This window comes from Lactuca sativa, chromosome 1, assembly GCF_002870075.4.
Source record: "Lactuca sativa cultivar Salinas chromosome 1, Lsat_Salinas_v11, whole genome shotgun sequence".
In the NCBI taxonomy this organism is placed as follows: domain Eukaryota; kingdom Viridiplantae; phylum Streptophyta; class Magnoliopsida; order Asterales; family Asteraceae; genus Lactuca; species Lactuca sativa.
In genome coordinates this window covers 46,182,390-46,254,478 of record NC_056623.2, presented here as the reverse complement: position 1 = coordinate 46,254,478, position 72,089 = coordinate 46,182,390, and the positions used below count along the sequence as shown (strand labels likewise).

Here is a 72,089-nt window from a genome sequence, read left to right as displayed (position 1 = left end):
AAAAATTTAGTTAGACACTTATAAATCTTTGTTAGAAGGAAAAGGGGAAGAATGGAAGTTATGTGATGGTGTGGTCGTAGAGGCGATAGAGTTATTGATAATTTCACCAATGGTAAACTGTACTTGAGATCAACACCTAGTCCATTTGAGGAGAGTTGATTGCATTGATCTGAGTGTGTTTTTAGATATAATCCTTGATTCAAACAGATTTTGTTCTTCAATGCACATACAGTTCTCTAAGGACGAATTGAATGATTTCAATTTTCGTTTCTGAAACATGACAATATATTGTGTGTGTGTGTGGGGGGGGGGGGGGGGGGGGGGGAAGGGGGGGAGGGGAGGACACGCAAGAGGCCTAATCTGCAAATTTTCTATTAGATATAGACTATTTTCGTAATTTTTTTGAACACAAAAATTGTTTATGCAAAAAACTACATAAGAACTTTTTCTATAAATTATGGAGACACTTTTTGTAATTAAATTTTTACACAGAAGACAAAAATGACAACATACAAAAAAGTTAGACGTATGGATTGTTTCTGTAAAAAACCTTTAAATGGACGTTTTCTATAATTACGAAATTGTAAGGACTAAATTTGCTAATATTCAAAATCCTTGTGCCAAAAAGCTGAAATGCAAAAATACTTAGTGACTCAATTTGGCAATATTCAAAAGCTTTGTCCTAAAGTCTGAAAGACGAATGTGCTTAGGGATTAAATCTTGCTAATATCTAAAACCTTGAGCCCATGCGTCATATGGGTTAGAAATAATTTAGTGTTTTCTGAAGAAAAAAAAATGGCCAAAAATCGACAGTTTACAAAAACATGTAAGAGCGATGACAAACTTTAAGAGTGTACAATAAGGTTCACTACTCATTGGCCAAGGAAGGACCAAATTTGTGATAACGCGAAAAAGTATTGAAATAGAATGAAAAGGCAGGGACCTAATTGACAACTGGATATACTTCTGGGTGTAGATTGCACAATTGGATATACTTCTGGGTGGAGATTGCATGGATAAAAGTTGAAGGGACCAAAAGTATGAGGCATAAAATGGTGTCAAAAACCTAAAGTTCTAAAGTTTCCTGTTGTTACATGCGATGCACTTTAATATATGTATATAATTAGAAAAAAAACAAATAATAAAAATCCCAAATATAACCTTTTTTTAGCAACACTCAAATTTAATTTGTCAAAATCGTCACATGCTAAAAAGTAAAAAGATCCGACCTTTTGAGCTTTGGACATTACACAACATACAAAAGTTGAGTTAATTTTGTTTGAATTAGATTGGTTATCGATGCCAGATGATGGCATTGTAGTGTCTTATCACAATTATTGCCAATCTAAAATCTAAATTCTAATATTTCTCAGTCTCTCACAAAAGGCGAAATGCTCCCCACTACCCACTTGATTCAGTCATAGCAACAGCAGCAGCAGCATGTCTGCCTCTGACCTCCTCTAATTAATTGCAACTTTTGTTCTCATACAAATACAATGCATTACACAAAGGTCTGAACCCAATAAGAACCCATAAATAAACAAAACCGGTTCAACTACACACTTTTCACCCAAAATAATATCTAGTTTCGTCCTCCAACTAGGTTTTCAAATTTTACATTTTTCACCCACTAAAGTAATAAAATACAACTCCAATCCACCCATCCATTTTGTTTTACAACAATCGTGAATTTTGGATCAAAGGATCAAAATACATCTTTTCAAGACCTTTCCAACTACAGTTTTATCCCAAATCCCAAACATGTTGCCCTAAAACCAACTTCCTGAACTACACATTTTTGAGTTTTGATGATAACATCAATAGCTACTTTCCTAATTCCTACACAACATAGTCACCTTGTTTACCAAATTGGTCCCCATCCACTCCATTTTCATTTTCATCTCATTGACTGAGGGAACGAAATTGTTCCCTCAGTCAAGTCAACTCACCTAGGCCCATATTTTGTGGCCCAGGTGAATAGTTATCAGTATTATTTGCACCTTCACGCCCCTGATTTCCATCCCATACCATGTCCACAAAATCATCACAAGTCTCTCCATTTGTTATAGCAAGTATAGGCTCAGGCTCACTGCAACCCTCGACCATTGTAGGCCCGGTTTCCCTCAGGGAACGCTTCGCCAGCTCACCAGCAATTAAGGTTGAACTCGAACATATTCTTGTAACATCGTATCTGCTAATGTCAAAATTTGTTACAGCACTTGTCCCCCTGAATTTAATGGCTGCTATATCATAAGCTTCGGCTGCTTCCTCTTGTGTACCTTATAAGTTTATATAAAATATAAAAATTCGGTTAATAATATTTTTTTTGTTATAATTATAAAGTGAAACAATAAAAAAGTAAGTGATATTTAGTAATGTGTATGTATATACATGTGGAAGTGTATGTATATGACTGTGTGTAGTACAATGAATGAACTTACTGAAAGTACCAAGGTACAAGTCCTTATTGCCTGCAACCCTTCCAATTCTAGCTTGCCACCTTCCATGTTGATGGTGTCTGCAAATATTTTAACCAATTTATTATCACCACAACACATTTTGACAGCATTCATTTTGGTTTTTAATATTTTTTCAATATTTGACCATCTGCTTTGACTTGTAATAAATGAAAATGTTCAAAGTAGAAACATGGAATGGACCCCACAAATAAAGTATGAATAATAAACCGTAAAAACTATTATACCATTTTTATCCCATTTGCCATGTTTTCCGAATTTCATATTTCATAAATCATAATAATTATTTTACTAAATATGATTATAAATATTTAAAAGTATTAGTAAATAATTTGACCAAAGTAACAAAAAATTGAGCATGTTTCACCTAAAAGGATTGAAATTGGTCACGTGATGTGACTAGTCACATGTTTGTGGCACAAAAAGTAACTGCAAAAAATCATATAATGCTTCTTTTGTCATCAAGAAAAAGTTTCAATCCAATATTTCCCATGCTTTGCCCTACAAAGCCAAAACGGTCCATTCTGAAGCAACCGTGCTTTAATGACTTGTACATTGTGCATCTTTGTTGCTCCGGATTTGCCCGTTTGTTTTAAGTCGAAAAATTGACCCAATAATCGGTTTCCTTTAAAGTGACTTTTACCTTGTGACTCCTCTATACATAGATGCTCCTCTTGAAAACCCACTGCTTTTCCTGTATCCATTTTTACATTAACATGTCAATAATTCTCAATGCATACAATTTCCACGCCAACGAAAATCAGTTCTAAAAGTAGTATTTTGATGTCGGGTTTTTTTTGTTCTTGGTTGCGTTTGTAACACATGACATGACTGTGAACAAAATAAGCTTTCCAGGTTATTTTTGTTTCATTGACTTTAGTCAAAGACACAAAGCTCTGAGTCCAATTACTTTATAAGAAAATGCAACGTGAATATGTTTGAATTTTGATATGCTGAATCACCTTCGTAAGTTGGCCACAAATTCTTGTCTGCTCATGTCCTTCATCATCTCCAGATCTTCCTCATAGGTTGCTAGCTAATAAATTACCCTCACATAACCGATTATTTTGTGAGTAATTCGAATTTATACCAAAAAAGACGTTAATATATGATTTTTTTTTTTTAAAAGAAAAACTCACAGGGAAATTGATGTGGGTGGTAGTACCCCAATACTTGAGAGCAGCCAAATCATAAGCTCTTGCTGCTTTCTCTTCTTTATCATATCCCCCTGAAGATCACGTAATTAGCAACAAAACAATCTTTTGTCGCAAATAAACCATCATACACCCAAATATATAACAATTTGGAAGAATGAAGTAGCAGCCGGAAGTAATGTCTCCGGTGACATGTTGGGGACGAAAGTCGACTTACCAAGATAAACTGATGTCGATGAAGGTGACGATCGCCGGAGAAAGCATTCCCAGAATATCACATGAAACGGAAGGAATGATCAGACGTGGTTCGTTATATATGTATGGTGGATGGAGGAATGAACGTAGGTTTACCTTGGCGACCTTTTCTGGTCTGACCTTCTTTCCGACAACTATTATCCCATAAATGAGCTTCGTATCTTCCCGTCCACCGGTGCCTCGTCACGCCACGATACCGGGAAGTTCGTTGGCCGAAGCTGTCGATTGATTTCCGAGGGGCTGCATCTCCTTTAGTTGATGATTTCGTCTGTAACACCCCTCGCTTCCGGTTATCAGTCGCTGATGAGTTCGGTGGCATGGGGATGATGGCGTTTGGTGGTGTTACCGCTAGTGACAAACACTCCTGATAATCGTTGTTCACAGGTTGATCATCACAATCGGGTGATAATGGTGGTGGTTGTGGCGGCGGCGGCGGTGGAATTGAAGGTTGACGTAACCACGATTTGAACTCCGATATCGGAGTAATTGCACCGTCGTATGGAACAACGGTCGTTGGGATCAAGTCATTTTGCTGTGGGTTTTGGTTTGTGGTGTAAAAAGGGTAACCGTAGTAGAACAAACATGGCGGTGACGATGGCGGATGCGGTGCAGGTGGCGGTGGGTTTGAGAAATAGCAATCACCGGTGTCTCTAGACTCAACAATATCACCATCCGTATGATGGTATTCGTGATAGGTAGAGTTTGGAGATATATTAACGTTAATACCGCCACCGCCAACGCCTTCGTCTTCTTTTGCAGGAATGGGATAACAACCACCGCCCAAAAAATCTTCTAACTTAGGACCACCGTCGCCGCCGCCGCCATCTTCGCCATTTTCAAATCTCCATCCTACTAACGAAACTAAATTGTAAAACAGTACTCAATAGCTAAAATCAAACCAGGGCTAGGAAAATAAACAACAGATACCTTGAGTAGGAGAAGAATGGAAAGGATCGATAGTCATAACCGCCATGGAAGAAGAATCACACTGTTCCGAGTAACACCGATCACCACCGTAGTCGCCGCCGCCGCCATCTTCCTGATGCTGGAATTTAAGATGAGGGGAAAGGGAAAAGCCCAACCAATCGCTCATGGTAGATGGAAACAAGTGAAAATTTTGGTTGCAGAATCTAATTTGTGAATCATTTGGAGGGTATTTTCTTTTCTATTTCTTTTTCTCCTCGATTCTCGTTCCATCCTCTTTCAATTCTTTCGTCTGTCTGACACACACCGTCAATTATTTTTATTTTTTTCGAACAGATTTCAAATTAAATCTTTTTTTCATTTTTTTTTCTTCATGATAGAACTTGCTTCTACGTTGATTTAGGGGTATAGACTTGAAACGGTAAGGTACCGTATCTTTTATGGAGTACTTGATTATTTGGTCATTTAATTATATTATAATGGGAATAATAATTAAAAAAAATTATTATGTTCAAAAAATATTAATAGATACATGGGGGCATTGCCCGAAGAAATGGAAACTGATGATATGCATTTGCTACGGAACGTTGTGGTAACGAACGAATATTGAAGAAGCTGTGTATTTCACCAAGGTTGTGGATAACATTCAATCCATGGTCTACCTATAGATAAAACACAGGAGTGCTAACGTTGCAATCAAATGGGCTAATTGGAACATATTTCCGTTTGGTAATCGGCGATCAAGACATAGAGTAGTAAACAATGCCGTATTTATGTTTCTTTTGGTGTTTGTATGTAATCTTGGACATTCTATTTCCTTCTCATTTCCCTTCTTGTATGCATTACTTTTTAGCCTTCTAGCATCTTGCTCATTGGGTTTTTAATATATTTATCGGTTTAAAAAAAAAAAAAAACATAAAAATGGTATGTTTATGATTTTTTTAAGATTTTAGTTTAAACTATGATTTTTTTTATTAGTGTTTCTTTTCATTTAGTTTGGTTGTGAAATTGGTCATGTTAAACTTAAAAGGAATTAATCTCTCATTTTAATTTGTTTTTTTTTTATTTTCTTAAAAAAATTCTTTTAATTAAATATGAATGCTAAAAAAAGATAAAAAGGGATCTCTCTCTCTCTCTCACACACACACATAAAACAAACCTGCATTTATTTTGAAGAACATCCACCACAAAAAATTTCACTTTAAAGCCCCGGTTAATGAAGCCTCACAATCACCAATCACCGCCTTCCTCTTTGTACTATCGCCGAAAAAACAACCACGAGAAGCACCACGATGGATCATCGGAAAACCCATCTCGATATTTTTCTTCATCTAGGTTTCCCTCGTTGATATGGTGTGATACCATGTTTTTTGGTATTCGTCTTTCTTGTAAATAACTAATAACAAATAATAATATTAATAATAGTGGTAGTAGTAGTAGCAGCAGCAGTAGCAATAATAATAATAATAAGAGTAAATTACACGAATGGTCCCTATGGTTTGGGGTAATTTGCGTGTTTAGTCCCTAACTTATTTTTTTAACTCGGAAAGTCTCTACTGTTTGTTTTTGTTACGGGCTTGGTCCCCACTGTTTGTTTTTGTTATGCACTTGGTCCCTGTCTTACCTAAAATGACTATTATTTAAATAGGAAAAAATTATGGGATAAATAAGATAAGGTGATGAGGATGGGGTTGATGGTGTATTTATTTAAATAAATTAAAAAATCAAGGGCAAAATAGTCTTTTTAGGTAAGAGATGGACCAATAGCGTAACAAAAACAAACAGTAGGTATCTTCCGAGTTAACAAAATAAGTTAGGGACCAAACACGTATATTATCCTAAACCATATGGACCATTTAATAATAATAATAATAATAATAATAATAATAATAATAATAATAATAATAATAAAGTGATTTAATCACTTAAGTTGCATAAGTATATGAATTTGGGGTTGAATTTGGTAACTTAATAACCTTTGATGCAAAGATATTTGTTTTAGTACTATTTAAGTCATTATGGCGAACGTGGGGGCCATTATGCATGTATGGATCTAACAGGGGTTTCCCCTCATATGAGTTTTCTTTGTGGGGCAAGCTGTTTTAAAAGTTGCATCATGCAAAGTGGCAAAAAATGAGAAAGCATGCATGGACAATCAACACACATTTATACCTTTTGCATTTGATACTTTCGGTTTCCTTGTGCCAAATGTTGCAGAGTTCCTCAATAGAGTCCAACGGGTCATGCATAATAATGTTATGACCCCAAGATCCATAAATATTGTTTTTAAAGGAATTATCTTTGTCATCCAAAAATGGATTGTGTTACAACTTGTTGTTCGTTTACTCGCTACATCTATATAAAACTTTTATCTTTATGAATGTTTGTAATATTAATAAGAATACTTCTTGATCAGACATTATGCAACTTTCAAAATTGTAGACTCTTGTGATCGGGACTTCTCTATGAGCAACCCATAATCCCAATTTCATGTGACTTTTATTAGATTTTATACTCCTTAAGCCGTAACGTGACCTAATGGAGAGTGTGTGTGTGTGTGTGTGTAATGTGTGGAGGTCGAGAGAAAGAAAAAAGGGGAACAAATGAGATTTTCTTTGTGAGGCTGTGAAGACCGAAGAATGAGAGCAAGAAGGGAGGATTAAGGTGGAAGTGGGATCGATCCATTGAAGTGTGGTTGGAGGCGTTGTCTTGCAAGGTAATGAGTCTCATCTTCTTTTCTTTCTTTATCTCTTGTTCGACCTTGATTCCACTGAATAAAACCCGTTATGGCCATGATCAATGGTTGCCATGGTTATCTACTAGTGGCCACCATGCTAGGGTGGAAATTAGTAGTGGAATTTCAGAATTTGAAGGCCGGAGTTTGTAGAGAAACCAAACCCTAGTTTATTATTTATACTACTAAGGCATTGAACTTTAGATTTCTCATTAAACAACCTACTTTGAATCATGGCTTGAAGTTGGATTTGTTCTTTTAATTCGATGACTTCTTACTAATGTTAGGTACTCATGTTGCATATTATAAGTCTTATTGGGTAGGTCTTAATGGGTTAAGAAACTAATTAACCCTAAATAACCAAAGCTGGAATTATTGGGAAATTGACCAATCTGTCAATGTTGTAAAAATCATAAAAAAATCATGGGTCATCATTTTCAATCGGGACCAGTGCCCAAAGTTGCATATTTGAGTCTTCTCTATTTCTATAGTTTTTCTCGAAAGATGGAAATGATACATTTTTCAAAATATATGGTTTAAGGAGGGCAAAACAGGTCCCTAGCAGACCGTAATTTTGAAGTAAAAATATGAAATTTAACCCATATGTCCATTTGCATATTTAGGGTATCAAAGTAGCCATATCTTATATCTAATCTCTAAATATTATTAAAAGAGAAACCTTATGACATCATCTAAAACAATCTGGACCGTTGATTGTGTTTTCTTTATAGGTTTTACACCCTTAGATCAATTTGCTTACGTCACCTTGATCAAACAAGAAGTCAATTCATTATATTAGGAAATTAAATGTAGGAATTGAATGAAAATGATACTTGAATTCTTTCCAAACTTACAACTACACAATTGGTTCCTTATTAATGTAAACCTTAAATTTAGGCTCTATTTCCATTCAAAATTGCTTTCCAAATACATTATATGTTGAAATCTCAGAAACTATTGATTTCAAATTTCAAAAGTTTCGGATATTTTTATGAACCAATACACTTTCACGCATTATATCTTCTATTTTAAGTTTAAATGAGATTTCAATTGATTACCTACTAATTTTCATCATATTGACTTGTATATATATCTCAAACCTTTTTAATAATCGATTTACACAAACATTATGTCATAATTCTCACGTAGAAAACAAATGCAAAAAAAACTTCAACCTTCCCATCAGTCTGATTAGTCGAATAAATGTATGTATTTCTTCCTTAAATCATTTTAATCTGTAAGTTTGATATTTTTTTCGAAATTATATGTTTTTACTCATTCGTATGGTTCTTTGTTGAATACTTATAATTTGGATGTATAATGTTGTTTTTGAATTTTTTTTTTGATGTTGTGTTCGGTTCTTGGTTCCATCTTTTTAATCGATAACTATGATCCTATTTTCGAAAACAATAATCTCAATGTTAAAATTGGATGTTATATATAATGAAATTATGATGTTACATGTGTGTATACCTTTGTAAAAAATCAATAAACAAGACAAGAGATGACATGACATAATATAATAGACGGGTTGTACAAAAGACATGAACGCCATCATTAGAAAGTTTTTTTATGTCTCCGGTAGTAACAGAATAAGCATAAGAAATATACCTTCTCAACAATTGATGTGAGCTTTAAAGTTAAATATAAGCATGTTGTGAAAGATGAAAATAGGCTCCCGTATTCTTTTTTCAAAAAGAATCGGTACCATACATGGACAGGTAAGAATGCACGGTATAATAGAAGTGTGCACTCAACTAGAGTCAGCATTTGACCCTGAAATAACAAAAACACCCCTCAGAACCTTCTGAAAAAAAAATCAGGTATACTCAACGACCAAAAATGTAATCTACTCTAAATAAAAAGAAAAAAAAAAGAAAAACATAAATTTTGTTGTTATGCTATATGTTTTTTAGTTTTGGTTCAAAGGCAAAATGGTGATTTAAAAAAAAACTAATAGTTAGGCTATTAACTTAGGCAATCATAAAAGTTTTATGAAACAGTGAAACAAGGTCCAAAAACTACAACCTGATTCTTTTAGGGACCAAAACCAAAAACATCAACTAAACACATGGACCAAATATGTAAATCACTAAAAATAAATGAAAAAAAAATTTGTTTATACTGACCCCCCACCCCCCACCCCCCCCCCCCCCCCATTTTGACGTCATGGTGGTAGATCGAGCTTCATCACTTTTGCCCCTAATTTGCTCTTTGCTTTATAGTAAGGAATGTTTTTTATTACATTGGATCATTTATTGCACGTTCAGGATCCATTGATATAAACCCTGTTGTATTTCAAATTCAATAACAAAATTATAATTAATTAACTTTTCATTGAAGTTAATAAATTATAAATTTATCTCACTTCCTGCTCATCCAAGTTTTCTCATTGCTATAGCATCACGAAGTTGATCATATCGCATATTTTTCTAAATAAGAAACACTAATATCAACAAAAGAAGCTATTTTATTTCGTAATAAAGTTGAATTACAAAATAAGTAAATAAATAAATAAGAAATAGAAGAACCTTGTATTACCACCATATTTTATGTTTGACCTCATCACCATATTTAAATCCTCCCATAATTTGAGGCATTGTGATTAACCAAAATGCAACAATGCTTGGATCTTTCATGCTATCAATAATATGCTGAAACACAAAAGTAGATGTTTTGAAGTGAGATAATTGTTACAAGAGGAAAAGGGGTAGAATCATAATTGACATTTACCTCATAAGGGTTTTTTGTTTTTTTCATTATGTTGTAAGTTTTGCATGGAGGCTCGATAATTTGCAAAGTAAATAAAACTAAAGGGGTGTTTCTTTTTTCCTTCATTAAACTCTATACTGAATGACTATATGGATAAAGTGTTCTATACATAAAGATTGTAGATAAAGATGGAAAATAAAACACAATGGATTACGAGAAATCACAAAAAATAAGAACCAAACCTAGAAACCAACATCGAAGAAAAACCCTACTTTCTTTACTTGAAAAAAAAATTAACATACCTGCACATACTCAAAACCATAGAAAGAATTTCACAAAAAAAAAATATTATTTCATAAAAAAAAAGGAGCTTGAAAAAAAAAAGATGGTGGTAAACCGAAGAAGGCATATCAAAATCAACAAAAAAACGAAGATATAAACATAAATGATGGACTTGATAAATGATTTTTGTCATATTATCCCTAAAATAAAAAAGAAGCCATCAATGAATCTTAATATTGTCGATGATAGTAACAATAACTCAGATTAAAATAGTTTGAAAGCTTTTATAAAGTTTAGTATTTCTATTGGATTTTGGAAAATTAGAATAGATGTAAAAGAGTATGGTGTTTTGATTTTTATAATCAAAGTAACACTTCTCTTTGTTGCATGCTTATACAAAATGATTAAGCATGGGAGCTAGGTGCATGGAAGGCAAAAAGGTGAAGATCTGATGGGTAAAGAATGCAGGTTAAAGGCTTTCATGGACTCTTCCTTTCCTCACTTCTTTTGAGTGAAACATGCTCCTTTTCTCTCATTTTTCTCACTTTAAAGTGTTAGAGTTTACTTGAATATGCTCTCTTGAAGTTCATACTCTGATTATGAACTTTAAGGTTAAGAGTTTAAGAGTTTTATAAGACGAGCATCTTAAATCATGTTGGGTTATTGTTGGTGTCTCAAAATTTTAACCTTCACCATCAACTTCCAAGCCTCCCGTATAGGATTCAAAGTCTACAAAGGTTGTTAAACTCTTCTTCTTCTTTGGTGCTTGTTTTCTTTCCAAGCTTTCCAAGAAGATCTATGGTAGTTATAAACTAGTTTTATATTTATTCTAATTTTAAAGTCTCCCATTGTGAAAATCTCAAGTTTTTGAAACTAATTTTGAATAAAAACACAACAATTGGTATCAAGAGCACCTTGCAAGTTTGGTTGGATTTTATGATTTTTTTGGAAATCTTAGTTTTGGGAAAATATGGATAACTTGTTTTTGTAAGAAAATGAGTTCATACATATTTTCTATGACAACTTTATAATTGCTATTTTATGTGACAAAAGTTTCATGCATCTTTTGTCATTTAAAGTTGTCTTAGAAAAACAAAGGTTGTTTAATGTGTATGTTGATATGTATGATGTGTATAAATTAGTCAATGATCATTGTGTTGTTGTGTTTGTTGTTTTTGTTATAAAAATAGTTGTAATAATTTATTTATTCATATGGTATGTAATAAATTAGTTTTCTTGGTTTATTTTTGTAAGTAATAGATTAGTTTTCAGAAAAAAAAAAATTATACAAAAATATAACAAGAAATGAAGTTGGAGCCATTTTTTTAAGAAAAAAAGGCAAATTTCAAAGTTAATAGCATGTTATGAAGTTAGTGACAATTTCTGAATAGTGTCATGAAAGTTTTTTTCTTAAATATTGTTGGACTTTTAGCGACAGTTGATCAAATATTACCTTTAAAGAAGTATTTTCCAGTCTTTTGCAGACAATTGACATTTTCTCAAGTTTGAGCTTCTACGACAACATTACAAGAATATTTGTGGGCCCTTTAAATGTCTCTTTAGGAATGGACTTGGTATCTTTTGTGTTGGCTCACAAAATTGTCATTAGTTGGTTATGTTTATGCACATATATTTTTATGCATGTTTGTATTGTTTATTTTATGCAATTTATGTGTTATTGATAAATTTGTTTTTCACATGATAAAATAACTTTGAACAAAATAAACTACACATGGAGTTTGGTTTTTAAAAATTATAATTTGAACATAAGTTGTAACAAGTTATTGTCTTAAAATAAAAACCAATTTTATAAAAAACGTTAATAACTGCAAATTTTGAAATACTCAATTATAAGTTTTAAAATTGTGATTTTTGTAACTTATGCAAACTTAAAATATATACTTAATAAAAGGAAGTTTTATTAAAGATATAATAGGTTCAAATGCGCTCAAGCTCAAAGTTAATACCGGTTATTAAAACTGAATCGTGTTAAATTATATAAAAACTAGGTTTTTATATAGAACCTTTAAAAGTGATTTTCTTTTGAAAATTGATACCATGACTTATTATATGTCTGTAATAAACATGATATCATATGTTTTTAAAACTAGAATTATAAAACATATAAAAGACCCTTTACAAACCTCAAATATATGCAATCCATTTTGAAGAGAACTCATATATCTTTTGTATGAACTAGTGGGATAAAGGATACCTAGTCGCTTAGTGTTATCTTTTGATGGTCGTGGTGTATTTGCGATTTCTATAACCAAGTTATAGGTCAATTACACAAGTTTATCAAATTGGATGATTTGATCGGAAATCTTTTGTGATAAAGGATACCTAAGCAAAAGAGCTTCGAGACATATATGGGATCAAACATGTCTAATTAAATTTGTTATTAGAGATCCCATGAATCTAGGAATTATATAGTAAGATATAACTGATAGTCGATATCTAACAAGGTTGCATTCAAATGGATGAGATAAAAGATACCTAACCATTAAGAGTAAATTACACGAATGGTCCTTATGGTTTGGGGTAATTTGCATGTTTGGTCTCTAACTTATTTTTTTAACTCGGAAGGTCCCTACTGTTTGTTTTTGTTGCACGATTGGTCCCTGTCTTACCTTAAAAGACTATTTTTCGCTTGATTTTTTAATTTATTTAAATAAACACACCCTTAACCCTACTTCCACCTCACATTACCTTACATCACCTACCCTACTTTATTTAAATAAATTAAAAAAATCAATGGCAAAATAGACTTTTTAGGTAAGACAAAGACCAAGCGCGCAATAAAAACAAACTGTAGGGACCTTCCGAGTTAAAAAAATAAGTTATGGATCAAACGTGCAAATAACCCCAAACCATAGGGACCATTCGTGTAATTTACTCAACAATTTATTTGTTTGCAACTTGGATCCTAAACTTTGATAATTAATGTTTTTGGAAACTAAAAGGGTATTAATAATTATTGAAGAGATTAAAATTTGAAAATATTAAATGAATTTTGTTAAGATTTTGTAGACAAATAATACATTCACATTACCATGATTTGTCATTTTTCTTTAATGCCTTAATGAAACAATAACATTCAATAAATACAACTTCAAAGAATGAGTTCATGTTTTGAGAGTGTAACATTCCGTTAAAAATACATAAATAAAATAAAATAAGTAAATAAATAAACAATAATAAATAAATAAATAAGCCCCAAAACCCCGAGATATACTTTATATTTTATTTTATTTTATCCCTAAGGCATATTAATTGGCAAGGTGTACACCTTGGGGTGTTAGAAGTTATATTTTATAGTTTAGGGGATCATAATTGTAACATGCGGACTTGAAATGAAAAGAATATTGTAGAGCAGGGGTTGTAGTGTAAATATTGGACCTCATCTGAACTAATTTGTGGAGTCAGGGGTCAAACTTGTAATAATGAATCAGAGTTTCATTTGGAACACGGGACTTGAACCCGACTCCTTTCCCCCTCTTATTCCCTCATTTAAAACCTAACCTTCTCAAACCTTAAACCTAATCACTATTGCAGCCACCACCTTATACCTCCCAACCTCCATTGTTAAGGTCGGAAACCACCAAGCCGCTGCAACCTCTGCCGACGCCACATCAGTCGGAGACCAGAGAAGAGAGTCGTATCTGTGGCTGCTGTTTCTATCTGCACCATCGTCGCCTGTTCATTCATATGAGTCCTCATCCGACTCGTGGTAGTTATCACTGTTGGGTTGCGTCGCCACCAAGCTTCGTCGTTGTTGGCCACTGTCGGGATGAAATAAAAACGTTGGTGTCCTTCGTTGTTACTGCTCTCGGTGAAGGATCGCCTATCCTCTCCTCCCCGATTCTGTTACGATGTGTCCGATCCGTTGAAGGCAACCGACGTTCGCTGCCATCCCCCATGCGACTCCTCTATCTTATCGGCTGCTCCGGTCATCGTTTACCACCCCAAAAGGTTTTCATGTCAGTGTTTCACGTGAGTACGTGTGTGCTGCTCCTGCTTCAAGTTCATGTGGCGTGTGTGTGTGCTTTTTGGGGTGGACCGAAAATGTTTAGAACCACCATGGCAGCCAACCATGGTGGTTGTCGCCGTGTGTTGCCCTTCTGCCACCACCAGCCACCGTGTGAGGTGGATGTGTGTGATGTAGTGTGTGTATTGGATTGTTGGAATTATTATTCAAACCGTCGTCGTCTGCGGGTGGCTGCCGCCGACCACCACTGCCCACGGTGGTAGTGGGTGGTTCCCAATTTATTAATTATATATTTATTTAATATTTAATTAGATAATCATTCAACTTTTGGAGTTGGAAACCCTAATTAGGGTTTAGAGAACCTTAATATCAAGAAACCCTAATTTTGGAGTTTGTCGGGACCCGCATTAAAACTATTAATTAAACCTAAAATAATACTTAATAATTCTCCACAATTAACTCGATTCAATATTGGACTTAATGGATCAAGTCCTTAATGGGTTTAGTGAGGAACACTAACCCTAGTTATCATTTTATGTAAAAAAATGTAACACCCTGACTCCCAGGTATCAATTTTAAAGTTTTATATTCATTATTATATACCTACTCGACGAGTTGGCTACCCCAACTCGTCGTGTAGAGATGGATATGGTTGCGTGGTTTATGGAACCTACTCGACAAGTAGAGGTTGTGCATGAAAACCCTAATTTTTAGGGTTTGCACCCTATTTAAAGGACCTTAAGTCCTTTCCCCCAGCCACCCTTTCCACTTTTAACGTCTAGAAGCAAACCCTAATCAATCTAACCCTATTTTGAGTGTGTGTGAGGCTAAAAGTGTGTGTTTGGTGCATTTCTTGAAGAGGCTTGAAGATTTAGAGGCTTGGAACGAGAAGAAGCTTGTAGATCTAGTATCTACATCGTGTTGGCATCCAGTTGAAGGGGAAGTCTTTACCATGGCTTTCCATTTCTTATATCTCTTCATATGTTAGTATATGGGAATTTTTGGTGCAAAAAGGGGGTCATGCTCGGGTTTGAGCTTGTCATGAGAACGTGGTCTTAGATTTGGACTCCCCTAGGACCTCATGAACATAAAGTTCTCGACTTTATCTAGCCCTAGCCCTTTTCCATATCATAAACCTCTTCCCAAGGCTAGTTTAGAGTGTTTTAGCTTCTTGAGGCCTTGCATGCACATAAAGTTAGCAACTTTACGTGATAACTACACCCTAGGAGTTTAGATCTACAGTTTGGAGCCTTGGTTTCGCTTAGAAATGTCTAGATGAGAAAAGGACCGAAGGAAGTTGACGAGTTGCATGGGCAAGTCGACGAGTTGGATGAGGGTTTCCCGCTTTCTGGGTTCTTCATGAACTCGACGAGTTAGCGAGATGACTCGACGAGTTGGTTAGGGTTTTCCCGATATTCTGGATGTTGCATGGACTTGAAGAGTTACTTGGTAACTCGACAAGTTGATTAGGGTTTTCACGACTTTTTGAGTTCTGAAGGAACTCGACGAGTCTGTAAGCTGCACTCGACGAGTTGGGTCAACATGGACTATTGACTTTGACTTTGACTAAGAGTTGACCAGTTTGACTTCTAAGGGTATTTGGTAATTTGTAATTTATGGGATTGGATCAATGGTGGTTGGAGGTGTTTGATTTCGGAGCCGTGTTTCGGGAGTTTGATCTTTTCAATTCAGTTCGTCGTTGAGAGGTGAGTTGTCCTCACTATACTAACAGGGTCGAAGACACCAATGCTGGCCCTTCTTTTTGGATTGTTATCCTGGTTATTACATGATGATATGCTTAGTAACCTATTAGGTCGGTATCCTGGTATATAGGATGATGCTATGTTAGTGACCGGTTAGGTCGGTATCCTGGTATATAGGATGATGCTATGATTAGTGATATGTTAGATTGGTTTGACTGTTTGTATATGCTAGCATTTGTTATCTATGTGTTGATTGTATGATTGGGGGTGGGTTGAGGCGGACATGCTTTGTGCCATAGGCCAACATACCCAGGGCAGCCCGGATAGACTGCAGGCCATGGGGGCATATCAGTCAGGCTAAAGGCCCGGTGAACGGTCCAGACAAGCTGAAGGCTCAGCGAGGCGGACCAGACATGCTGAAGGTTCTGAGAGTGGGCCAGACAGACTGAAGGCCCAGTGAGGGCGGTCCAGTCATACTGTAGACTCTATATGCATGTTGTTTGTTATGATATGGTTATGGTTTATATGGCGTTTGTTGTAACGGCCCGGAATCTCAGGTATTGTTAAATTATGTTTTTGGGGTGAGTTAAGAGGGGACTCAGCGAGTTGGAGCCTAGACTCGCCGAGTAGGACCGCAGACTTGGTCGCAGGTTCGCGACTGGACTCGACGAGTCCGGATATGGACTCGGCGAGTCTACGCTGTTTAGCGAAAACCCTAACCGTTCAGGTTTGGGTCGTATATAACGCATTATATGCCGTCATTGTTCGTCTTTTAGTCGATTGAGAAGAACCCTAAGCGGCTGTGAGCATCTAGAGCAAGATTGAAGGCCATTGGTGACTTGAAGAAGTTGTGGTGCAAGGAGGAGAAGAGTTTGGCTAAAGGAACTGCAAGGGATTCGAGTTCTGAGGTTTGGGGACACAGAGGGTGCGTTATTCAGGTAACATTCAGATCATTTTTGTTATTTTGATGTGTGCATGGATCTAGGGTTTATGGAACCCATTTGGTGATTAGATGGATTATTACCTTGTTACCCAAATGACTATAACCTTGTATTAGGACCTTTAGAGGTCCAGAAGGTCCCATGTTTGTGTATTTCGGGACAAAACTTATCTCAGGAGGCAGTTTGATCGACTGCATGGCATGGACTCGCCGAGTCCGATGAACAGACTCGGCGAGTAGCTTGGAGATTGACTGGAACTCATCGAGCTGTTCTTCAGACTCGGCGAGTGGAGTCGGGGTGGCCCCGCGATTCTTCCACGAGGATCTCGTCGTGCCAAGAGGGATACTCGACGAGTAGAAAGGGAACATCAGGGGAAGTTGGGGAGGACGTCTAGACTCGCCGAGTCGCCATGGCACTCGCCGAGTCCGGTCGAGTTGACCGTTGACCGTTGACCAGAGTTGACCTAAGTCTGACTTCTTAGGGATAGTCACATTTAGAAGATATAAGTGTTAATGAGGGATATGTGATGTTATAGGGAGGTTGTAGCTCGTCGGATTGTGCACGAGTGATTTCAGGATTTGCTAGCTTTCAGCATTCACGAGGTGAGTCTTCTCACTATACTGTACCCAGAAGGGTTTGACTGTGTGACCGGAAGGTCGGATATGATATGTGATACGTATGCTATATGTGGTAAGTTATTTGTTATATGTGTGCTATGTATGTCATGGGCCGGAAGGCGATTATATTATGGGTCGGAAGGCGATTATATTATGGGCCGGAAGGCGATATGTTGTGTGATGGACCGGAAGGTCGGCGTGGGTAGGACCGGAAGGTTTACCCAGCAGGGACGGAAGTCCCCTGAGACACATGGACCGGAAGGTCAGGGCCTGGAAAGGCGTATGTGCGTAAGTTGTATATTGGGGAACTCACTAAGCATTTATGCTTACAGTTGTTATGCATGTGTTTCAGGTACTAGCGAGGACCGTGGGAAGGCGCCGGCGTGATCGATACACACTGAAGAATGTTTTTATGATCTTGGGATTTAGACTATTTGTATTGACATAATACTTAAACTATTTATGCCTTGTTTTGGATGGAAATACTTTATTTTTTTTAAAATGAAAAATTTGTTTGAAAATTTGCGTTGTTACAATTGGTATCAGAGCCTAGGTTTGAGGGATTCGGGTGCACCTTCGGGGGTAACTGAACTCAAACCGAGGATTTGAGGAAACTTTTTAAATAAAGGCATAAACTTTTGTAAATGGTTTTGTGGTAAGCAAGAAAGAAGCAGTGTGTACGATCAGTCAGCGCCCGAACGGTAAAGATCCCCAAAATACCTTACAATATTATATGATATAAATTGTTATGCATGCTAGAAGACTAGGTATTCATGATAGGACTAGAGTGGCCTAATTTGTGATGCCTTAGTCTAGGGAAGGTTGCCGATATGAGATGCTTGCTAGTGTGCGGATAGATAGTGCATATCAGAAGTAGAGTACTCACTATCCGGGGTTTGGGGAGGAAGACTTGGGATGAATGCTGATGCGGTGTGGTCGGTAGTATTGGGCCCGTACTACCGAAGACACCGGGTCAGTGGGAGGCTCAAGTAAGAATCCCTGGACATCGGAGACTGAGTAGGGTTGCGTTATCAAGTGCGATTATACTCGGTGGAGTCTCTGATAGTTTTATGTTGTATTTCAGAGACATCATGGTTAGACCGCGCCACGGAGCGAGTTCGAGCGGTGTGAGTGACGAGGAGATTCGTCAGATGATTCACGAGGAGGTAGCGGCGGCGATCCGGGCTGAGATCCCGGAGATGTTTGGGTCTATTAAGACCACCATGATGGAGACATTCGATGAGCGGTACGCCGCATTGACTGAGGCTGCAACCGCTGCAGCTACCGCAGCTGTGGCCGCTGCTAGGCCACAGGGGGGGGACTCGTTGCTGTTCCGAGAGTTCAGCAACACGAAGCCACCGGAGTTCGATGGGACGCAGGATCCGATTGCTGCGATGAGGTGGATCGCGGATATAGAGGGGTGCTTCTACACTTGTTCATGCCCGGAGCACCTGAGGGTACAGTTCGCATTGAACCAGCTCCGTCTGGGAGCGAAGGACTGGTGGAAGTTCGTGACGGCGAACTTCACTTTGGCAGAGACTACAGCAGTGACATGGGAGGGGTTTACTGCCATGTTCAGGGATGAGTACGTTCCCCCGGTGGAGAGGGAACGATTGGTACAGGATTTCTTAACCTTCAAGCAGGGTACTGATTCTGTTGCGGTGATCATGCGGAAGTTTCATGAGAGGGCGATGTTCTGCCCCGAGCTGGTATCCACTGATCATGCTCGGATGAGCCGGTACTTGGGTGTGTTGAGGAGGGATATCCGGGAGTTTGTGTCAAACTCCACCTACCATACTTTTTCTGAGCTTCAGGCGAATGCCAGGAAGCGCGAGATCGAGTTGGAGACACAGGCCAGGGAGGAGGCCGAGTCTCAGCGGGTGGACCGGCGACCGGCTCAGTTCCAGCCGGCAGCCAAGCGGATAAAGTCCTCCGATGCGAGAAAAGGAGGTTCGAAGGGCAGCACTTGCGGAAAGTGTGGCAAGGGTCATGAGGGGGCGTGTCGATCTGGTGCTTGCTACAAGTGTGGCAAGGAGGGGCACATTGCTAGGGAGTGTCCCAAGGGATTTACGGTTTGCTTTCATTGCAACCAGACAGGCCATAGGAAGGCCGAGTGCCCTCAGCTTCTTCAGGGATCTGCACCTGCTGCCGGAGCTACTGCGACTCGACCGGTGAAGGCCGAGGCCCCGAGGGCTCGGGGAAGAGCCTTTCAGCTGACTGCGGAGGAGGTCCGTGCTGCGCCCGATGTCGTGGCAGGTATGTTGTAATTCACGTATTTATTTTAATGTCGAGATGTTATGCTTATGTTATTATATGCGTATGTACTTTCCTTGTGAACTCTGTGCCTGCCTTAGTGTTATTTGACTCGGGTGCGAGTAGGTCCTTTGTGTCCTTAGCCTTTAGTCAGCATATCAGCGTTAGTCGTGAGTCGTTGAGTCGACCTTTGAGAGTTTCTATAGCTGACGAGAAAGTGATTTGTGCCACGGAGGTTCTTCGGGGATGTGTACTAGAGATTTTCGGGGTTGAATTCCCGATTGACCTGATTCCTATTGCGATGGGTGATGTCTGTGTCATCGTGGGCATGGACTGGTTGAGCCGATTCGGCGCTGTCATCGACTGTGAGTGTCAGTTGGTGACTATACGAGACCATAGTGGGGGAGTTCTTTCGGTGTACGGCGAGGGTACCCGTTCGGGATCAGCTTTTTGTTCGGCCGCTAGGGCGAGGCAGTGTCTACAGCAGGGCTGTAAGGGTTTTGTGGCGTATGTGATGGATACGCGGGAGGTTTCCGAGAGACTGAAATCAGTTGAGGAGGTCCCTGTGGTGCGCGAGTTTCCAGATGTTTTCCCCGAGGAGCTGTCGGGAGTACCTCCTGTGAGGCAAGTAGAGTTTGGTATCGATCTGGTTCCGGGGGCCGCGCCTATTGCTAAGGTGCCTTATCGTCTTGCACCTCCAGAGATGCAAGAGTTGTCCTCGCAGCTCCAGGAGTTGCTGGGGAAGGGATTCATTCGGCCGAGCAGCTCGCCGTGGGGAGCACCTATTCTGTTCGTCAAGAAGAAGGATGGTTCACACCGGATGTGCATTGATTACCGGGAGTTGAACAAGTTGACGGTCAAGAACCATTACCCGTTACCGAGGATCGATGATTTATTCGATCAGTTGCAGGGAGCGTCTTGGTTTTCCAAGATCGATCTGAGGTCAGGGTACCATCAGGTGAGAGTGCGGGACGAGGATGTCCAGAAGATAGCGTTTAGAACGCGATATGGGCATTATGAGTTTGTGGTGATGCCTTTTGGGCTCACCAATGCCCCGGCTGTGTTCATGGATCTCATGAACAGGGTATGCAGACCGATGTTGGATCGGTCAGTGATTGTATTTATCGACGACATTCTGGTGTATTCGAGATCTAGAGAGCAGCATGAGGAGCATTTGAGGGAGGTCCTTGAGGTATTGAGGTCGGAGAAGCTTTATGCAAAGTTCTCCAAATGTGACTTCTGGTTGCGGGAGGTCCAATTTCTAGGACATGTTGTTAATCAGAAAGGGATATTGGTCGATCCGGCCAAGGTTGAGGCGGTGATGAGTTGGGAGGTGCCGAAGTCACCCTCTGAGATCAGGAGCTTCCTTGGGTTGGCAGGGTATTATCGGAGGTTCATTAAGGATTTCTCCAAGATCGCAGTGCCGCTCACCAGATTGACCCGGAAGGGTGTTGCATTCTCATGGGGGCCCGAGCAGCAGACCTCCTTTGAGACACTTCGCCAGAGGTTGTGCGAAGCCCCGGTATTAGCTCTCCCAGAAGGGATGGAAGATTTTGTGGTATATTGCGACGCATCGATTTCGGGACTGGGTGCAGTGTTGATGCAGAGGGGTCATGTGATAGCTTATGCGTCGAGGCAGCTGAAGCCTCATGAGGCGAGATACCCCACGCATGATTTAGAGTTGGTAGCAATAGTGTTCGCTCTCAAGATTTGGCGTCACTACCTGTATGGGGTTCGATGTACGATATATACGGACCATAAGAGCTTGAAGTATTTGATGGATCAGCCCAACCTAAATATGCGTCAGAGGAGGTGGCTGGATGTGGTCAAGGATTATGATTGTGAGATCCTGTACCACCCAGGTAAGGCTAATGTGGTAGCCGACGCGTTGAGCCGCAAGGCGGAGAGCACTCCATTGCGAGATGTATGCTTGAGACTGACTGTGATGACTCCTGTATTGGATGCTATTTGTGGGGCACAGGCCGAAGCGGTGCGACCAGAAATGCAGAAGAAAGAGCGGGTTGTGGGGTTAATTTCAAAGTTCGTTAAGGATGGTCGAGGGCTTATGACGTTTCAGGGCCGGATTTGGGTACCGTTCGTGGGCGGTACACGTATTACTTTGATGGAAGAGGCTCATAGATCGAAATTCTCGATCCATCCCGGTGCTACGAAGATGTATTTGGACTTGAGGAAAGAGTATTGGTGGCCCTGTATGAAGAGGGACGTTGGATGGTTCGTTGAGAGGTGCTTGACCTACCGTAGGGTTAAGGCCGAGCACCAGAGACCGCATGGCAAGTTACAGCCATTGGAGATCCCCGAGTGGAAGTGGGAACAAATCACTATGGATTTCATCACCAAATTGCCGAGGACAGCCAGGGGAGTTGATGCAATTTGGGTGATTGTGGATAGGTTGACGAAGAGTGCACACTTCCTTGCCATCGGCGAGAGTTCTTCAGCGGAGAAGTTGGCGGAGATATATGTGAGAGAAGTGGTATCTCGGCATGGAGTGCCGATCTCGATTGTTTCAGACCGTGATGTGCGCTTCACTTCCAGGTTCTGGAAGAAATTCCATGAGGAGCTGGGTACTAAATTGCATTTTAGTACCGCATACCATCCCCAGACAGACGGTCAGAGCGAGCGGACGATTTAGACGCTGGAGGACATGCTTCGAGCGTGTGTGTTAGACTTCGGGGGTAGCTGGGATGCATATTTACCCTTAGCAGAGTTTTCCTACAACAACAGCCATCATTCGAGCATTGGTATGCCACCTTTTGAGCTGTTGTATGGTAGGAGGTGTCGGACCCCCATTTGCTGGGGAGAGGTGGGACAAAGAGTGATGGGCAGCACAGAGATTGTACTTCAGACGACAGAGCAGATTCAGCAAGTTAGACAGAGGTTATTGACCGCCCAGAGCCGACAGAAGAGTTATGCAGACAGGCGCCGATCCGAGCTTGAATTTCAGGTCGGCGACTTCGTTCTCCTGAAGGTCTCTCCTTGGAAAGGAGTGATTCGATTCAGGAAGAGGGGCAAGTTGGGGCCCCGGTATATTGGACCATTTCGTGTGATTGCAAGGATAGGCCGGGTAGCCTATCGGTTGGAGTTGCCAGCGGAGTTGGGTCAGATCCACGACACCTTTCATGTGTCGCAATTGAGGAAGTGCATAGCCGATGAGTCGGCAGTGGTTCCATTGGAGGATATTCAGGTGGATGCGAGCCTGAATTATGCCGAGAGACCAGTGGCCATCAGGGATCGGAAGATCAAGGTTCTGAGGAACAAGGAAGTACCTCTGGTGTTGGTTCAGTGGCAACACCGTAAGGGGTCGGAAATGACTTGGGAGCCGGAACGTGAGATGCGGGAGCAGCATCCGGAACTATTTTCAGAGTGAGACTTCGAGGGCGAAGTCTAATCCAAGTGGGGGAGAGTTGTAACGGCCCGGAATCTCAGGTATTGTTAAATTATGTTTTTGGGGTGAGTTAAGAGGGGACTCGGCGAGTTGGAGCCTAGACTCGCCGAGTAGGACCGCAGACTTGGTCGCGGGTTCGCGACTGGACTCGACGAGTCCGGATATGGACTCGGCGAGTCTACGCTGTTTAGCGAAAACCCTAACCGTTCAGGTTTGGGTCGTATATAACGCATTATATGCCGTCATTGTTCGTCTTTTAGTCGATTGAGAAGAACCCTAAGCGGCTGTGAGCATCTAGAGCAAGATTGAAGGCCATTGGTGACTTGAAGAAGTTGTGGTGCAAGGAGGAGAAGAGTTTGGCTAAAGGAACTGCAAGGGATTCGAGTTCTGAGGTTTGGGGACACAGAGGGTGCGTTATTCAGGTAACATTCGGATCATTTCTGTTATTTTGATGTGTGCATGGATCTAGGGTTTATGGAACCCATTTGGTGATTAGATGGATTATTACCTTGTTACCCAAACAACTATAACCTTGTATTAGGACCTTTAGAGGTCCAGAAGGTCCCATGCTTGTGTATTTCGGGACAAAACTTATCTCAGGAGGCAGTTTGATCGACTGCATGGCATGGACTCGCCGAGTCCGATGAACAGACTCGGCGAGTAGCTTGGAGATTGACTGGAACTCGTCGAGCTGTTCTTCAGACTCGGCGAGTGGAGTCGGGGTGGCCCCGCGATTCTTCCACGAGGATCTCGTCGTGCCAAGAGGGATACTCGACGAGTAGAAAGGGAACATCAGGGGAAGTTGGGGAGGACGTCTAGACTCGCCGAGTCGCCATGGCACTCGCCGAGTCCGGTCGAGTTGACCGTTGACCGTTGACCAGAGTTGACCTAAGTCTGACTTCTTAGGGATAGTCACATTTAGAAGATATAAGTGTTAATGAGGGATATGTGATGTTATAGGGAGGTTGTAGCTCGTCGGATTGTGCACGAGTGATTTCAGGATTTGCTAGCTTTCAGCATTCACGAGGTGAGTCTTCTCACTATACTGTACCCATAAGGGTTTGACTGTGTGACCGGAAGGTCGGATATGATATGTGATACGTATGCTATATGTGGTAAGTTATTTGTTATATGTGTGCTATGTATGTCATGGGCCGGAAGGCGATTATATTATGGGCCGGAAGGCGATATGTTGTGTGATGGACCGGAAGGTCGGCGTGGGTAGGACCGGAAGGTTTACCCAGCAGGGACGGAAGTCCCCTGAGACACATGGACCGGAAGGTCAGGGCCTGGAAAGGCGTATGTGCGTAAGTTGTATATTGGGGAACTCACTAAGCATTTATGCTTACAGTTGTTATGCATGTGTTTCAGGTACTAGCGAGGACCGTGGGAAGGCGCCGGCGTGATCGATACACACTGAAGAATGTTTTTATGATATTGGGATTTAGACTATTTGTATTGACATAATACTTAAATTATTTATGCCTTGTTTTGGATGGAAATACTTTATTTTTTTAAAATGAAAAATTTGTTTGAAAATTTGCGTTGTTACATTTGTATTTTGGGGGAACTCACTAAGCTTCGGACTTACAGTTTTGGATTTTGTTTTAGGTACTTCGGATGATCTCAGGAAGGCGAAGGCGTGATCGTGCACCTCCTCGCATTTTTATGATTTGATTTCTGGGATGCTCTGATATAAACTATTTGGAAAACATTTTGTAATAAATAATGGTTTTTGAATTCTTGAAAAAAATTTAATTTTTCATGAATTTTATGGATGCTACAAGTTGGTATTAGAGCCTTAGTTTGAGTGAATTAAAGGAACGCCCTTATGAATCCAGTCTCAAACTAAGGAAAATGGTTTTCAAAATGGTTTTCAAAATACTAAAGGAGGATGTAGAGTGTACGATCGGCCGAAGCCAGTAAGTAGACCCGAAAATACCATATAGATATTTGATATTATGATATGTTATAACAACATGCTAGTGATAGGCTATGGATATTCAGGAATTGCATGATAGAATGGCCTGATTATATGATGCCTGATAGCCTAGGATTTCTTTATATGAAATTGACATCATTACCGTAGTTCCTTAGTGTATGCATCATAGTTGTACATAATTAAGATCTTATTGCTTGAGAATATTTGGTTTGGCCTTATTTCATGTTCTTGTCTGATTAAGGGCTTAGGGTATGATCATATATTCAAATGTAGGGTCCAGCGTTATGTATGACTAGCCTACACGAGTGTTGCAGGGTTGGTGGAAGTTTCATGGGTGAGTTGTGTGAGGTCACTCATCTAGTTATGAGATATTTATCCTTCCTCTTGGAGTGAGGATTGAGCACTCGCCATGCTTATGTATATTGTTAGGGCGTTGTGATGATACTTGAGACAAATACGGGTAGGTGTGGAAGGTAGTATGGGCCCGTACTACTGAAAGCACAAGACTCATACGCATAGCAAGGGAGTCACAACCACTAGGGTTTGGTTGGGAGTTGGTTCCCCGTTATTATATGGAATGTATGATATCTTCCTGGTATAATTTCAACATGGTGGTTAAGAGACGATTTATGACTAGATCCGGGCCAGGATCAGGAGATGGTGGTCAGGATGGACCAATAGTGCCCAAGCCCATTGGTTAGATAAGGTCGGATATGTTGGACGCCAGGATTCGAGAGATCCTGCATGATGAGGTTGCTAATCTGTTCCAGGCATAGTTTGCGGAGATGTTTGGGTCTATCAAGATGTGACATCCCCATTTTCATGGCCATAAAAGACCGATTTTGTTTATGCTTTGTTTAAAAATCAGTGTAACATTTTAAATAAAAGTGTTGCGGAATTTGTCCCAAAACAAAATATGATAAAGATTTATCAAAAGCATTCCCATAGAAATGTATTTCATTAAAAAGACTCGGGATGTCATGTTCGATACAGATCATAAGCATAGACAATACAACATAGTCCTTACTAGTTACTACATTATTCCGTATTTACAGGCCTAAAATCCCTTAATCTCTCATCCCAAGACATCACATCTATGCTTATGCGCCACTACTTGTAATACAAGAAACTGAGTGGGTCAGGCTTGGGAGACTGGTGAGCACATAGGGTTTTCAACCCACAATAAATAAGTTTATTAACTTTATCAAACCAAACAAACCCGATTATCCGTTCCTGTTATCCTCACTTTACGTCCCTAAAACATCTAACACAAGGGACCTAGTCTAAGGACTTTCATCGGGGTGGACACTACTGTTGAGTGGATTCGTTAGCAATAAATGTCCTTAAGGCAACCATGTGGGGGATGGAGTACACCTGGTGAGCACACAATTCAAATAAACACCTACAGGTTGTGAGCCTGCTAGTGATACTCTCAAAACAATTTTCCTTCGATAAAACCTAGTATCAATACCACTAGGGTTTAGTCTAACGATAATCGCGACTAATTAATAGTCTGACTATTATTACTATTATATAAAGGTTAAACGATACGTATATAACTCATAACAATAGCCCAAATAGTTATTTTAAGGACTAAATAACATTACTATAATTATTTGAAAGCTATATTAAAAATTGCATAAGCGTAGCTCACTTACAACGAATTTTAAAGAAAAATGGGCTTTGCTCGGAGCAGCGTTTCGAAACCGAAAGACCCTTTTTCTCGGGACTACGGGAGCCTCGGGGCTTCCTTCGGGTGCTAGGGGGTTCCCTAGGGTTTAGGGCACTTAGAGAGAGAAAGTAGTGGGAGAAAGAATTGATTTTTGGTGTGAGAAACCGGCTGCCCTCGCACCCCTATTTATAGGTGCGAGGCTTCGCACTACGCTGGGCGTTTAGCATGTTACGTGGGGCGTAACTTTGTATAAGAAGACCAGCTGTCTCGCACGTGTCATGCTCCTGGTGGTCAGCCTCGGATCCGGATAAGAACCGAAGTACGTTGGGCGTACCCGGCCTCGGACGCGGGGCGTAGCGAAGGGGAGACGTGTGCTTTATCTGAAGCGAGACCGTGGGCCGCAAGCGACGGTTGTGATTGTGCCACGTCATCGTTTTCGCACCAGATCTCACAAATTTACTTTCCGACTTCTAAAAATCATAACTTTCACATACAGGATCCATTTTTGACGTTCTTTATATCCACGCGTATGCGGAAACGTACTCTACAACTTTCGTTTAGAATCCGTCGGCTAATTTTGACTTTATTTTAAAAGTTATATTATTAACAGGCCATGATAGGATTGGTCCGTTAAAAATTCGTAACTTCTTCATCCGACGTCCGTTTTCGTCTGTCTTTTTATCGTTTTGCTACAAACAACGAGATCTTCGATTCTCGTTTAGGTCATGTCGGTAAAAACCGTTCGATCTAGTATTTGAACTTCGAGATGTACAATGCTAAGCCGAAATTTCAAAAAATCATAACTTCTTCTTACGAAGTCAGATTTGGGCGTTCTTTTTATGGACGCTCTCGGTTTAACGTATTCTATGACTTTCGTTTCGATCGCTAAGGCTAAATCTCGCTCTATCGTAAATTCACTATTTATGCTTCCCGGTATCGTGCCGGTTTCGTCGCGAAACTTCGACGGGTCATAACTTCTTCGTTATAACTCGGATTTCGACGTTCTTTATATCCCCAGAATCCTTGTTTCGACCACTACAACTTTATGTAAAGATATGGGGGCTTATATCACACTTTAATTTTGAGGCTTATTTTTATCCTTTATTTATTATACATTTATAAATGAGTAATAAACACACAAATACACATAATTCACATAATACTCAAATATTTCATCTTTATTACTTCAAAAAGAGTTACAATAGTTGACCTAGACTATTACATTGTCTAAAAATGCTTAACCCTGAAACTCGGGTGTTACACAAGACCACTATGGTGGAGTACTTTGATGAGCGCTACGCAGCTCTTGCTGAGACGGCTGCCGCTGCAGCTATGACATCCTCATTTTCACGGCCAGTAAAAGCCGATTTGTTTATGCTTCATTTTCAAAATCAGCGTATACTTTTATAGAAAAGTGTTGCGGAATTTTGTTCCCAGAAAAACATGATAAATATGTTATCAAATCATTTCCGAAGAAATGTATTTTATTCATTTTAAAACTTTGGGATGTCAACGTTTATACAGAAACATAAGCATAAACAGAACTTACATTCATTTACACTAGTGATCTACATCTCTTTAATCTCTCAGTGTAGTGCAACTTTATATCGACACCTGTGATAAAAATAAACTGAGTGGGTCAGGTTCGAAAACCTGGTGAGTACATAGTGTAGTACATAGGGGCAGGTCGGGCACCCTGATATGCCTGACAGTATGTATATGTTATGTGATTGTATGGTATGTGGTACGATGGGGGAGCTCACTAAGCTTCGTGCTTACAGTTTACAGTTTTGGTTTCAGGTACCTCTTCAGCGATAGGGAAGGAGCTGGCACGGTAGCGGCACATCATACACACACTCATCGTTTCCGCTCTATGGATATTCTGGGATTGTACTCTGACATGTTCTTATTTTATGACTTGGGTTTCAGACACAATACATTGTTTTATGAGATGATGTGATTTCACATTATTTTCTTATGAATGTTTTTATGAGTCAGTTAATTAAAAAGAAATTTTTGGTCTTGAAAATTGGGTCGTTACAACTTACCATGCCTACACAAAAGGGCGTACCCTTTGAATGGACAGATAAGCAAGAAGTTGCATTCCGAACTCTGAAATTAGCTCTCTGCAGTGCAACGATACTATCACTACTAGAGGGAACAGAGGACTTCGTAGTTTACTGCGATGCATCGAATCAGGGTTTAGGTTATGTACTCATGCAACGTGGAAAGGTGATAGCTTATGCGTCCCAAAAACTAAAGACACATGAGGTGAATTATACCGCTAATGATCTTAAATTAGGAGTTGTGGTTTTTGCCTAAAAGATTTGGAGGCACTACCTTTATGGTACCAAGTGCACCATTTTCACTGACCACAAGAGTCTCCAACACATTTTAAATCAAAAGGAGTTAAACATGAGGCAACAAAGATGGGTTGAGCTATTGAACGATTATGAGTGCGAAATCAAGTATCACCTAGGCAAGGCTAATGTGGTAGTTGATGCCTTGAGTCGAAAAGAATACTCGAATCATCATGTGAAGACTCTCTCAATAACCATTCAATCACACCTGACCTTGCAAATCAGAGCAGCCCAGTTCGATGCCATGAAGGCAGAAAACAAAACGAGCAAAGCGTTACGCGGAATGGAAAAGAACTTCGAAGTCAAAGAGGACAGAGCACATTATTTCATGAACCGAATTTGGATCCATAAACTTGGAGGATTCAGAGAGGTAGTCATGAATGAAGCCCATAAGACACGATACTCCATCCATCCGGGTTCAGATAAAATGTACTTGGATATCAGGCAAAATTATTGGTGGCCTAACATGAAGGCAGAAATTGCCACTTATGTTAGCAAGTGCCTCACTTGTGCTAAAGTAAAGGTAGAATATCAGAAGCCCTCGAGATTATTACAACAACCAGTAATACCTTAGTGGAAATGGGAAAGGATTGCTATGGACTTTGTGACCAAACTACCCAAGACAACAGATGGTTTGGATACCATATGGGTAATAGTCGACAGGTTGACGAAATATGCTCATTTCCTGCCAATAAAAGAGTCATACAAGATGGAACGACTGACAAGAATTTATATCAAGTAAATCGTGAGACTCCATGGAGTGCCAATATCTATCATCTCAGATAGAGATAGTAGGTTTACTTCATGCTTTTGGCAATCTCTTCAGAAAGCTATGGTAACACAACTTGACATGAGCACTGCCTACCACCCACAAACGGATGGTCAAAGCGAGTGAACCATTCAAACGCTCGAAGATATGCTTCGTGCATGTGTTATAGACTTTGGAAGGTCGTGGGATACCCACTTTCCTTTAAATCGAATTCTCGTATAACAACAGTTATCACTCAAGCATCAAAGTTGCTCCTTTCGAGGCATTGTATGGGCGTAAATGTAGATCACCGTTGTGTTGGGCTGAGGTAGGTGACACTCAGCTAGCAAGAGGACAAAAACCAAGCAAGGCATTAACGGGACCAGAAATCATATGCGAAACGACTGAGAAGATAATTCAAATCAGAGCTCGAATGCAAGCATCACGAGACAGACAGAAGAGTTATGCTGATAAATGGCAAAAGCCCTTGGAATTTCAAGGGGGGGATCGGGTGTTGTTAAAGGTCTCTCCCTGGAAAGGGGTGATTCGTTTTGGGAAACGGGGAAAACTAAACCCATAATACATTGGCCCCTTCGAGATTCTTTCCCGAATCGGTCCAGTGGCTTATAGACTGCAGCTACCCCCTGAGCTCCACAGTGTACACCTCGTGTTCCATGTTTCCAATTTAAAGAAGTGCTTATCCGACGAAACTCTCGTCATTCCATTAGAAGAAATCAAAATCAACGAGAATCTCCTGTTCTTCGAGGAACCAGATGAAATTATGGACAGGGAAGTGAAGCGTACTAAGCAAAGTCGCATTCCGATTGTGAAAGTTCGGTGGAACGCGAAACGTGGACCAGAATTCACATGGGAACGCGAAGACCAGATGAAGCAGAAGTACCCTCACCTATTATCGCATTCTCAAATCTAGCTTTAAAAAGAATTTCGGGATGAAATTCCCTCTAATGGGGGGATGATGTCACAACTAGGAATTCTGATGCTTTGTAAACACTTAACAAAGATAACATTGTAACTAAAACTTGAAAGCATGTATGGTGCTTATTCAATGACAACAAAATTCCATCAAACACTCTATAAAAATATTCAAATAGTCAACAAAAGGTTGGAAACCCTAAAAATCCCGGTTTAAGTCCATTTTGGACTACGATTTCCTTATTGGGACTAATGGACCAATAACTTCCAACTTGACTATTTTGGGCTTAGAACTTTTTAATGGGCCCTAATTGGACCCATTTGCATGAAAATTAACATTTTGGGCCTTATAAGCCTAAAATGGTCTAGTTTATCTTTAATGGGCCTTATTGGGCCATAACAAATCTAATTAGCCCTAAAGGGCCATAAAACTCATTCTTTGATGTATATTGGGCCGTGAACTACTCTAAAGTCCCAATGGGCCGAAAATCATCAAATTAGGCCTCATATTTTCTGACTCAAGCACTAAAGGCGCAAACCACCTCTCCCATTTCCTTCTCTCGGCCTAACACACACACACATATATATATATATATATATATATATATATATAAGGGAAATAGAGGTTGACTTTGGAGGTGCCACCTCCATATTACACAACAAATAATAAAGTAATTGCATCCCATACTTCCATTCAAGCTTGTATGATCCAACATGCATCAAGGTCTCTTTCCCTCTCTCTTTTTCTTCCTCTCGGCCGAAGCTGACCACACACACACACATCACCATTGCAAATTACTTCAAACTCTCTCTAGAATACCTTCATCCTTCCTCCAAATTTTCGAGAACCATAAGGGCTTCAAGAAGAATCTCATTCAAAAATCACTTCCAACTACATACTAGTGGTAAGATCTTGCAAACATGTTTTCCTTCTACACTTAATCACTCTTCTTACAACCTTAAATTATTGATCATACTCCATAGAACTCTTCAAATTCGAGGTCTCTTCAAGGAGCTTGCTAGGACCAAATTTTCTTCATTTCTTTCTTCAAAACCGTGAGCAACAAAGCAAGGTGAGTTCATACCCCTCTATTTTTGGTTTTCACAAGTTTTATGGGGGAGAATACAAGTAAAATGTGTAGATCTATGTGTATTTGTAGGTTATGTGTGATTTCATGTGTTTATGTGGTAAATATGTGCCAAAAATGAAAGAAATCTCGAGATCTATAGTTCAAGGAGGAAAAACACATGATCTAGAAGGTATTACACTTAACAAGTCAAGAAAAATTATCATCTAAGGTTATAATAAGCATGTTACAACATAAAACTCATTTTGGGCTATTTTTGTCAAATAAACAAAAGTTGGGAAAAAGGTTGTCATTCATAGTTTTTATAAGGATCAAAAGGGTCAAAAACAGTTAAAATAGAAGTTTTCTGAATATTATGCTCTTCAAAGGACTAAAAATGTAAATTGTAACCTATTGGGCCAAAATTTGGGCTTTTCGGCCAACAGGCCCAAAATTTGCGAAAAAAATGGGTTTTAAGGGGATGAAATGGTAAATTTCTCAAAACAGTGGGTAGAAAAGTAAATAAACCTATTTCAGGGGTTAAAATGACCTTATTTGCCAAAAAGGATTAAAAATGTAAAGTTTTTGGATTTTGGGTCAAATTTGAAAAAGTTGCGAAAAGTTGGGATTATAAATGAAAATCTTTTATTAAAGGGACAGTAATTGCCAAAAAGTAAACTTTGGGCTGAAAACGTCTTTTAAAGAAGTCTTTGGGCCAAAATATCAAGAAAAATAGTTGAAGGACCTAAAATGTCATTTTTTTAATAAAAATGGACTAAAAGTGTCGTTTTTCTTAAAGACTGGCTGAATAGGTCAAACCAATATTTTTGAGTTGATTATTTTATTATTAAGATATTTGGTCAAAAATACCAAAATCCTAACTAGGAATTTAGAATGGAAAAATGTGCATATATTTTCATTAATTTAAATATCGTTATAAAACAATTGACAAACTTCGTGCCTTTGCGATTTAACAATTGACAAATCAGACCTTCCGACAATTATACCATACTTAAAACAAGTAACTATTCAAACTGTTGGGCTTGAAAGATTCTAATCATGCTTATTGGGCCTCCGTGACCCATTAACATGACTTTTGGGCGTAACAATAATAATATATGTTTTATTGGACCTCCTGTGACCCAATTACACGCTTAAGGGACCCTCAATGGCAACTACATGTTGTTGGGCCTTAGTGGCCCACTAGCATTGCTAGTAAGGTCCAAATAAATCGTATTGCGAAGTAGGCCAACGCGCCCTTCGTATACTCGACATCCTTGGATAACACACACGATTAGTGGAACCTCGCAGTCCTATTCTCCTCGTATGTTAGGCTTACCTTCTATTTAAGTAAACAAAAATCAGGTCGTTAATCAAGGGTAATCAAATTCATTTGGATTAAGTGATTAATAACGGGCAACACCTTTAAGTGTCGGTCATAGTTTGTAGTTATATTCAAAGTCTCCTGGAGGGAGAGCGAGAGTTTGTGTATAGATCTATATAGGGTGACTCCCCCACACCTCAGCTGTTCGCTACAATTAGACTCGGCCAGTCTAGGGTGACAAAATCTTAAGATCAATTTCGGCGTTCACTAGAATGCCAAGACAGACGAACTAGTCATTATCATGCATGGTTATAACGACTCACATAAAAATCCAATACCATCTAAGTAATCAAAGGAAATCATATTTAGTCGTTGTGATGATATAATATTACAAAACGACATACTATTTATCGGAAAACATCGGGTTTTTTCGGGGGAAATCAACATTAGTCACTTGTACTCTCAATAACTATAAAGCAAAACTTCTCATTTATACACGTTTTGAAATCATTCATGCATAAACCTATGGATCTTCACACTTTTTGTATAAACAATTGTCGTTTCAGAAAATATCGAATTTTCTGGGTTTTTATAAACTACACAAAACATTTTCATATCAAACCTGCTTATGAACTCACCAACATTCCATATGTTGACGTTTTCAAAATAACTTGTATTCTCAGGTAACAGATAAACTGAAGAACAATACAAAGTGTATTAGGATGTTATGTTTTGAAAAACTCTCAAACAATTTGCTGTGGAAATGTAATATTTAGACAATGTACTTGATGCGATGTGAACAATGTCAGTTGTAATATATTGATGCATGGTGATGTTTATGTTATGTTTCATGTATATACATTGTGATGATATTTCAATTTAAGTCACGCAAGCCCTCGGACGTTTTCGCCGTCTGGTCCGGGGGTGTGACAGTTAAATCCTAATACCCATGACTCTTCATTTACCTAGGATCCATGGGTTAAAAGATCCATGGACTTCCATATCCTCTTAGCCCATCCTAAATAAATCTTAGCCCAATCCATATATATGTAAGAGTCCATATTTAATTAGCCTCTTTTGATCACTAAATTAATTTTTGATCAACACTAATTAAATTATATGATTTCATATTAATATATTATAACTCATAATATATTAATATATCATAAACATCTTATTCTCAAAAATATATCCATACAAATTGTTAGGTGAAGTGCAACCCAAATGGACCATGTCGGGTCAGGCCAAGTTCCTACCAAATATAGTTACGGACTTAGACACCTTATCCAAGAAATCTTTGGGACTTGGACGTCTAATGTGGGAAAACCCTTCAGATATAGGGTCTTTAGGGGACTTCATGGCATAAAGGTGCCAACTTTATGGCCATGAAGGTCCCATCCATGCAACTTATGGACCATCCTTTTGGACTTTTGAGCCAAGTAGTCCATGCATGTAAGTAAAGATAGGAACTTTACGTGATATATCATCCCTAGGGGACCATATCTATGGTTTGGAAGCATTGAACTCGATTGGAAGTGACTGAATGAATTTAGACTAAGAGAACCCGATGAGTTGTTCATCCAACTCGGCGAGTTGGAAGGTGGTCCCTCGACCTTTTCTCTTTACTGAGCAAAATCGGCGAGTATAGGAGATGACTCAGCGAGTTGGCCATAGTTTTTGGGTTTTGAAGACTAAAGAACTCGACGAGTTCAAGGAGGAACTCGACGAGTTGTGTTGAAAAGTCTCGACACTGTTATAGGGAGGAACTCGACGAGTTGATGGGCCAACTCGGCGAGTTGAATCAACCCGGAAGGTTGATTTTGACCATAATATTTACTTTGAACTAAGTTGACCCTTAAGGGGTCATGAGTACGGAAGGATAATTAAAGGAAATGTTTAATTGTAGGAGTGTGAGAGGGGTTGATTTCAGAGCAGGAGTTTTTGCAGCTATTCCCAGTTATCGAGGTGAGTTACCTTCCAGTAAGAGTGGGTCGAAGGCACCAATGCCGACCCACTAGTATTTGATTATTGTTGAGATGATTGTCTTTGTGATAATTGTCTGGTATGCCACTATTTTTTATGCTTTATGTGTCAGTATGTTATGTTGTTATGTGATAGTGGTAGGAAGGGTAAGATAGACCCTGTTACCGGTTGAAAGAGACCGAATGTGAGACCATCACCCATATATGCTAGGCAGTATGTGATTTATATGTATATGTTAGGGTATTATGTGGTAGTGATAGGGGTGAAATAGTCATCGGTTACCGGTTGAAAGAGACTGAAGGGGTAGGCCAACACCCATATATGCTAGGCAGTTACCGGTTGAAAGATACCGATAGGGGGGCTAGCACCAAGATATGCAAGACATTATGTTATTGTTGATGGGTTTTGAGCATTCCAACACTTCCTAAGTGTGCATGCAACCCTAATAACCTTGGATCTATGTTTGTCTAATTATCATGCAAAGTTGATTTCCAAGGTTATGATCCTATCTAGCATACATGGGGAACAATTTTAACTTGAATGAAAGATAGAACTACATACCTTGTTTTTGATTTTGATCCTTGAAAATTTTTGAGCCTAGCACCCAAAGTGTGATGCCTCAAATGCTTCACACAACACCAAATGCCATGGAGTAAACTTGGAGAGAAAATATAACACTCTAAAAATCGGCTCTAGCCCTCAAGCATGCATGTGTGTAGCCGATTTTGGGAGAAACATGAGCTTTATATAGTGTTGACACATTTAGGGTTACACCATGTAAACCCTAATGTGTCATGACTCTTAATTTCCATGACCCATGGGTTTGTAACTCCCATGGAGCATCCAATGGGTTTAACCCAACTTGATTATACACTGAGCCTTTTAGCCCACTATATAAGTTATGGATGATTTACATAATCAACCCATATATTTAATTAGTTACAATTTGGTCACTTAATTAATTCTAGATTAATTCTTGATCAAACTAATTAAATAATATTATTAATATATTAGAACTTATAATATATTAATAAACTATAAGTGTAATATTTCTCTCATTTAGTCTATCCAATTGCATGGTGCCATGCAACCCAAATGGACCATGCCGGATCGGGTCAAGTACATACCAGAAATAGTTATGGACTTAGACACCTTATCCAACAGTCTCCCACTTGGATGAGTCTGATAACTATAACTGCAAGTATGACTTCAGGAACCGATCGACAATCGTAGCTCTTTTCAAGGTTTCTCGGAACTGAGAAGATGATGGTACGCCATTTCAGATAAGGGATCATATAATCCTCTGTTCTAGATATCAGCCGGACAAATACATGGAACATGGTCTTGCTTATTGTCCATCAATTTGTTTCCCGATTTCCGATTTGTTTGACATAGAACTTAATTGAACACATCAACTTAGTTCTGACCGGGCCCGGTACATGGGTCAAAACAAAATCATCGAGGGGCCCAGATATCAGCTTCTAATCCAAGAAGAAACAGATAAACTTCGACTCATATGCTTGTTCTACTACTTGTTAAATTACACACAAATGCACGTTTTATAACATCGAGTTACCAATGTGTTTTCGCACGATCAATGCATAACTAACTCATAGTTAACAAGTCATATCTCTAGGTTTGAAGACTTATATGATATTACCGTCTCGCGATCACTCGAGATAAATTCCATGAAGTGATACCAGCGAGTGTGGGTTGAATCCAATACTCGGAACTTATGAGCACTCATGAATGCCGAGGCCATGTCCAACACCTTAGACCTCTACAACCAACTCATGACAGTCTTAATTCATATCTACTCCCGATATATGACCGACTGTGGATAATTTGAATAATATGTAAAAACACAACATAAATATTCGGGAAGTCAAAACATGCAAAAGAAATAATAGTAAACGATTGACAAAAGATAGCACCACTTTACTCATGAATAAACACAACTTTTATTCATCATCAAATGCCAATTACATTTTACATATTTCAGGATTATCTAACTACTAAAACTAATATCATCCTTCAGCCCTATGCTCCTTACATGCTGAAGATGCTTAACCCTACCCAGTCCCTTCGTGAGGGGATCTACCGGGTTCTCATCTGATGATACCCTTTTTGCCACGAGGAGTCCTTCTTCTATACGATGTCTGATGAAATGATATTTTCTGTAAATGTGTCTGGATCTCCCATGATCCCTTGGTTCCTTTGCTAAGGCAACTGCACTTTCGCTATCACATAAAATCTCTATGGGCTCTGATATAGCTGGTACAACTCCAAGGTCTCCAATGAAGTTCTTTAGCCATATAGCCTCTTTTGCCGCCTCGCTTGCCGCTATATACTCTGATTTGCAAGTTGAATCAGCCACTCTCTCTTGCTTGGAACTTTTCCAAGAGATTGCTCCTCCATTTAAGGTAAAGACCCAGCCCAACTGAGAGCGGAAATTATCCCTATCAATCTGGAAGCTAGCATCACTATACCCTACAACTCTCAAGTCATCACTCCTACCAAGGGTAAGGACCCATTCCTTAGTCCTCCGCAGGTACTTGAGAATGTTCTTTACCGTTGTCCAGTGAGCCTTACCAGGGTTCCCCTGATACCTACTAACCATGCTTAACTCAAAGGCTACATCAGGACGAGTACAGGTCATAGCATACATGATCGAGCCTACTGCCGAAGCATAAGGTACCCGACTCATTTCAGCTATCTCAATCTCAGTAATCGGGCTCTGAGTCTTACTGAGTCTAGTGTTACTCTGGATGGGTAACTCTCCTTTCTTGGAATCTTTCATGCTGAATCTCTTCAGCACCTTATCCAAGTATGTACTCTGACTAAGTCCAATTAGTCTTTTACTCCGGTCTCTTAGAATCCTTATCCCTAGAATATAGGCAGCTTCTCCTAGGTCCTTCATAGAAAAACACTTCCCAAGCCAGGACTTGACTTCCTGTAGAGTTGGGATGTCATTTCCTATGAGTAGTATGTCATCCACATATAGTACCAAAAAACTAACTATACTCCCACTAGCCTTGACATATACACAAGATTCATCTTCACTTCTCGAAAAGCCAAACTCTTTGACTTTCTCATCAAAGCAAATATTCCATCTGCGAGGTGCTTGCTTTAATCCATAAATGGATTTCTCAAGTTTACACACTCTATTAGTGTACTCTATGCTGACAAAACCCTCTGGCTGATTCATGTAAACATCTTCAGCCAACTTTCCATTAAGGAAAGCAGTTTTGACATCCATTTGCCATATTTCATAGTCATGAAATGCAGCAATGGATAACAATACCCTAATAGACTTAATATTGGCTACTGCAGAAAAGGTCTCATCATAATCAACTCCTGGAGTTTGAGAAAAGCCCTTTGCAACCAATCGTGCCTTATAGGTGTGTACATTACATTCCATGTCGGTCTTCTTCTTGAAGATCCATTTGCACCCAACTGTCTTACGACCGGGTACATTGTCAACCAAGTCCCAGACCTGATTGTCATACATGGACTGTATCTCGCTATCCATTGCCTCTTTCCATTTAGCAGGCTCGGGACCTGCCATGGCTTCCGCATAGCTGTTAGGCATATCCAGACTTACCAGTGTCTCATCACTGATAAGTGTCTCACCTTCTGCAGTAATATGGAAACCATAGTAATGCTCAGGTACATTCCTAACCCTTGTGGAATGCCTTAGAGGTACAATTGGAGGTATAATTGGACCAACAGTAGGTTACTCCTCAAGTTGACTGCTAAGGTTTAAGGTTCCTTTACCACTTGACTCTTGAAGTTCTTCAAGGTCAATTAGCCTCCCACCGTCTCCTTGGCTTGTGAACTCTCTCTCTCTCTCTCTCTCTCAAGACAGCCCTCCTTGCTACAAAGACCACATTCTCACTAGGTCTGTAGAAGAGGTAACCAAAATATTTCTATGGGTAGCCGATGAAAATACACCTCTCACTTTGAGGTTCGAGCTTGTCGTGACTCTCACGTATCACAAAAGCCTCGCAACCCCAAACCTTGATGTAGGCTAGACTAGGAACTTTTCCAGTCCACATATCGTGAGGTGTTTTGGCAACCTTCTTTGTAGGGACCAGATTAAGGATATGGGCGGCAGTCTCTAGGACATACCCCCAAAACGAGATTGGCAGCGAAGCTTGACTCATCATGGAACGAACCATATCCAACAAGGTTCGATTACGCCTCTCAGCCACACCATTCAAGTGCGGTGTCCTGGGAGGTGTCAATTGTGAGACAATCCCACAATCCCTAAGATAGTCGAGGAACTCGATACTAAGATACACACCGCCACGATTGGATCAAAGCATCTTAATGTTCCTGCCCAATTGATTCTCGACTTCCTGTTTAAACTCTTTAAACCTTTCAAAAGTCTCTAACTTATACTTGATTAAGTAGACATATCCATATCTACTATAATCATCTGTAAAAGTCACATAATAACGATTAGCATCCCCTGTGGCAGTTTTGAAGGGTCCACACACATCCGTGTGTACAAGATCCAACAAACCTTCACCCCTCTTACAAGAACCAGTGAAGGGTGACTTTGTCATTTTTCCAAGTAAGCATGATTCACAACTATCATCTGACTTTAGGTCAAATGATTCCAAAACTCCATCCTTTTGGAGTTAGCCTATGTGTTTCTTGCTTATATGTCCAAGACGACAATGCCATAATGATGCTTTATCCAAGTTATTATCATTAGTAGAATCAATACACAATACATTATTTCCTAAATTATCTACAACAAACACAGCTTCATACACACCATCACAAGGTAATGCTTTAAAATAAAACACATTATTAAAGAAAGCATTTATTCCACCGATTTCATTATCAAAGGAAAAAGTAAAACCTTGTTTATACAAAGCATGAAAGGAAATAACATTTCTTTCCATTTATGGCGAATAACAACAATTATTCAAATCTAAAGTAAATCCACTACTAAGCAACAAAGTATAAACTCTAATCTTGGTGACAGGTGAAACTTTCCTATTCCCCATGATCAAGTTTATCTTTCCATGCTCCACATTCTCACTTCTTCTTAGTCCCTACAATTCAGAACAAATATGAATACCGCAGCCGGTATCAAGGACCCAAGAGTTAGAATAGAGTGAATTATCAGATGATATAGTGTAAATACCTGCATGGTTGGGTTTCACTTTGCCATCCTTCAAATCTTGCTGGTACTTTGTGTTGGATTAGTGTCTAAGCCCGTAACCATATTTGGTAAGTACTTGACCCGGTTGTGCATGGTCCTTTTGGGTTGCCTTCACCAAAGCAACTTGACTGGAGAAATTAAATAGAGAGAGAGGTTATTATGATTTATTAATATGTTATAAGAATAATATATTAAAGGAAAAATCATATTTGTTTAATTAATATTGGTCAATAATTAATTAGGAATTAATTTTGTGATCAAGTGTAATTAATTAAACTAGAGGGGCTGAATTGTAATTATAAGATAGTTGCAAGATAGGGCAATATTTATCCTTGTTAAAGGATGGACGAATTCAAGGATAAGGATATCCTTAAAATCGTCCAAGGATAAGAGGATAAGGGTTTTTTCAAGGCTTATCTTGTGGTTGCTTGGTGGGCAAGCAACTGGATAAGGATAAGGACGGAAACCCTAATCTAAACCCTATATAAAGACCCCTAGGCCTTTAGAATTCGGGTACATGCTCCTAAGAGGTCCCAAGGACGAATTCCATCTCCTCCCTCCTCTATCTTAAGCCTCTCCAATTGCTTGTGGTGTTTGTGAGCCATTAGAGGCACTACACTTGTGGTGCTTGCTTTCAAGACTTAGGATTTGAAGATTTAAGTTGTTATTGCAATATAACAACAAGAGGTATGTAATCCAACCTTATATGTTAATTTCGAAAATAGCAATGCACATTAGGGTTTTATTCTTGTGTTCATAATGTTGTGTATCTAATAGTGAAAACATAGATCCAAACTAGGGTTGCATGCACACTTAGGATTGTTTGTATAAATCCCATCAGTGGTATCAGACCCTTTGGTTAACTTGTTTTCAATTAGTTTTATTCAATTGTATGAAATTGACAAATTAGGGTTTATAGCCAATAAACCCTAGGAGGCCATAGATTTCGAGATTAGGGTTTCCTAACCCTAATTTGCGAAAATCTTGAAAGGGTTTTTGAATCCTTTCCTTTCAATCCAAGATTTTGAAATCTAGGGTTCGCAAACCCTTAGATTTCGAGATTTGCCTCCTTCCCCAAGATAAGATCCTAAATTTTAGGGATTTGGATGATCCCATATCTTGTAATTATCCTTTAATAGTTAAATATGGTAATTAAAGATCATGAATTATCCCATCCCTATTTTCGAAATTTATAGAGGGATTTAAGGGATTAGGATAACTTAATTGTTTAAATGGTAATTATCTTTTAGATTGAGATAATCCCTTATGATTTGATAATTTAAATTAATAGTTTAATTTAAGATAATTATTAAATCAAGAGTTTTAATAATTAAAATTTTAATTTAAGTGACATTAAATTTCGAAAATTTTAATTGAAGATTAAAACCCTAGTATTTTTGAAATGTTTAAAATACACCCTATACTATTATATTATTACAAGCTTAATAAATATATATATGTATAATTAAAATGCTAGTCTTACCGTTAGTAGGCCTCATTCACGAAGCCGGTCTATAAGGTGGGTATAAGGTTGCGGCCTATAAAATGGTGCTTAATGGGTGTACACTCACACCCACCGCTTGCTTGATCGGTGGAGGGTCGTTAGCCGAACGGGTAGAATAGGGCAACCTCATTCTCTCATTAAAAGTATAATAAGAAATACAAAGTAACTACATGTTTTCTAAAATTTCCCAATCTTAGTTACTTTAGGAAAAGTGAATTTGATGCAGTCCCATGAAATTACACTTTGCACCTTGCTAAGAAGTTAGTGGAGTGTGCGTGGTTTACCGGCACACTAATTGGTTCTAAGCGAAGGTGGCAAAGGGTGATTCGTTGTTTATCATAGTTCGATGGAGCGTGTGTGGTTTACTGGCACATTGAATAGGTGATCGATACAATGAAGGCACCATGTGAATTTGCATGGTAATTCACACCCGCTTTGTGATCCTTGGTATCCCAGTCACAAACGAGAGGGGCATATCGAGATTTAAACATGCCATTGAAAAGTTTCAATGAATCTCATCCAAACCTAGGAATTCTCAATACATTTAGAACTTAGAGTTAGGTTTTTCATGATGGAGAATTAGTGAATCGTCATTCACTTACCTTCAAATTATTTGCATTTAAATTACGGCATCCCCTTTCTAAGATGTAAATATTGTTGTTGGATCCTAGCCCTAATTTTTCTTATTGGGTGATAATTAGGGATTCATATTCTAATCTATCTTTCTCCTTTTCCTTTGTAGATGTTGAAATCAAACAACGCTGCCGATAGTTCCTTCTCATTGATGAGCCTTTGCCAAAAGGTTACTTTCGATGGAACGAACTTTAGCGAATGGATAAGATACATTCGCACAATTGCTCGCTATGAGGACAAGGAGTATGTCCTTGATGAAAAGCTTGAGAAGATCAATCTAGAAATCGCTACTCCGGCTGAAATGAGTGCTTTTGAGACTCATGAGCGTGATGCAACGAAGGTTCACTGCATCATGATAGCCACAATGAACTCCGAATTCCAAAAGTCCTATGAGGACATGTATCCATACGATATGCACCAAGACTTATTGGAGAGATACCACCAAAACGCGAGACAAGAGCGTTATGAGATTTTCACTAACATGATTTCTGCTAAGATGGGTCATGGAGAGTCTCTTACCGTGCACCTGCAAAAGATGCAAAGGTATGTCGATCGTCTTCGCAAGTTGAATGTTGACTTTGGGGAAGACTTGGCGATCGACATGGTGCTTCACTCTTTGCCTCTGATGTACAATCAATTTAGGATGACCTACCACATGAACAAAGAAGAGGTCACCCTAAGCAAACTCCAAGGTCTCTTGAGGGTCGCTGAGAGCAACTTCAAGGACAAGTCTGTTGCACCAACTCCCAATCCACCCGCTGCTCCTGTCTTGGCTATTGGTCAAGGAAAGGGAAAGAAGAGGAAGCCTTCATCTAAAAACTATCGCAAGGTTAAAGCCCGAGATGGTGCCTCTTCTAGTGGGACCAAAGTTGATCCCGCTAAGCCCTGCCCTAACCCTAAGGAGGCAGAGTGCCACCACTGCCACAAGATAGGACATTGGAAGAGAAGCTGCCCAGAGTACCTGCAAGCCATCAAAGAAGGAAAGATCAAGCCATCTTTCGCAGGTATATACACAATTAAATCTAACGATTCTAGTCATGCTATTTCTTGGGTTCTTGATACCGGTTGTGGTTACCACATTTGTTCTAATGTGCAGGGACTAAGAAGAAGTAGGGATGTGGAGCAAGAAAGAATCAATCTAATCATGGGGAACAGAAGATCGTCGTCTGTGACCAAGATTGGAGTGTATTCTTTAATGCTTAGGAATAATTTATGTTTAGATTTGAACAATTGTTGCTATTCGCCAAAAATGGCTAGAAACATCATTTCATGGTTTATATAGACAAGGTTTTAGATTTTCTTTTAATAATGAGAATGGTTCTATTTTGACTTATCTGAATGGTGTCTTTTACTTTGAAGCTATACCATGTAATGGAATTTATGAAACTGTTATGATTGTTGATAACTTAGGAAATGATGTTTTGAATATAGATTCTTCCAATAGTTTGGATAAAGCATCCTTGTGGCATAGTCGTCTTGGACATGTCAACAAGAAACGCATAGCCCAACTCCAAAAGGATGGAGTGTTGGAGTCATTCGACCTTAGGGAAGATGACACGTGCGAGTCTTGTTTGCTTGGAAAGATGACTAAGTCACCCTTCGCTGGTACGTGCGAAAGGGGTGAAGGTTTATTGGACCTAATACATACCGATGTATGTGGACCGTTTAGATCAACCACGAAGGATGAGAACCGCTTCTACATGACTTTTACCGATGACTATAGTAGATATGGGTATATCTATTTAATCAAGCAAAAGTCAGAAACTTTTGAAAAGTTCAAAGAGTTTAGGAATGAAGTGGAGAATCAATTGGGCAGGAAGATCAAGATGCTTTGATCCGATCGAAGAGGAGAGTACCTAAGTCTTGAATTCCACGAATATCTCAAGGAGTGTGGAATAGTTTCGCAATTAACGCCACCTAGGACACCACAATTGAATGGTGTGGCAGAAAGGCGTAATCGAACCTTATTGGATATGGTTCGCTCTATGATGAGTCGTGCTTCACTATCAATCTCTTTTTGGGGGTATGCCTTAGAGACTGCCGCCCATATCCTTAACCGAGTCCCTACTAAGAAGGTTGCCAAAACACCTCACGAGATGTGGACGGGGAAAGCTCCTTCGTTGGCACATATCAAGGTTTGGGGTTGCGAGGCTTTCGTAAGACGAGACACTCACGACAAACTGGAACCTCGAAGTGAGCGATGTATTTTCATCGGCTACCCGCAGAAATCCTTTGGATATCTCTTCTATAGACCGAAGGACAATGTTGTCTTTGTTGCGATGAGAGGAGTTTTCCGAGAGCGAGAACTCATAGGCCAAGAGGACAGTGGGAGGCAAATCGAGCTTGAAGAGATTCAAGAGTCGATAGATGAAGGAACCTCTACCGCTGGCACTCAACCCGAGGAGGAAACTCCGGTTGAACCAATTGACGAGTCCTTACCTCTTAGACGTTCCGATAGAGTTAGAGTTCAACCCCAGTTTTATGGTTTTCATATTACTACCGAAGGGGACACGTATATTAGTGATGGTACACTAATAAATCTTGATGAACCTAATAGCTATAAGGAAGCCATGGCAGGCCCGGAGTCTGTGAAATGGAAAGAGGCAATGGATAGCGAGATCCAATCCATGTATGATAACCAAGTTTGGAATTTGGTTGATCATGTGCCCGGACGTAAGACCGTTGGGTGTAAGTGGATTTTCAAGAAGAAGACCGACGTGGATGGAAAGGTACACACATATAAAGCGCGATTGGTTGCGAAGGGCTTTACTCAAACTCCCGGAGTTGACTATGATGAGACCTTCTCACCAGTTGCGAAGATAAAGTCTATTAGGGTAATTCTAGCTATTGCCGCATTTCATGATTATGAGATTTGGCAAATGGATGTCAAGACCGCTTTCCTTAATGGAAAGTTGGTTGAGGATGTTTACATGGCTCAGCCAGAAGGGTTTGTGGATCCAAAGCATCCAAATAGAGTGTGTAAGCTTGAGAAGTCCATTTATGGACTTAAGCAAGCATCTCGCAGATGGAATCTCTGCTTCGATGAGAAAGTCAAAGAGTTTGGATTTGTACGAAGCGAAGATGAGTCGTGTGTATATGTTAAAGCCAGTGGGAGTATAGTAAGCTTTCTATTTTTATATGTCGATGACATATTACTCATAGGAAACGACATCCCGAATTTGCAGGAGGTTAAGTCCTGGCTTGGGAAGTGCTTCGCTATGAAGGACCTCGGAGAAGCTTCTTACATTTTGGGAATAAGGATAGTAAGAAAAAGAAGTAAGAGACTAATTGGACTTAGTCAGAACACTTACTTAGAGAAGGTACTAAAACGTTTTAGTATGGAAAACTCAAAGAAGGGAGAATTACCGATACAAAGTAATGCCAAATTGAGTAAGACTCAAAGTCCGAGTACCGAAGCTGAGATAGCTGAAATGAGCCGAGTTCCATACGCTTCCGCAGTTGGCTCAATCATGTACGCTATGACTTGTACTCGCCCTGATGTAGCCTTTTCTTTGAGCATGGTTAGTAGATATCAAGGGAACCCTGGCAGAGCACATTGGATTGCTGTGAAGAATATCCTTAAGTACCTTCGGAGGACGAAGGAATGGTTTTTAGTCCTCGGAGGGAGTGATGACTTGAAGGTGCGAGGTTACAGTGACGCCAACTTCCAAACCGATAGGGACAACTACCGTTCGCAATCGGGCTGGGTCTTTACCCTAAATGGAGGAGCAGTGACTTGGAAGAGTTCCAAACAGGAAACAGTAGCTGATTCAACGTGCGAATCAGAGTATATAGCAGCGAGCGAAGCGTCGAAGGAGGCAATATGGCTGAAGAACTTCATTGGTGACCTTGGAGTTGTACCCGCCATAAAGGAGCCCATGGAGATTTTCTGTGATAATGAAGGAGCGGCTGCCTTGACCAAGGAACCGAGGGATCATGGTAGATCTCGACATATCGACAGAAAATATCACTTCATCAGACATCGTGTAGAAGAAGGACAACTTGTAGTGAAGAGGATATCATTAGAAGATAACCCAGCAGATCCGCTTACGAAGGGACTGAGTAGGGTTAAGCACTTGCACCATGCTAGGAGTATTGGACTGAAGGATGGTACTAGCATAGATTAGATAATTTTAGGAACGTGTAATAGATAAATGTAATTGACATTTGATGATTAAATAAAGGAGTTTTATTTATAAGTAAAACTACTGTCATATGTTAATTGTTTAACTATTGTTTCAACTTTTGCATGTTTTGACTTCCAGAATAATTGAGTTTATTAGGAATAATCGAATTATTCAAATTGTCCACAATCGTTCATGTGTTGGAAGTAGATATGAATGAAGATTGTCATGAATTGGTGCGTAGATTGTCTAAATGGTATTAGACATAGCAAAGGGTTGCTGCGACGTTCATGAGTGCTTATGAACTGGTTTTGAGCATTGGAATAAACCCGTGCTTGCTGGAATCACCGTATGGAATATGATATATAAGAGGTGATCGCAAGACGATAATATCATATAGTCTTAAAACCTAGATATATGGTTTATTATTTGCTAATTGATTGTACATTGATAATGCGAAAACGCATTGGTAACTCAATGTTATAAAACGCATTGTTGTGTATAGTTGATTATTGAATAAGTAAATGCATATAAGTCGAAGTTTATCTGTAAATTTTATCCTAAGAGGGTAGAAGAGATATCTCGGCCACTCGATGATTTGATTTGACTTATGTGTCGGGCCCGGTCAGAATTAAATTGATGTGTTCGATTGAGTTCTATGTCAAATAAATTGGAGATCGAGAAACCTAAATGTTTGACTAATCATTCCATAGAATTGTCAGCATGATATCTAACAGAGGACTGTACGATCCCTTATCTAGAGGACATGTTACTAATAAGATCAGAGTTTGACAGCGTCTTTGAGAGCTACGATTGCTAATCGGGTTGCACGTTACATTTGTGGTTACTAGACTTATCCAAGTGGGAGACTGTTGGATTAGTGTCTAAGCCCGTAACCATATTTGGTAAGTACTTGACCCGGTTGTGCATGGTCCTTTTGGGTTGCCTTCACCAAAACAACTTGACTGGAGAAATTAAATAGAGAGAGAGGTTATTGTGATTTATTAATATGTTATAAGAATAATATATTAAAGGAAAAATCATATTTGTTTAATTAATATTGGTCAATAATTAATTATGAATTAATTTTGTGATTAAGTGTAATTAATTAAACTAGAGGGGCTGAATTGTAATTATAAGATAGTTGCAAGATAGGGCAATATTTATCCTTGTTAAAGGATGGACGAATTCAAGGATAAGGATATCCTTAAAATCGTCCAAGGATAAGAGGATAAGGGTTTTTTCAAGGCTTATCTTGTGGTTGCTTGGTGGGCAAGCAACTGGATAAGGATAAGGACTGAAACCCTAATCTAAACCCTATATAAAGACCCCTAGGCCTTTAGAATTCGGGTACATGCTCCTAAGAGGTCCCAAGGACGAATTCCATCTCCTCCCTCCTCTATCTTAAGCCTCTCCAATTGCTTGTGGTGTTTGTGAGCCATTAGAGGCACTACACTTGTGGTGCTTGCTTTCAAGACTTAGGATTTGAAGATTTAAGTTGTTATTGCAATATAACAACAAGAGGTATGTAATCCAACCTTATATGTTAATTTCAAAAATAGCAATGCACATTAGGGTTTTATTCTTGTGTTCATAATGTTGTGTATCTAAGGGTGTTCACGGGGCGGTTCGGTTCGGATAGTAATAAAATTGTGAACCGTGACCACGGGGCGGGTACCTCATGCGTACTAACCGAAACCGAACCGTATTGACAAAAAAACCGAACCGTATGAAAGCGGGTAACCACGGTTCGGTTCATGGGTACCCGGTAAAATATAAAAAATTAAATTAAATTGAAACTACAAACTCCATTTTAGTTATCTCTTTCTTAAAATTAGTAAGTCAAAGAGTTGAAAAAAAAACATAATGAAGTTTAAATATCATATCTTATAATTTGTATAATAAATACAATAATAAAAATAACAAGAAAATCAAATGAATTTAGAATTACAAAATTGGAGTTGTCGATATGGATTTTTGTTTAGGTTATTGAACCGGTAGATCAATCAAAACAACACTAATGAAATAATATTTTTTTACTTTATATATATATATATATATATATATATATATATATATATATATATATAATCAAACGGTTCGGTTCGGGTATCCGCAGATAACTTAATATGAAAACCAAAAACCGACCATTTGATATCCGGTTTTTTCGGTTTCGGTTTTTTTCGGTTACGGTTTTTTTCGGTTTCGGATTGGCCGGTTCGGCTTGGTTTTTCGGTTTTGCGGTTTTTTTGCACATCCCTATGTGTATCTAATAGTGAAAACATAGATCCAAATTAGGGTTGCATGCACACTTAGGATTGTTTGTATAAAACCCATCACTTTGGGCAGTATCGCTTCCAGTGCGACTTTTCTTGGCAATAGAAGCATTCAGCCTCTTTGGGATCAGAAGAAGATGTAACGAAACCTTTCTTGGTTCTGCTAGAAGAGGAGCCATCAAGGGTCTTCCCCTTGGTAACTTTCGAGGGGGTCTTCCTCTTCTTCCCTTTCCCTTTCCTGATTGCCAGGACAGTTGTGGAGTTTGGAGTAGGAGTAGAAGTGGTAACAACCGACTTACCTTTAAGACCTGATTTTGCGGTCTTAAGGAGTCCCTGAAGTTTGCTAAGTGTAACTTCCTCCTTGTTCATGTTGTATGTCATGCAGAATTGATCATAACACGAAGGTAAGGAGTGCAAAATAATATCTATTGCTAACTCCTCAGGAAAGTTCACATTCAACTTCATCAATCGGTTCACATACCTTTGCATTTTCTGCATGTGGCTTGTGATGGGTTCACCATCTTTCAGTCGGGTTGTTATCATTGAGGAGATGATTTCATATCGCTCTTGACGAGCACTCTGATGGTAGCGGTCCATCAAATCCTGGTGCGTCTCAAAAGGATAGTAGTTCTCATAGGACTTTTGGAGCTCGGCTGACATGGTGGCCATCATGATGCATGCCACATTTGTAGCATCTCTTTCATGAACCTCATATTCAGCAAGCTCATCAGGAGTAGCAGTTGGCTCAGGCACCTTGAGCTCCTTGTCAAGAGCATATTCCTTGTTCTTGTAACGAGTGACCATCCTGATGTTTTTGATCCAGTCAGTAAAGTTGGATCCATCAAAGATGACTCTCCCACAAAGGTTCCTGAGAGAGAAGGATCCAGTATGGTTTGAGCCAGGAGTAGCATTATTGGAAGACATCTGAAAAGAAGAAAATAAGTTTAGTTTAGATATAGGGATAGTCCTTAATAAAACACCCAAATGTAATATTAAGGCTAGGATCCAGTCACAATATATTATAACCTAGAAGAGGGATGCCGTAATCCAAGTTATAACATATTTGAAAGGTAGGTGATTGGCGATTCACCAATTTCCACCATGAAAACGAAATATAAATTATTAGGTTTTATTTGGTTTTTTAGAAATTCCTAGATTCTTTGAGATTCATTGAACTTTTCAATGACATGTTTCAATCTCGAGTATGCCCTTCATGTTTGTGACTGGGATACCGAGGATCACAAAACAAGGTGTGAAAACCATGCAAATTACTTGGTACCCTTAATGTTTTTCACTTAATCGTTGTGCCGGTAAACCACACATGCTCCTTCCGACCTCATGAAAAACCTTAAGTCGTCCTTTGCCTCCCTTGTTAAGTCCAAGTTAGTGTGCCGGTAAACCACACACGCTCCACCAACGACTTAAAGAAGGTGCAAAGTGTAATTTCATGGATTAACACCTTATTCACATTTTTCCTAAAGTAACTAAGATTGGGAATTTAAGAAAAACATTTAGTTACTTTATAATAATCATTATACTTTTAATGAGAATTTTTAAGTCATTGTCCTACCCGTTCGGCTAACGACCCTCCACCAGTCAAGGAAGCGGTGGGTGAGAGTGGACACCCATTAAGTTGCCATTTTATAGGCAACAACCTTATACCCCCCCTTATAGACCGACTTCGTGAATGAGGCGTACTAGCGGTAAGACGACTTTGATCTTATACATATATATTATTATTAACTTATAATATTATAAGTATAAGTGTTGAATTTTAACTTTTAAAATTCTAAGGGTTGGAACTAAAGTTTTAGTCATGACTTTACTTCTTCCAAAACCTGAGGGCAAGTTTTGTAAACTTTCAAAACTTTTCATTTCTTATAACTTATGAAGTTAATTGAGTATTAAAAATGAAGACTTTTCATTTTTCTAACTCTAGTGTTCTTTTAATGGTTTTAATTCAAGTGTGACTCTTGGTTTTCCATAACTTGAGGACAAGTTATGGACTCCATTAAAACACATTATGACCAAGAATTAAACTACCAAGTAGGTTACAAATGATTATAGCCATTGTAAATGGATTAGCATAAACATTACACCATCTAAAACAAGTTTTATAACACCAAAACAGTTTAGGGTAATGTTTCTAGTCCATTTCCAGCAGCAAAAGTCGAAAATCTGCATTCTGAGGCTCCTACTCGTCGAGTGCACGGACCAACTTGGCGAGTAGGATGAAGATACACATGAACTCGACGAGTTCATCAGGCAGATTGCAAGATTTCGAGTTTTTCCAACAATTTTGCACAAATAACAAACAAACAAGCCTAGGCTCTGATACCACTGATGGGTTTTGAGCATTCTAACACTTCCTAAGTGTGCATGCAACCATAATAACGTTGGATCTATGTTTGTCTAATTATCATGCAAATTTGATTTCCAATGTTATGATCCTATCTAGCATACATGGGGAACAATTTTAACTTGAATGAAAGATAGAACTACATACCTTGTTGTTGATTTTGATCCTTGAAACCTTGTGAGCTTAGCACCCCAAGTGTGATGCCTCAAATGCTTCACACAACACCAAATGCTATGGAGTAAACTTGGAGAGGAAGTATAACACTCTAAAAATCGGCTCTAGCCCTCAAGCATGCAAGTGTGTAGCCGATTTTGGGAGAAACATGAGCTTTATATAGTGTTGACATATTTAGGGTTACACCATGTAAACCCTAATGTGTCATGACTCTTCATTTCCATGACCCATGGGTTTGTAACTCCCATGGAGCCTCCATGGAGCATCCAATGGGTTTAACCCAACTTGATTATCCATGGAGCCTCTTAGCCCACTATATAAGTTATGGATGATTTACATAATCAACCCATATATTTAATTAGTTACAATTTGATCACTTAATTAATTCTAGATTAATTCTTGATTAAACTAATTAAATAATATTATTAATATATTAGAACTTATAATATATTAATAAACCATAAGTGTAATATTTCTCTCATTTAGTCTATCCAATTGCATGGTGCCATGCAACCCAAATGGACCATGCCGGGTCGGGTCAAGTACATACCAAAAATAGTTATGGACTTAGACACCTTATCCAACAATTGTATGGTATGTGGTATGATGGGGGAATTCACTAAGCTTTGTGTTTACAGTTTTTAGTTTTGGTTTCAGGTACTTCCTCTTCGAATGGAAATGAGTCGGCATCACACTATATTTTCCGCAGCAAAGATATTTGGGATTTGTACTCTGATGATGTTTTATTATGTCATGTTTTGACTATCGATTAATTGACTTTTGTTATGAGTGATACTTTGATTGTTTTTAGACAAATGGTTTTGTAATTGTTTACTTTAAAATGAAAATTTTAGACCGTATTTTTGGGATGTTACAATATGTGAATACTTCCAACAACCTATATATATAAAAAAATATATTGAAATGTAAACAAGACAAAAATATAATTACCTTGATGTCTATTTCTCATTTTGAAAACATGGTAAGACAAGAATGTGATTTTTTTATTATTTTTTGTTTTTTTAATGTTTGGGATTGCTTTTTAAGATTATAAAAGTTATTTTTGTAAAAGAACTTTTTGACTTTTAGCTTTTGAAAAGGTTAAAAGTCAAAAATCCGTTTTAAAAAATATGTGTTTAATATTTCTTAACTTTTAAAGATAATTTATCTTTTAAGAAGATAAAAATGGATAATGACTTAAAAAGGTAATATATTTTTCGATTTGTACATATTTAGTCACTGAGTTTTTTTTTTCGTCCACATTTACCCCTTCAACTTGTTAAACTGTACACATTTAGTCCTTATGACTAGCTACTCTAAGTTAGCCGGTAAAAATGACTTAATAGGGTAATATATTTCTCACTTTGTACACATTTAGTCCTTAATATTTTTGTATACATTTAGTCCTTAATATTTTTTTGTTGCAAAATAAGTCATTTTTATTTTTGTATTCATTCAGTACTTACGAATGATTTCTTTAGGTTTTTCTCACGACATCTTATGTGGGATATGTTGAGCTGGTCCTGTTATATGCAGTAGACCAAGTTACCTGGTGCAGGCCGACTATAAGCTATAGGCACGGAGACTCGAGAAGAACGGTTGGGTTAATGCGTCATGCCAACAAACCTTGAGTATTCCAGTCCGATGACTGGTTGGACCTGTTATATGTTGGCATTCCAGTCCGATTACTGATTGTGCCAAGGTATCCCAGTCTGATGAGTGTAGGTGTGTTATAGATGATGATACGTTTGCTGTATCGGGTATTTTGGTGGAAACTCACTAAACTTTGTGCTTACCCAGTTGTTTATGTTTTCAGGTTCTATCGTTGGTTGTAGGAAGGAGAATGCATGACTGTACACACTCATCTACAATACTGAGGATTCTGTGTTTTTATATTACTCTGATTTTCGATAAATGTATTTTGGAATAAACGTTTTTTCTTAATAATGGATTTATAATTAGGGAGTTTTGCCTTATTTAAAAATGAAAATTTTTTTATTGTGAAAATGAGAGATTACATATAAACATCAACAACCTCACACTTCATCAATGATTGTCCCACGTAAGATGTCGTGAGAAAAACCTAAAGAAAACATTCATAAGTACTCAATATGTACAAAAACAAAAATGACTTATTTTGAAACAAAAAAAATATTAAGGACTAAATGTGTACAAAATGATAAATATATTACCTTATTAAGTCATTTTTTCCGGCTAACCTGCAGTAACCGGTCATAAGGACTGAATGTGTACAGTTTAACAAATTGAAAGGGTAAATATGGACGAAAAAAAACTCAGTGACTAAATATATACAAATCGCAAAATATATTACCTTTTTAAGTTATTATACCAAGATAAAAATCATAAAAAATCACGATTTCTTGACTTTTGAAAAACACAAAGTCTTCTTACAAAAAAAATTAATTTCATAAGACCTTTTATAAATATCAAAAATCTTTTAGAATCTTTTACATTTTTTAAAAAATCAAAAATCAAAAAAGTCACTTGCAATCACAAACACCTCTATATATCTCCAAAACATTGGTTTTAAGAGTTTCGGCGCGTAAACCAAAAGTTTGGGTTTTTCTTTTCTTAAAAATAATTCGATTAATATATTTAAAATAAATAAATCTAAAAAATTAGGGCCTACCTTCGAATAGAAAATCCTTATCATGTCTAGCTTCCCTCTACCATCTTCGCTGTCTCCTTCCCCCACCCACCCACCTCTCTTTTCTATCTGTCTCTCCGGCAACATCACAAACACCTTCACCCCAACTGTAGATCCAAAATTGATCGAACCCTAAAGATTCTTGAATCACAGTTGACCACCAAATCCATTTCATAAACCCTTGGTTCCATTTTTGTTTTCAGCTTCACCAAATCTGTGGTTACTGATTGAAGGATTCAAGATTTGGCAGCAAATTAGTTCCTCCTATATGTTCGATTCACCGAAGAAGAGAAGAGAGAGTAATTTTCTTGATTCGATCTTAATACCCACACAACCGAGATGCTAGCTCTTAAACTTGTTGATTATCTATTGATGACTTGATTCATGTAATCATGGAATCGCCATTGTTGACCTTCGTTTTGTTGTACTTTGGGTTATTTTCTGTTTATGTCGATTCCCAACAACAATCGCCGCTGCCACCGCCGCCCCCACCACCTCCTACTCCATCCCCCCCGCCTCCACCTTCACCCCCACCTCCACCTCCGTCCCCACCTCCATCTCCACCCCCGCCACCGTCACCACCACCGAGATCTTCACAGCCTCCACCACCTCCAAGAAAGGCACCACACCCTCCAGGTTCAATCCGCCCTAGGAGATCAAAACCACAACACAGAGAACACCCTCCTCCTCCGCCGCCGCTGTCGAAAAATCTCAACTTTGGAAAGAAACTTGGATTCATATTCGTGGGTTTAGCCGCGATCTTACAGATTTGTGCGGCGACTTTTTTGGTAATCAAGAGGAGGCATTTAATCAAGACCCACGACAGACTTTAATCAGAATAGATGGTTTGGATACTGAGTTGATTTCTTGATTTTAGTAAAACTCACAAATTCGTCAAATTGATGGGAGTATGCAGTTGGATTAATCACAGATTTGTGGGATCAGAACAGATGATTTGCATACTGGGTTGATTTGTTGATCTTTTTTATGAAAACGCACAAATTCGTCAAATTGAGTGGAAGATGCAGTCGGATTATTGACAGATCTGAAGGATTAGATGATTGATTTGATGAGGTATTGTAAATGCGTAATTCTTGTATGCCATTCTTTTTCACAAAATTTTATTTGATCGATTTAGTTATGTTGTATACCATAAGGAACCGTTTCTTTCCAAATTCTTAATCTTTATTGTTCTTCCATGGTTATGTGAATCTGTGGTATACATGCAAAAACTCCTGCTTGAGGGGATCAGTTATATTTTTGCGTAGGGCTATTTATCTGGTTATGATTGACTGTAATTCAGAAGATAGATAGTGTTTACATATCTTGCTGATTAATGTGTATACTCGCTTTCTATTTGTTTGTTTTTTTATTTCAGGTATATAATAAATTTTACTTTACTCTTTCTAGACATTTAGATAATTTAATAATGGTAAATAGTAGCGATGTCAAAAGTACCAAAACCAAGTGGAAAAACTGAACCTGAAACTTATGACTTATGAGACTGGTTTTTGGGTCGGATAAATGGTTATGAGACAAAAATTTCTCGGGTATGGAATGGTTATAGTACTAGGAAAATTTGTCGGACTACCCGATTTACCCAATCCCTAACAATTTATATTTTTATAATAGATACAATTTTATTATTAATTACATGATTTCAAACTTAGGGGTCGTTTATAGTTGCTGACTGAGTAAGAACTGACTGGGTTAGAAGCTGACTGAGTTAGAAATTTTGATTGAGTTAACTTCTGATTGAAACTTGTTGTTTGATTTTACGTCTGACTGACCAAACAAAATGACAATATTACCCTCAAACAATATTTTTTTTTATAATAATACATTTATGCAATATTCTCAAACCATAATATATTATTAATTAACTCCATTTATACAATAATCTAAAAAACATGAAGATCAAAAGAAAAAATTAACATATCTCTTGATTGTCTTCACTTCTTCTTACCAATTGAAAAAAAAAACTTGTGTTTGCATTCATATGTACTAGGTTTGAACCATTATCATAAGTGGTTACTACTAACAATCACATGAATAAAATATGAAATACAATGATCCTAGTTACAATTTATAAAAACAAATCATAAAACTACAAAAGAAAAAAGCTTGAACCCAGGGAAAGGGGTTGTCACACTTCTTTAACTGACGGTAAACATTGATCAGCCACCTGTTTAAAAATTTGTTTAGGATAACAAGAGAACAAATCTCTGGTGTTTGTTTAGGATAACAAGATAACAACCCTCTAGTGTAGCAGGGTAAAGAAACAATCCAAATACAAAACCATAATCAAGAAATCAAATACACAAGTCATCTACAAATCTAGTAGGCATCATCAGTATAACTCCAAGTTTAAAATAGCATAATACAAAGACAAATTTGCAGATTTTGATCTGAATTAACAACACGTCTCAAGGATCACTTTTCATAATCATTAGATTACTTGAATTTTATCCATTAGTATATGCCCGTTCTACCCCTAGCTTTAAAAAAAACTCAATCTCGAACTATCTACAAAGAACCTCCACAGTAATTCAAACACCAAGCTTAAGCGAATAAGATGCCAGAGTTCAAGAACCCACAATCAATTATTGAGCTTCTGATTTCATCACATCAACTACCTATTTCTGGGCCAAAAAGAAATCATTATGATAAGAAATCATTTTCTTGTGAAATCAGAAGGAATCAACAAGTAATGGATTGCAATTGAAAAGAAATAGACCTAGTTGAGATGGATTAACCTCATCTTCTTTCCAAATCAACATACCCATAATGCCAAATCGTGTTCCACAGCATAATCGGTACAAATTGGAAAACATCTTCAAGCATAAAAACGAACAAAATGAAAAGAAAAAGGAAATACCTTATTGGCGGTGGAAGAGGAAGACGATGAACGAACGATGGGGATGTAGGTAGGTACGACGATGCTTCAGGGGGTTGGGAGTTCGACATTGAAGGAGGTAGTTGGTGGTGAAGAGGATGGCGACAGAGGAGGTTTCCAGCGAGGCTGAAGAGGATAGATAGAAGTGATGGAGAGGATGAGTGATGTCCGTTGAAGGAAAAGCTGCTTGGAGCGAAGGAGATGGTGAGCCATGGGTAAGGGTAAAAGACGTCCATTTTCCAGTCAGCCTTTTATGTTTAGCGGACTGAATCAGAGCAATGAGATTGCGATTGAGTTTTAGGTAATGAAAATTACAAGTGATAAATTTTAACTTATTAAGATCATAAACTAGGATACCAATTAAGTACCCAACAGTAAAAGACCGGATTTCACATATGGTTTTACAATCGGTACAAGATTATGATCACAAATACACGTCCCATTAACATATGTAGTAATTGGAAGCATGGTAGTCAGAGGTGAACAAACTCATAATCATGTCGGTCAATAATGGTTCGGTCCTTTTAGGTCTTTGGTGAACCGGCCTTGCGTTGTTTTTCGATCTAGACTGGTTCGGTTTGCAGTCTTTCTAGTGGCATTCAGTTTTTTTCGTCCAGTTTCGTTTCGGCTTTGTGGGTGGTTTCAAAAAATAAATAGTGCTTGGGAGAACCGAAGGTCATTTAGAATGAGGGATTTTGAAAGAGAAAATGGAACGTATGACCTATTATAGAGTAATTTTTTGGATAAAAAATAAAAACTAATTGTTGGGAATTCGTCTAGACTTGTTTAGACCGATCTAAGATGGGTTTAGATAAACCATGACTGAAAAATAGCCATTGCAATTAAAACTAGTGAATGAGTGAGATAAACGCCGGAGAGAATCCGGATTTGGACCGATTAAAAACTGGTTTAACCACCCAATACCTAAACCAACCCGATTTTGAACAGATTTAAGACTGCTTAAAGACCAACAGGTACATGAAAATGAAGACCCACAAAAGCCCATCGGTCTAGACTAGACTTAGGCTGTTCGGTTCTAGATCAGTCCTGAGTTTAAATTCAAGACTAGTTTAAGGGGATGTTTGTTTTATCTTTTAAAACATCTTTTAGCTTTTAGGAAAAGATAAAAAGACAAAAGATGTTTGGTAATCTTGTAAAAGTTAGTTTTTTATATAAAGAAAAATAAACTTTTTGGAAAAGTTAAAGAATCCTGACTTTTTGCAACTTTTCCTAAAATGACTTTTGCCTTTCAAAAGCTTAGCCAAACACCCCCTAAATTGGTTACTATGTTCATGCATAGTTACAGATTACAAGATAAGACTTACAAGTTTATGATGTATATGGGTCGGTATCTTACGATCCATAAACCATTGGGCTTGGCTTGAGCCTCCCTTTTGTAAATGGGGCCATGGCCATTGAGCCACAAGCACACACCACAAGTTTTGGCAGTTTAGGAATTTCGGTAGTTAAAAATTCAACGCATAGAGTTTTAGAAAAAGTACAGTTGTGCTCATCAAGTATATGAAAAGTAAAAGTAAAGTATCTGAAAATTGCACAAAGCCTATGAAATATATATATATATATATATATATATATATATATATATATATATATATATATATATATATTATACAAACCTTACTATTTTTAAAAATAGTTTTAACAGTTCAATCATTTAAGCTAAGAGTACAACAAATCATGATTAAAATAATATATGAATTCATGTTTTTCCAAATATAATACAGAAAATACAAGTGTTTAATGCACAATAAATCTCTAACTCGAATATTAAAACATTCAAAACGTGAGTCTTATCTTTCCTGTTATAAAAAAAGATAACACAACATTTAAATATCTCAACCTAAAGTTGACCCTGTAATCCTTCACCTTCGTCCAACGTTTCATAGCCTCTCATCTCTCAAAGACCCTATATGAGACACCTTTTCTTTGAAGGCAACAATATACAAGAATCTACTCTCCTCATCTGCACACTGCCATAAACACTCTTACCTACACCACCTCTACCGACGACCTTCACCATTGCTCCACCCGAAGACCATCGGACGCTGAGAAATTGACCCCGGCCACGTCGCTGCCCTCTACCTACCCAGCACATCCAACGCCGCCCTCCCCCCGACGCTTCCCATTATCTGATTTTGTTCTCGCCAAAATATGCTCGCTTTAGGTTTGCTTCTGGGTTTTTTTTCCATGCAAAATTAACTTTATTTTCTGCAAAAAAAATGATTTTCTTCTTTCTTCCCTTTCAAATCGATTATAGAATTTGAAATCTGCAAAATCAATTTCATTTTTTTTTCATTTCTGCTCAAAATTTTTAGTGAATATCATTTTTACTTCATTATTTATTTTTGTTTTCTCCTTTTTCCTTGAAACTACCCAAAGTACCTCCTAAATTATTTTGTCTATGTGTTCTTTGTGTATCTGTATTTGATTATTTGTGTCTGTTAACTCTGTGTGTGCGTGTTTAATAGATGATTTTCATCCATAATGCTAAAATCAGGTTTGTGTTTCCTTTTTCTTTGTGTCTCTTAATTGTACATAAAGACCCTATTTTATGTTTTTTTTTTATTGAATATTCTATTCTAATCTGATGCATATGGCTTTATGAAGGTTTACAGGTTCATTTTTCTTATCATCATACTTATCTTGCAGATATGGTAGGTTCTTGGAAATCATTAGTACTACTCCTAGCTGTTGAACATAAAGATGTGTGCACCCCTAGAGATAAAGTCCAGTGTCTAGATTGGAGGACCAAATATTGCTTCACTACCTACCTTCCAACAGGTACATTTAAAAACAATTTTTTATTGTTACTGGTGAAATTTTCCTTAACTGAGTTGGTTTGTATGAGTGTCCAAAATCAGTTATCTGAAAGTTTCAGATTTCAAGGCACCTGGTAGCTTTGTTGTGGGATTTCGATTGACTTTTTTTTGCCAAAACCCAGATTATTGTAATAGTCTTTTTTGCTGTTCAGGGTTATAAGGAAGAGGCAGGGGAGCTGGTTGAGCATATGAAAACTTTTTTTAATGATTATTTTAAACTTATTTGCTTTGTCATATGGTTTTAAAATAATTTACAGAAAATGCTTATGGCATGACTGAAAATGTGATTCAATATAACAATAAGTTATTGATTGAACATAATAAAGTTCCTACAGATCGTTTGATACACAATGCATCAAAAATCCTCCTTTGGACGCACATTTACTGATTAAATATAGCACATAGCAGTAGCTGCATGATGTTCAAGTTGATAGTGATGTGTGGCTACTGCCTAATTCATGGTTTGTATTCAAAAAATGAAAATGGCGGGTCAAAGTGCTTCCACTACCCCTGGTACATTCTTATTTTTTACCAGCTAATATTGATAATCTTTTATGGTCATGGATATGCTTAGGTGAAGCTTATGGAATGTTTGGACTCCAGAATAACAACTCCCACAAGTAACTTATGTTTCAACATGGCTTTAAAATATATGAGTAAACTATAGTTTTTGTCCCAATACTTATTAATTTCCTTTCACTTTTGATCCAAAATGATTTTTTTTCTCATTTCAGTTTCCGCCCCTCTCACCCATACCGTGAGTTTAATTATGTTTAGCCTATACATTTGCCTTGCAAACAGAGGTTTAAGGTATTTAAACACAATGTTAGAGTGAGAGGGACCAAAATTGCAATGAACCTTTGCATATGTATCAAAATGACAAAAAAAAAATCTCTTTTGGACCAAAATGGGCCAAACAGGTTGTTTACTCATTTATATTTGTAATTTCTTTAAGTTCATTTTTATCTTACTATTAAGTAACAAGAATAAACAAAAAATCAATGAATTATACAAATGGCAATTTTCATGTTTAATTGGTTTTTTGATTAAGAGATGGCTATAAATCTAAATTCTTCAGTTACTTAGTCATACTTAGTCAAGTTCTAATTACTACTGTAGAATGATGCATAGTCTTTAGGGAATGAAGAAAGAAAGTCAGAATATGTGTTTATGCTGCTTCAAGAAACTAAAGAATTCATTAGATTTTTGTGTTTGAACTATTTGCTTGATTTTGTTCATATGAACAGTCGCATTACTATATTTTTATTTGCTTTCTTTTGGTTTACTTAGGATCCAAGCTTATGACACAAATGATTATATTACTTGGAAATATTAGAAGAAGCTTGGCCGGAATATATTAAAGAGTTTATGTCATTTAGTAGTAATTAACCAATGTTAAAATTTATTACTTATAATCATCGTTAGCTAAAAGCAAATGTTCAATTTAATATTAATAACTAATGTAATCTATGAGGACACCGTACATTCCCATGTATTTTTCCCTTTATTTGTAATACAAATCTTGCTGAGTGGGTTCTTATGTTTAACTATATATGTCTTTCAGGTTTTAAAATGGTCAATGTCACATGACTTGCTGTCTTTCTTTTAGCTTAGTTGATGGTTGGGATTTAAAGATGAAGTATGAAAATCACTACATTGGAAAACTCATATTAGGAAGCTTGGTTAGAATATATTAATCCCATGTACTCCATCTTTGTTTTTGTGGTTATTAATTGTCATAAAATATTGGTGAATTCTTTTGGTTCCTCATACAAGCGATATTTTTGAATTATTTAGATTACGGTTTAACGTTAGATTACAGTGATGTTGCAAGTTATAATTCATGGTTTAGATTTCTTTAGTTTTGCTTCGAATTTATTTTTTGGTGGGTGGTGGATGTAGTAACTATTTATGCAAAAAAAATTATTTACTTCTAGAAGCTTATTTTTGAAAAGAAAAAAAAACTATTTGCACCCGGTGCGGGTAAACGGCTAGTATATATATATATATATATATATATATATATATATATATATATATATATATATATATATATATATATAGAGAGAGAGAGAGAGAGAGAGAGTGAGAGAGAGAGAGAGAGAGGTAAATTCAATCGAGAAACTAAAAAAGATTGACAATTGAGGAATTATTCTTTGCCAATCATTTATTTATGCTGCAGAACGCTCCAACGTACCAACGCGATAGATGATGAATAATAATCATATATGAATAGAAATGTAAGTTTATTCATATATGAATCCACCACCTTCCATCCGCCACCAACTACCACCACCACCGTCACCTCCCTCACAACCACTACCTTCGCCACCAACCACTATCGCCATCATATTCATATATGAATAATCACTTCCTTTATATTTATTCTAATATGAATATACATATTTATATATGAATACAATTATTCATAGATATTCATATATGAATATACATATCCATATTATATATGAATATGATTTGTTCTGTCGGTTCGGTACGCTGGAGCGTTCATGAATGCATCAGATTCATTCCCTAATTCTTAACTTTTTTTTTTCTCATTTGAATCCTCCCCTTTCTCTCTCTTTATATATATATATATATATATATATATATATATATATATATATATATATATATATATATATATATACACACACACACACCCACCATGCTTTCTACTAAAAATACATATTAGGAATTGGAACACAATTATGACGTTTTGGTGAAAACTTTAGACTATACATAATGTTAAAAGTAAATATATTACTCAAACAAATCCCTTTACTAGGGTTACCAATGTAGAGCGACATAAACAAGACAGTAGCATCACATTCAAAATGCTTTTATAGGCATTAACATTAAGTCTGACATTTTGGAGATATATGACCATGTTGCACGAAACATGTAATGAGTTTGCAAAGTCTACCATTAAGCATTATAGCTTAACCGCCCACTTAGGAAAAAATGAGAATTAATCCCACAAGTTCCCGAGAAACACTTAAGTCGACCAATACTAAAAGATCCATACATATAAGATGCTTAAACAAGTTTTCAATTCCAATTTAACATTCCTTTTACAAAAACACTTTCAAAACAAATTTCATGTAACTCCCGCCTCTTATACCCCATTTGGGACATCCAGAATGGGTAATAACGGTATAAAAAAAATCAAGTTAGCACACGTGTGAAATAGAAGTAGTCACAGTCTATGTGTTGTGCAAGTATCACGCCATGTAATTAGGAATTCAGGTGTAAAATTCTCTGTATAAATACTCTCTATGTAACCTTCAATAACACAACAAAAATTGAGAAATTCATATCAAATTCTTACTTATTCTATATGGTATCAGAGCTTCAGTGATTTTTTTTCCGTATGGCTTAGAATCCCTCTCTCCTTGGCCTTCTTCTGCTATAAACTTTCAGATTCCTCCAATTAGCATTAAATTAGATCGCAACAATTACTGTCTGTGGCGAACCACCATCAAATCGGCTCTAGAAACCTTTGAGCTTGATTCCTTTGTTCTTTCGCCTGACCCCCCACTGAAACTGTTTCCACAACTGATGAAGCGGGTGTCACCACTACTAAAACAAACCCTGATTTTACTCTGTGGAAGAAACGCGACAGATTTGTGCTCCTTTGGATCAGGTCTACACTCTCGGAGAGCTCTCTAGCCGTTGTAGCTAGATCAACTTCATCGCACCAGACATGGGTTGGAATTGAGAAAACCTACCAGGCTCAGACTTCGGCAAGAAGGATGGCTATGAAAGGGGAACTTCAATCTCTGACCAAGGGGTCTTTGTCGATGTTGGAGTACATTGAACGGAAACGTGCGATTGCCGATTCACTAGCTGAGAACCTCAAACCTATTTCTACTGAAGACCTAATTCACTATATCCTTATGGGCCTTGACTCTTCCTATGGGCCATTTATCACGGCCTATATGGTCAAAGATGACCAAAGTTCAGTTGACGATCTTATTGGCATGTTACTTCAGGAAGAAGCCCGCTTAGAGCAAGACCACTTTCGACAGTCCATTCCTGCTCCATCACCTACATCTGCTTCTACTACTATGACCCTCCATGTCCATCGCCCCTCCACTCGCAATTCTAATTCGTCTGGATCCGGTTTCTCCATGAATCAAACCCTAGGCTCTCGATCAAATGACAACAGGAGACGCCGACCTCAATGCCAGCTCTGCAATAAACCAGGTCATGAGGCGCTTGATTGCTGGCAACGCGACAACCACACCGACTATCCCTCACGTCGACCAAATCCACGTCATTCTCAATGACAAGTCAATCTGGCAAATCATCACAGCCCATCTACTACCTATGATCCGTCGTGGTACTTTGATACAGGGGCTACTGACCATGTTACCTCTGATTCTACGAACCTTCACAATGCTGAGGAGTACAAGGGCGCTGATAAACTTCAAGTCGGCAATGGTAAGAACCTCTCTATTTCTCATATTGGCTCATCAACTTTGCAAAATCTCAAGTTACCCTCATTCTTGTTGTCCCTGACATAACCAAAAATCTTTTAAGTGTTTCTAAACTCACTACTGACAATAATGTATTCGTGGAATTTTGGCCTTCTCGTTGTCATGTAAAATCTTTTCAGGGCAAATCGCTTCTCAGCGGGGACATTAAGCAAGGTCTGTATCGACTTCCAAGCCAGAACAATAAAGTTTCCTCTTTCCACAATAAGCAAGCCTTCTCTAGTGTTCGCACCACCCTCCATGGATGGCACAAACGCCTGGCTCATCCCAATCCTCCACTTCTTCGGCGACTTCTCTCTATGTTCAAGTTGCCTACATCTTCAACCCACTTCCCAGCTGTTTGTGATGCTTGTCAATTGGGCAAGAGCCACCGTCTACCATTCACTCACACACACCCTAGTTCCTCTAAACCTTTTGATTTAATTTACTCTGATGTCTGGGGACCATCCCCTTTATTCTCAATAAATGGAAGTCGTTATTTTTTGTTATTCGTTGATGATTGCACAAAATTTGTTTGGATTTACTTTTTGTCCCTTAAATCCCAAGTGTTTGATACCTTTGTAAATTTTAGAAAAATGGTTCACACTCAATTTAACTGTGAAATCAAGAGTCTCCAAACCGATTAGGGAGGAGAATACCGCCCTGTGTCCACCTATCTTCACAAACATGGAATACACCACCGCATCTCATGCCCTCATACCCACGAACAGAATGGGGTGGTGGAACGTCGTAATCGTGTTATTATTGAAAAAGGACTTACACTACTCGCTCAATCCTCTCTCCCTCATATCTTCTGGGAACACGCCTTCAAAACCGCCACCTACCTTCACAATCGTACCATCACCCCTGTTCTAGATTACTCGTCACCGTATCAAAAACTATATTCCAAAACTCCAAATTATCAATTCCTTAAAACTTTTGGATGCTTATGCTACCCATTCCTTCGACCTTATAATCCACACAAAATTGATTATCGGTCACTTCCGTGTGTTTTTATTGGATATAGTGCCTCACACAAAGGCTATTTATGTTACCACATTCCTTCTAAACGTATATACATATCAAGACATGTTGTCTTTAATGAGGAAGAATTTCCTTATGCTATGTACCCCACTTCTCCCTCCCTAACTCCTTCCTCTCCACCAGTGGATGTCTCCTCACCCACTTTCTTAGAACATGTAGCTGCATGTGCACCTCCATCTACACCATCACCCCCACATACTTTTCCTAGTACACCCTCCTCACCCACCCGTCCAATACCTCAGCCTACACCTCAACCAACCCCACCATCTCCATCATCTACTCCTCATTATCAAAACTCCACCTTTAGTTCTAGAGCTCGTGCAACCTTTGTCCCTTCTTATTACAGACCAGCCCCCAACACTAGACACCTTATGCTCACTCGTGCACGTACAAATTCGTTGAAACCAAAAACATTTCTCGCAACTGTTTCCACCGCCTTGGTTCCTGAACCATGCACATACAAACAAGCAGTTAAACACACAGTTTGGCAAGAGGCTATGCAAAGTGAACATGATGCCCTTATGAAAAATAGAACATGGTCCCTTGTCCCTTGTCCTACTAATGTTAATCTTGTGGGTTGTAAGTGGATTTACAGGGTTAAACGCAACTCCGACGGAACTGTTGAACGGTATAAGGCGCGATTAGTTGCTCAAGGATACAATCAAGAAGAAGGTGTCGACTACTTCGAGACCTTCAGCCCAGTTATTAAGCCTACAACAATTCGCCTTGTACTCTCTATCGCAATCTCAAAGGATTGGTGTATCCGTCAATTAGATATCAACAACGCCTTCCTCAATGGCGAGTTAAAGGAAGTCGTATACATGCGCCAACCCCGTGGTTTTGAAGATGCCACCAAACCTTCTCATGTCTGCAAATTGCATAAAGCCTTATACAGTTTAAAGCAAGCTCCAAGAGCTTGGTTTACTCGACTAAAATCCTACTTAGTTACACAGGGCTTTTCAGCATGTCACTCTGACACCTCACTGTTTGTTCATGCTTTTTCATCTGCTGTGATTTATATTCTTGTCTATGTCGACGACTTAATCATCACATGCACTAATGAAGATCTCATTCAACGGTTCATAAACCAGTTGCATCAAGTGTTTGCACTGAAAGATTTAGGCAAATTGAATTACTTCCTTAGCATTCAAATTACACGAAATGTTGCAGGCATCACCCTTAGCCAAGAAGGATACATTTGTGAGTTACTGTCTCGCACCAACATGTCTGCTGCCTCTCCTGTTTCCACTTCAGCAGATCCTTCCTCCACTCTTGTTCTTGATGGTGAGCCATTTCATGATCCAAAATTGTACCGGCAAGTTGTTGGGTCCCTTCAGTATGCCACCATAACCCTTCTCAATATTACATTTGCGGTAAACCGTGTTTGTCAATATATGCATTCTCCTACTAATCTTCATTGGCAAGCAGTCAAACGGATACTCCGGTATGTAAATGGGACGGTTGATCACTGCTTACACTTCTCCCCAACCACCAAAACCTCTCTCTTAGCTTACTCTGATGCTAGTTGGGTTTCAGACAAAGACGACAGTCGCTCTCAATATGGTTTTGTCATTTATCATGGATCCAATCGTATTAGCTGGACCTCTTGCAAACAGAAAGTAGTTGCAAGATCCAGCACCGAGTCCGAATATCGAGCATTAGCATACACTGCTGCAGAATTAATATGGCTCAAACAACTACTACATGAGCTGCATTTTCCCATTATAGGCCCTCCTCTACTTCTCTGTGACAATGTTGGTTCCATCTTCATCACTAAAAATCCAGTAATTCGCACCAGGTCTAAACATATCGCATTGGATTTTCACTTCATTCGTGAACAGGTTGACTCTCAACAACTTCAAATTACACATGTTTCATCTGTTGACCAGCTAGCGGATATATTCACAAAACCATTGCACAAGGACAAATTTCATCAATTATGTCACAAGCTTCGAGTACAACCAGCACATCAGCTTGCAGGGGGGTAATAACGGTATAAAAAAATCAAGTCAGCACATGTGTGAAATAGAAGTAGTCACAGTCTATGTGTTGTGCAAGTATCACGCCATGTAATTAGGAATTCAGGTGTAAAATTCTCTGTATAAATACTCTCTATGTAACCTTTAATAACACAACAAAAATTGAGAAATTCATATCAAATTCTTACTTATTCTATAATGGGTAAAACAAATTCATGTTGCAACAGGAAATGATCATAGTCAACTTGGTCCAATATTGTAACATCTAAAAAAATCATAAAATTTTCATTACCAAACCAAAAACCATAGTTGTTTACAAAGCATTGTTCCCAAAATTAATAATCACAAATCTGAGTATCCCAAAATCCAATATTATAAAACCATAAGGATGTGCACGATCACGTCTTTGTTTTCTCACAATCATCTAAAGTACCTGAAACATAAAACTTAAATCATAAGCCAAAACTTAGTGAGTTCCCCCAAAGGACCATACACAACTAAGACATATAACATCATGCATATGTGAGCCTTTAACCTGACTGGACCGTCTAACAAGGCCTACAACCGATTTAGACCGCTCTCCGGGCCTTCGGCCTGATTGGACCGTCTTTTAGGACTTCAGTTTACCCGGACCACCCATGGTGTCTTGGCCTTCAACACAAAGCAATACTGCCTCAACCCAACTAAACATAAGACGTCGACATATATAATAGCAATCAATAACTAAAAATATAGGTAATCATATAGATCTATCAATCTAATGCGTACTTAGAAACATAGGTAATCATGCAGATATACCAATCTAGCGTATACTCATCATAACATCAATCCAATATACCAGGATATGAAATCTAGTGGGACGACCTTGGTGCCTTAGACCCACAAGTACAGTGAGGAAAACTCACTTCACAGTTTGAAAAGATATATGAAATAATCACAACTCTGATTGCTTACTCTACAGGTCACCTATACAACAAACAACGACCTAGTCTCAAACTACTGCTCAAAATACCCAAAATAACCCTAGGCCAAACTTGGTCAAAATCTTGGTTAAAGTCAAAGGTCAAAAGTTAAAGAAGTTAACTTCAGACTGAGTACGCCCAACGTACTCAGCATGTATACATGGCGCACTCACGCTTCCAGAAACGAGACTCCAAAGGAGTACGCCCAACGTACTCGACCAAATAGCAATCTTCCCATTATTGTAACACCCTGACCACCAGTTATAAATTTTAAAGCTTTTATTTTCATAATTATAGACCTACTCGACGGGTTGGCTGCCCCAACTCATCGTGTAGAGACCGATCAAGCCACGTAGTTTATGGAACCCACTCGACGAGTTGGAGGACCCCAACTCGACGAGTAGAGGTTGTACATGAAAACCATAATTTTTAGGGTTTACACCCTATTTAAAGGACCTTAAGTCCTTTCCCCCGGCCACCCTTACCACTTTTCAAGTCCAGAAGCAAACCCTAATCGATCTAACCCTATTTTGTGTGTGTGTGTGAGGCTAAAAGTGTGTGTTCGGTGCATTTCTTGAAGAGGCTTGAAGATTTAGAGGCTTGGAACGAGAATAAGCTTGTAGATCTAGTATCTACATTGTGTTGGCATCCAGTTGAAGGTAAAAAGTCTTTACCTTGGCTTTCCATTTCTTAGATCTCTTCTTATGTTAGTATATGGGCATTTTTGGTGCAAAAAAGGAGTCATTCTTGGGTTTGAACTTGTCATGAGAACGTGGTCTCAGATCTAGACTCCTCTAGGCCCTCATGAACATAAAGTTCTCGCTTTATCTAGCCCTAGCCCTTTTCCATGTCCTAAACCTCTTCCTAAGGCTATTTTTGAGTGTTTTAGCTTCTTGAAGCCTTGCATGCACATAAACTTAACAACTTTACGTGATAACTACACCCTAGGAGCCTAGATCTATAGTTTGGAGCCTTGTTTTCACTTAAAAGCATCTGAATGAGAAAAGGACTGAAGGAACTTGACGAGTTGAATAGCCAAATCGACGAGTTGGATGAGGGTTTCATGCTTTTTGGATTCTGCATGAACTCGGCGAGTTAACGAAATGACTCGACGAGTTGGTTAGGGTTTTTCTTGGTATTCTGGATGTTGCATGGACTCGACGAGTTACTTGGTAACTCGGCGAGTTGACTGGGGTTTTTGCGAATTTTTAAGTTCTGAAACTTGACGAGTCTATAAGCTACACTCGACGATTTGGGTCAACATGGACTATTGACCTTGGCCATTGACTTTGATTTTGACCAAGGGTTGACTAATTTGACTTTTGAGGATATTTTGGTAATTTGGGAATTTACGGAATTGGATCAATGGTGGTTGTAGGTGTTGGTGCTTGGAGCCGTGTTTCGGGAGTTTGATATTTCAGTTCCGATCGATATTGTGAGGTGAGTTCTTCTCACTATATCAACAGGGTCGAAGACACCAATGTCGGCTCTTTTTTTGGATTGTTATCCTGGTTATTGCATGATGATATGCTTAGTGACCTGTTAGGTCGGTAGCCTGGTATATAGGATGATGCTATGTTTAGTGACCTGTTAGGTCGGTATCCTGGTATATAGGATGATGCTATGATTAGTGATCTGTTAGATCGGTTTGACTATTTATACATTCTATCAATTATTATCTATGTGTTGATTGTATGCTTAGGGGTGGGTTGAGGCGAACCTGCTTTATGCTGTAGGAAAACATACCCAGTACGGCCCGGATAGACTGCAGGCCTAATGGGGCATAACAATCAGGCCGAAGGCCCAAAGAACGGTGCAGACAGGCTGAAGGCCCTGTAGGGCGGACCAATCACGCTGAAGGTTCTGAGAGTGGGCCAGACAGACTGAAGGCCCGGTGAGGGCGGTCCAGTCATACTGTAGACTCTATATGCATGTTGTTTGCTATGATATGGCTATGGTTTGTATGGCATTGGTATTTTGGGGAACTCACTATGCTTCGGGCTTACAATTTTGGATTTTGTTTCAGGTACTTTAGATGATCGCGGGAAAGTGAAGGCGTGATCGTGTACCTCCCTGCATTTTTATGATTTGATTTCGGGGATACTATGATATGAGACTATTTTGAAAACATTTTGTAACAAATACTGGTTTTGGATGTTTGAAAAGGTTTTAAATTTTTATGAATTTTATGGATGTTACAATTAAGTGCTTATTCTCTTAAGTCATTTCGTCTAAAGCCAAGATCTAGTCCCAAATAACATTCTAAATCATAAAGTTTCCAACTTTATGATATTGCGTGGCTATTAAGTTCCCAACACCAAAACCGTAACCTATCACAATGTTCTAAGCAACCAAAAAGCCTGCCTGGAGTGATGTGAACGAGCAAGATCCCATTTTAATAACTCTAGGCATTCTAAAACATCCAAAAGGGCAACTCATTTGATCTAGAGTAGTCCATACTTACATAGACCAAGAATATGGTACTAAAAGGCAGAAGACTCCATATCTAGCAAGATCTAATGAGATAATCAACAAGTTCAAAACTTTATACCTTGTGGAGGTTGCTCAAGGAGTGTAAGACTCAGATCTTAAAGATTGGAGTCCCTTCTTTTCTTTCCAATGGCTTCTTTCATTCCACAATGGACACCAAACACCAAAAATGATCTCAAAACACCACCAATGGAGATTAGGGTTTGCAAGGGACGAAGTGGGCAATGGAGGCTGATGAGGGGAATAGGTATTGGGAGTTAATGATGCTTAAATAGGGCTCAAAACCTAAAAGTTAGGGTTTGGGTTTTTGTCATGTACGCCCAGCATACCTGAGTGTACACTCATCATACTTAAAAGAAATGCGTCCCACAATTAAGAAAGCCATCGACCTAAATGCAATAAAATCTTATTTCTAGGGTCAAAATGTAAATTACCTGAGTAATGGATGTTACAATTCTCCTCCACTCAAATCAGACTTCGTCCTTAAATTTCGGTGCTACGAACAACTCTTCGTAGTGCTCTTGCATCTCTGCCTTGGGTTCCCAAGTCCATTCGGAATCCTTATGATGTTGCCATTGTAAATTGACCAAAGATACCACCTTGTTGCGCAAGGCCTTCGTCTTCCGATCCAAAATCGTTATTGGTCTCTCAACATAGTTCATACGATCATCAACCTGAATATCATCCAAAGGCACCATGCTGAATCATCAGCCACACACTATTGAAGCTGAGAAACATGGAAGGTGTTGTGAATCTGACTGAGCTCCTCAAGAAAATCCAACTGACAAGCTACCCTGCCCACCCTGACTAATACTTGAAATAGACCAATATATCGGGGTCCCAACTTGCCCCTTTTCTTGAAGCGTATTACACCCTTCTAAGGTGATACCTTCCGTAAAACCATGTCGCTGACCTGGAACTCCAACTCATATTGAAGCATGTCAACATAACTTTTCTGTCAACTCTGAGCTATCTGCAAGCTTTTCTTGATCTGTTGAATAAAGTCTATCG

The 72,089-nt window shown here is 38.5% G+C and overlaps 2 protein-coding genes and 1 long non-coding RNA gene across 6 annotated transcripts; 2 read left to right on the top strand and 1 right to left on the bottom strand.

The window, feature by feature from the left end:
* Positions 1-1,563: 1,563 nt before the first annotated feature.
* On the bottom strand, positions 1,564-5,152 carry LOC111882214 (AP2-like ethylene-responsive transcription factor AIL1). 2 transcript variants are annotated; one of them, XM_023878572.3, is made up of 8 exons: positions 4,814-5,152; positions 3,983-4,738; positions 3,849-3,857; positions 3,617-3,705; positions 3,440-3,513; positions 3,121-3,171; positions 2,442-2,518; positions 1,564-2,279 (listed from the first exon to the last, which is right to left on the bottom strand). In XM_023878572.3, the coding sequence occupies exons 1-8, from the start codon at positions 4,977-4,979 to the stop codon at positions 1,936-1,938; spliced, it is 1,566 nt and encodes a 521-aa protein (XP_023734340.1). In that variant the 5' UTR covers positions 4,980-5,152; the 3' UTR covers positions 1,564-1,935. The 2 variants fall into 2 exon arrangements, with proteins under 2 accessions (XP_023734340.1, XP_023734349.1); XM_023878581.3 differs by having other exon boundaries at positions 3,983-4,735; positions 4,814-5,145.
* A 49,240-nt stretch (positions 5,153-54,392) lies between these two features.
* Positions 54,393-55,662, top strand: LOC128133090 (mulatexin-like). The gene has a single exon (XM_052770097.1). The coding sequence runs from the start codon at positions 54,782-54,784 to the stop codon at positions 55,220-55,222; it is 441 nt and encodes a 146-aa protein (XP_052626057.1). The 5' UTR covers positions 54,393-54,781; the 3' UTR covers positions 55,223-55,662.
* Positions 55,663-59,134: 3,472 nt separating this feature from the next.
* LOC111882199 (uncharacterized) lies at positions 59,135-61,944 on the top strand. Of its 3 annotated transcripts, XR_006189775.2 has the most exons (4): positions 59,137-59,470; positions 59,956-60,087; positions 60,278-60,638; positions 61,690-61,944. It is a non-coding gene; the product is annotated as an uncharacterized LOC111882199 (long non-coding RNA). The 3 variants fall into 3 exon arrangements; XR_002847101.2 differs by having other exon boundaries at positions 59,135-59,470; positions 59,956-60,638; XR_002847104.3 differs by lacking the exon at positions 61,690-61,944 and adding an exon at positions 61,416-61,683 and having other exon boundaries at positions 59,135-59,470; positions 59,956-60,638.
* Positions 61,945-72,089: the final 10,145 nt, after the last annotated feature.

Excerpts from the sequence above, each read along its gene's own strand:
- LOC111882214 (XM_023878572.3), bottom strand. The coding sequence starts at position 4,979 with ATGAGCGATTGGTTGGGCTTTTCCCTTTCCCCTCATCTTAAATTCCAG. Across the intron at positions 2,519-3,120 it reads ATGTATAGAGGAGTCACAAG|ACACCATCAACATGGAAGGT; the intron begins GTAAAAGTCACT and ends AAATATTTGCAG. Across the intron at positions 2,280-2,441 it reads CTTGTACCTTGGTACTTTCA|GTACACAAGAGGAAGCAGCC; the intron begins GTAAGTTCATTC and ends TAAACTTATAAG.
- LOC128133090 (XM_052770097.1), top strand. The coding sequence starts at position 54,782 with ATGGAATCGCCATTGTTGACCTTCGTTTTGTTGTACTTTGGGTTATTT.